The 71,635-nt window shown below is 36.3% G+C and overlaps 6 protein-coding genes and 1 pseudogene across 11 annotated transcripts; 5 read left to right on the plus strand and 2 right to left on the minus strand.

Annotated features, from left to right (window-relative positions):
• Positions 1 to 10,834: 10,834 nt before the first annotated feature.
• On the minus strand, positions 10,835 to 11,740 carry LOC112721021 (uncharacterized). Its single transcript, XM_025772110.1, has one exon. The coding sequence runs from the start codon at positions 11,738 to 11,740 to the stop codon at positions 10,835 to 10,837; it is 906 nt and encodes a 301-aa protein (XP_025627895.1).
• Positions 11,741 to 19,226: 7,486 nt separating this feature from the next.
• Positions 19,227 to 19,643, minus strand: LOC140176034 (zinc finger BED domain-containing protein RICESLEEPER 3-like). The gene has a single exon (XM_072205882.1). The coding sequence runs from the start codon at positions 19,641 to 19,643 to the stop codon at positions 19,227 to 19,229; it is 417 nt and encodes a 138-aa protein (XP_072061983.1).
• Positions 19,644 to 23,322: 3,679 nt separating this feature from the next.
• LOC112720325 (uncharacterized) lies at positions 23,323 to 27,531 on the plus strand (annotated as a pseudogene).
• A 522-nt stretch (positions 27,532 to 28,053) lies between these two features.
• LOC112720326 (glycine-rich RNA-binding protein 4, mitochondrial) lies at positions 28,054 to 30,078 on the plus strand. Its single transcript, XM_025771228.3, has 4 exons — positions 28,054 to 28,390; positions 29,199 to 29,267; positions 29,348 to 29,454; positions 29,547 to 30,078. Exons 1-4 carry the CDS (start codon positions 28,252 to 28,254, stop codon positions 29,688 to 29,690), a joined length of 459 nt encoding a protein of 152 aa, XP_025627013.1. The 5' UTR covers positions 28,054 to 28,251; the 3' UTR covers positions 29,691 to 30,078.
• Positions 30,079 to 33,039: 2,961 nt separating this feature from the next.
• LOC112721022 (polygalacturonase At1g48100-like) lies at positions 33,040 to 34,256 on the plus strand. Of its 2 annotated transcripts, XM_072208033.1 has the most exons (5): positions 33,040 to 33,175; positions 33,378 to 33,433; positions 33,521 to 33,565; positions 33,647 to 33,774; positions 33,934 to 34,256. In XM_072208033.1, the coding sequence occupies exons 2-5, from the start codon at positions 33,393 to 33,395 to the stop codon at positions 34,038 to 34,040; spliced, it is 321 nt and encodes a 106-aa protein (XP_072064134.1). In that variant the 5' UTR covers positions 33,040 to 33,175; positions 33,378 to 33,392; the 3' UTR covers positions 34,041 to 34,256. The 2 variants fall into 2 exon arrangements, with proteins under 2 accessions (XP_072064134.1, XP_029145956.1); XM_029290123.2 differs by lacking the exon at positions 33,040 to 33,175 and having other exon boundaries at positions 33,187 to 33,433.
• Positions 34,257 to 47,362: 13,106 nt separating this feature from the next.
• LOC112720328 (uncharacterized) lies at positions 47,363 to 52,982 on the plus strand. Its single transcript, XM_029290125.2, is given in 5 exon segments — positions 47,363 to 48,233; positions 48,236 to 50,620; positions 51,385 to 51,729; positions 52,150 to 52,261; positions 52,680 to 52,982. Coding segments are annotated over 2 exon segments (3,099 nt in total). The 5' UTR covers positions 47,363 to 47,485; the 3' UTR covers positions 50,587 to 50,620; positions 51,385 to 51,729; positions 52,150 to 52,261; positions 52,680 to 52,982.
• A 498-nt stretch (positions 52,983 to 53,480) lies between these two features.
• Positions 53,481 to 63,589, plus strand: LOC112720330 (putative pentatricopeptide repeat-containing protein At1g17630). 5 transcript variants are annotated; one of them, XM_072206491.1, is made up of 10 exons: positions 53,714 to 54,217; positions 54,779 to 54,852; positions 55,283 to 57,994; positions 58,155 to 58,241; positions 58,829 to 59,127; positions 59,210 to 59,299; positions 62,223 to 62,342; positions 62,478 to 62,622; positions 62,790 to 62,896; positions 63,302 to 63,589. In XM_072206491.1, the coding sequence occupies exon 3, from the start codon at positions 55,567 to 55,569 to the stop codon at positions 57,730 to 57,732; it is 2,166 nt and encodes a 721-aa protein (XP_072062592.1). In that variant the 5' UTR covers positions 53,714 to 54,217; positions 54,779 to 54,852; positions 55,283 to 55,566; the 3' UTR covers positions 57,733 to 57,994; positions 58,155 to 58,241; positions 58,829 to 59,127; positions 59,210 to 59,299; positions 62,223 to 62,342; positions 62,478 to 62,622; positions 62,790 to 62,896; positions 63,302 to 63,589. The 5 variants fall into 5 exon arrangements, with proteins under 5 accessions (XP_025627016.1, XP_072062592.1, XP_072062590.1 ...); XM_072206489.1 differs by lacking the exon at positions 62,478 to 62,622 and having other exon boundaries at positions 53,728 to 54,217; positions 54,781 to 54,852; XM_072206488.1 differs by lacking the exon at positions 62,478 to 62,622 and having other exon boundaries at positions 53,728 to 54,217; positions 54,781 to 54,852; positions 59,210 to 62,342.
• Positions 63,590 to 71,635: the final 8,046 nt, after the last annotated feature.

Raw genomic sequence — 71,635 nt, forward strand, 5'->3', positions numbered from 1 at the left:
AAATGATGAGGTTGAGGAAGAAGTCGATCCAAATGACTTGGAGAAGTTGGATGACTCGTCTACTGACGTTGATAGCGATGGCAGTGAGGAAGATGAGCTGTATAAACCACCACCAGCTAGTTATGAAAGTGGGAGTGAGAGTGGTGAAGATGATAAGGGCAGAAGGGTTAGAGCTGCCAAAGGGAAGAGGAAAGGGGTTGATCCCAAGGAGAAGCCAAAAAAACAAACAACACATGAGTTTAAAAGGCAGAGATTTAAAGCAAGAAGGGTGGGCTCAACTGGTGAAGGTTCCTCAAGGTCTACTGGGCTTGCTAAATAGCCCAGCACAAGCAGGCCAAGAAGACAACCCAATAGATCTAGGCCTGCTAGGGAGCCCAGCATGAGGCTAACCATTGCAGAGTATTTTAGTGATGCAGACACAGGTCATGAGGATATTGTGTTTGAGTACGAGTCTGAAGAGCTACATACCCCTGTCTCATTGGAGGATGAAGGGAACAAACCACACTGGCCTGAGTTTGATAAACAGTATGGCTTTGGAGAAGGCAAATTTGAGCTAGGCACAAAATTTGCTACAATAGAGAGGTTCAAGAAGGTTGTGAAGGATTTATTTATTACTAAGGGGAGGGAGTTAGTCTGGATTAAAAATGATAAGGAAAGGATTAGAGTTGGCTGCAAGAGTGAGGATTGTCCCTGAATTGCTCATCTCTCATACAATAAATAGCTGCAGTGTTTCCAAGTGAAAACCTATAGGAGTGAACATACATGCGCAAGAGATCTGAGAAGCAATGCAACTGACCAACACTGGATCAGCAAAAAAGTGGAGAAAAGGATGACCACCAATCCCCACATGAGGCTATTGATTTTTTAAGAGAAGAGTTTGATCTAGTTCTACAACCTAAAATGGTTTACAGAGCTGTGAGGGAAGCCAAAGACAGGATCATGGGCAATGAGATAGAATAGTATGGAAATCTGAGGGACTATCTAATGGAGATACAAAGAAGCAATCCAAGGTCTACTGCTTTGCTAGACGTTATTCCCCAGCCACAAGCACCCGCAACATTCAACAAAATGTATATATGTTTCGATGCCTGCAAGATGGGATTTAAGAGTGGATGCAAGCCGTTGATTCATTTGAATGGAGCATTCCTCAAGACCTATCATGGGGGCCAATTGCTGTCTGCTGTGGCACAAGACGCTTATAATCAGTTTTATATGATTGCCTATACTGTGGCAAGGTCTGAATCAAAAGAGTCATGGAAGTGGTTTCTGACCTACTACAAAAGGACATTGGAGATGTGCAACAACATGGTTGGAATTTTATGTTCGACCAGCAAAAGGTTAGTAAGTGACTTTCTCTACCTAATTTAAATACTTATCACGTAATTTGATGAAAGTCCTTCTTGAATCAATCTGTGTTAGGGACTGATGCCTGTATTAAAAGAGATAATGCTGAATGCACAGGTGCAGAATTGTGTCATGTACATGTGGAAGAATTTCATCAATCGTTTCAAGGACTTATACATCAGAAAAATTGTGTGGGACTGTGCAAAATGCATGACTGTGCATGAGTTCAAGGCAACAATGGAGAGGCTAAAGGAAGTTAATCAAGATGCCTAGTCATACCTGATGAAATTTGAACCTACAACATGGGTAAGGGCCTACTTCAGTCATGGTCCAAAAGTGGACAATCTGACTAACAATATGTCCGAGTCTTTCAACTCCAAGATCACCAAGTACAGGTGCAAGCCTATACTCATAATGTGCGAAGAAGTGCACTGCTACCTCATGAGGCGTATGGTTCAACACAGGAGACTGATAGACTGCCATCACGGAAAGCTTGCACCGGTTCAAGAGAAAAGGTTGAAGCGGCTTGTCAAGCCAAGTAACAAATGGACTGCGGAGTGGATTAGTGATAACAAGCGTAAGCGATTTGAGGTCACATACAAGGGATCTAAGTTGGATGTGGACCTGATTAAACATACATGTACATGTAACAGATGGCAACTAACCGGTCAGTGTGTAATTGTATTTCTCTACTTGTTTTTTGTTGTCTTTGCCTGCTTGCTGGTATTATTATAAATTGAAGTTGTATATGTCTAATGGTATTTGTCTAATGGTTATCCTTGCTTGCATGCATGTTACCAATTTGTTGGATTTTTTGGAAAAGGAATGTCGTGCACTCATGCAGTTGCAGAAATCAGAAAAAGATATGACAATATGGAAGATTATGTGCATCCATAGTTATGCATGGAATTGCTGAAGAAGACTTACGAGCACTTCATACAACCTGTTACTAGTGAAGAGTTCTGGACACAGTCTGATCAGACTAGGCCTACTGCACCTGTCATTAAGCGGCCAATCGGTCGTCCAAAGGTCCATAACAGGCAGAAGGACCCATCAGAAACTGTTATCGAAGGTGAAAAATTGAAGAGAAGTTTCTACGTGACTTGCAACAAGTGTGATCAAATAGGGCACAACTATAAGATTTGCAAGGGTACGCCATCTAACCCAAATTGGAAACCTAAGACCAGAAAACTAAAGAAGAAGACCCAAGACAACCTTTCTCTTGTGGTTCTATCACTGTCACAATCAGCACCTGAGACAGAGGTACTTGACTAGATGAAGGATCTTTATGTCCCCCGATAAAATATTGAAAGATTTAGTTGTCCATTTTAAAAGTGTTAAAGGACCTATTTGTATTTTTTAAATTTGTTTGATGGTTTTATTGTCTTTCTTCATTTCAGGGTGACGAGCATAACTCAGCTATTCCAACCAACCAAAACCATTCTGCAGCTACCACAACTCCAGATGCTGGATCTGCGACCATTTCTGCAGCCCTTGCAAGGCAAAGCCAGGTACTATTCAAACCTCCACCCAAACTTCCAGCAAGGTCATCCAACAGAATCTTGAGACCAAAAACAACCAATTAGAAGGAAGGTTGATGGCAAACAACATGTTCAAGGATCACAGCAGCCAAGTGTAGAAGCAACTAAAGGATCATCTGATGAGACTTTGGCTGCAGCAAGCACTGGAACTAAAAGAATGTTTCGGTTCATCGCCACCCCAGGAGTCAACAATTCCAAGAAATGATATTGATATTTAGGAAGCTGATGTAAAAATATGGACGAACTTATTTTCATTTGTTATGCATTCTACTATCTTTTTGGTAAAATTATGATGCTTAGGTTGTGATCTGTTATGAGGGAATTTATCATATTTTGTTAGGATTATAATCCTTTGAACTAATCTTATGGTTCAATGTTTAAAGATCTAAATTATTTAATGACTTTTACATACCCAGACCATCAACATGATATTATATATAGCCATCTAAACACAAGATGTTACAACAACAGTATATTATCATTCATCAAAGGATAAACATAAGTACATTATGTCAATTGTTCCTCACTTTGCTGGATATAGCATAATTTAATACAACACTTTTGTTAAAAAAAACATACAACTCTTGGGAATTCATCCTATACCACATTACATCATTTTTTAAAACCACTTTTCAGCCAAGTTTGGCAATAACGGAGGCAAAAATTACACTAATCACTATAAGAATAATCAAATACAAATTAACATTTTTCTTCCTCTTTAGATGCAACACCTTCTTCTCCAAATCAGTCAGTCTCTGTTTTACTACCTTCTTCCCAAGATACACTTTCAGATCATCAATCTCGTTCTTAATAATAAACTTGTCAAGGACTCTTATTGTTGAAACATGGTCATCCAGCCATAAGAAGAACTTGTAGTGACTGGAATTCTTCAAGTGCATGTTCATCATTCCAAAACAAAAAATACATAAACAAACCCACTAAAATAAAATCACCAACTTACCTTAAAGAATGGACATCCAAAGAACAATCTATTGGGGTTCATCGTCGTTCTCGATTTGTACAATATGGCGTAGACTCCACATTTACACGTCGGAGCAATCTCGTCTTTCTCCTCTGCAGCTTCCACACATTTCACGGTTGATGGTAGTGGGATGCGTTGTGGGCTGGATGAAGCTCCATCGCTGGTCATTTAATACTGCACAATACCACCACCTTCAACCTCTCACAGAAATGATAACGGCAATGGCGACTGCGTTCCATTTGAAGATATAGGGCACATAAGTAAAAATGATGTCATCTTAGAGTCCAAGGACCATAATGTCCCATAATCTTTTTGCAGTTGTCCACGTCAGCCCCGTTCACACCATCCTGGAGACACGTACCCATTGCTATGCCACATAGGCACCAGGTAACCTGAATCCGTAACGTGTTGGCGTGTTGCGAAGCAAATTGAACGAAATGACCCGTTTGTACGGTGTTTTGAGAGGTCGGGGATTGTTTTGTATTTTCCATTCTTGAGGAATTTAAAAGTCCACGAATTAAAAGTTCAAGGACCTATTTGTCCTTTACCCTATAAATTAATATAATATATTTTCTTATTTGAGTTTGTATAAATAAATTAATAAAATTTATTTATTAAAAATAATTTAATATTTATACTGATCAAATAATAATAAAAAAATATTAAAAATTGTTGTCTCTAATAATCTTTCGTAAATTAAACAGTAGATGGTTCTCTCTAGAGCTGGCAATACATACCCTACCCGCGGGTACCATACCCGGCCCAACCCGTTTGGGTAGGGTAGACTATCCAACCCGCTGCGGGTAGGGTAGAGTGCGGTTTGGGTAGGCCTACGGGTCGGGTAGGGTACGGGTTTAGGGTGTACCCTACCCTACCCTACCCGTACCCCCCATATATAACATGTTTTTAAAAATTTATATGCATAGTGAAGGAGGTGAGAGTTGAACCCTCAACCTCCTTCATGTGTAGCAAGTAAGTAACCACTAAGTTAGTTACTTACTTTGATAATATATTGCATTTGTATATTTATAAAGTTATCATAAAATAAAAATTAAACAAAAATAAAAATCATATATATAATTCAAGATTCAGAAATCACTCATTAGAAACCCTAAGACTAAGGGGGAGGCTGGTACTCTGGTAGCGCTGTTTCTTCCCAAGTTTCTTCCCAAGCCATAAGTCTCAGACCTCAGTGCTCCATTGCCCCAACTCTCCTTCCTCGTTCCTCGTTCCTCCATTGTTGCCACTCTTCTTCCTCCTCTGTGCTCTCCTCGTAACACTGCTGATTCGTGACCTTCTCTCCTCTCTATGCTGTTGCTCTGTTTTCTTCTTGGTATGTACTTTACGTTTGAATATGTAAAAATTGGGACTTTACTGGTGGTGAATCATAAGTCTTTCATGCTAGAGTTTGATTAGATGATGTGATTGGTAGCTGTAGGGAAGTAGTTATACCAAAAATAAGAGAGAAAAAAAAAATCAAGTTCATGTAATTATTCGGTCCTACTATTACAGTTTATGCAATATCCATGTGTATATATATGCCTTTGCATTACACCATAATTATCTGTATTATTTAGTTTTATTCAATGCTTGTTGTGCCCAACTAGCTTAGTTTTGTTTTCTTAGAATGTAAATGCTTGAATTGATCAAATTTGTTGCTTCAGATTTACAGTTGATGTGAATGCAATATATATTGGAAAATTGTATTCTTAAATATTATCCTAAAAAAGATTTAATTTTACGATGAGAAAAAAATAAGACCCTCAAATAAGTTGAGGTCAAAACTTGGCAAAATTTTGCAATATGAAGTCAGGTCATAAAAGAAATTTCCAATTTTTATAAAAGGATATTATTTTTTTTAAGGACAGAAACTTGTAATTGAAAGAAAGAGCGAAAGGATATTATTTTTTATAATAATTTTCAGCTTTACTTATGTTCCTGCTCCTCATTCAAGTGAAGTTCTCTCTAATGCATTAATGAAAGTTTTGTTGGAGTGGAACTTAGATAGAAAATTATCAACTATTACATTGGATAATTATTCTACAAATGATGCTATGATTGATGTGTTGTTAGGACGTTTAGACTCAAATTATTTGTTGTTAGGGGGTAAGTTATTGCATATGCGTTGCTGTGCTCATATTTTAAACCTAATTGTGAAGGATGGTTTCAATTTAGTTAAAGAAAATGTGGAGAAAATTCGTAATAGTATGGTGTATTGGACTTCAACTAGTAAAAGATATGAAACCTTTGTGAGTTGGTGTAGTAAGTCAGGTGTTCCCTTTACCAAAAAATTATCTCTTGATTGTATGACTAGATGGAATTCCACTTATGTGATGTTAGAAACTGCATGGTTGTACAGAGATGTCTTTGCTCGACTAAAACAAAAAGACCCCAATTATAAAAGTGTGCCAAGTAATGAGGAATGGGAACTTGCAAAAGAAATTTGTGGTAAATTAAAACTTTTTTATGATGTGACTCAGTTGTTTTCTGGAACTCAAGTTTCAACTGCCAACATTTACTTTAATAAAGTATGTGAGATACATATTGGATTAGAAAAATAGGCTGTTTCTCCTAACCCAGTTATTAGTAGCATGGCATGTATGACGAAGAGAAAGTTTGATAAGTATTGGGAAGAAATTCATGGCATTATGGGTGTTGCTGCAATTCTAGATCCTAGGTATAAGCTTGATGGGTTTGAATATAAGTTTGCTAGGGTATATGAAGTACTTTTGCTCCTTTATCAACAAAATTTATATGAAAACTAAACTAAAATCCAGTGAAAACGCATAGAAAAACAAGCAAGGATGCCTTGGCATCACAACACCAAACTTAAATCTTGCTTGTCCCCAAGCAAGAAGAGAATTATGCAGTAAAGTTTGACAATCCAAGGTAAGAAGAATAGCAGTGTAATGTTCATGGTTAGCTAGTTTTCTATGCATGCAACAATCACAAAAAGAGATTCACATAATTGATGCCTCTATCTAGCTCATTTTATGAAATCTTTTTCCTTAAGTTTCTTCCTTGAACAAGCTTTTCATTCTGTTTATGGCTTATTTCTTTCGGGTGCTTTGCATCATGAGTTACAAGTAAAGCTACGACTCTAAATGCTTTGTTTTCAAGTATTACCACTTGATACATAAGCACCACAAGCATTTAATTAGAGGAATCTTTTAGCTCATTTTGTTTCTTATCTTTTTGACTCTCTAATCATTGATGCTCAGAGCCTTGAGCTTTGAGGGAGTGCCTTGCACTTGAGCCTAACCTTGACTCTAAGTGTTTTGTTTTCAAGTTTTTTGCTTGATACATAAACACCACGAGTACTTAACAATTGACTTGTCATTTGTACTCAGAGCCTTCAGCTTTCTCATTATTTTCCTTTTCTTTTCTTGCCTTATTTGTAATTTGCTTCTTCAAGGTTTTCATGATTTCAAAAATTTTATAAAATGTCCAAGATGAAAACTTCAATTCACAAATTCAAATGCAATTGAGCAACAATAGTCATGCTAGCTTCTCAATACTTATAAGCTCATGCTAACTTCTTCTTTAAGGACCTTGGTTGTTTATGATCATGAAACTAAATTACTTTGGACTCACCAAATTCAAGGTGACAATCATAATATCACAGCAACATGTTACAAGTCAAACAATCAAACTATGCTTATTCACAAGGAGCAATCACACATACATACAAAGAAAATAGTAGACAATCATGCAATTGAACATACTGGGAACAAATAAGAGGGAAAAAAGAATTTTACCACCTTGTAGTTCATCTTCATTATTGTTGTCCTTTTCCTCCTATACTTCCCCTTCCCATACCAACTTAGGATGATTGCTTTGTGATGGCAAGTCATCTTATGCTAGTTTCACAAGTATTTTTCATTTGTTTCATTAGGTTTTATGCACTTTCTTGCACAATAAGTTATTGGAGTGGAATTTTATGTTTATCTTAATTCAATCAAACATCACTAACTTTATACAAAATCATGAGATTTATGCAATAATTAGGTGATTATTATGAATGATGCAAAAACCTGGTGATTTTGGTGAGACTTTGATTGCTTGTTTGGTTGATTTTAGGTGAGAAAATAAAGAGAAAGAAAGGCACTGCAGAATAACGCTGCGCTCAAAGAGAGAACGCCACGCTCAGTAGCGACGCGCACGCGTACAGGACGCTTACACGTCAGGGACTATTTTCGAAGACCCACGCGTACGCGTGCAGGACGCGTACGCGTGGAAGTGATTGGCGCTCGTTTCAAAGAGAGCGCTACATTCATTAAGTGAGCATTTTCGAGAAAAATCAAATTTGGAATTGAAGTCTCGCAGCCGACGGGCACGCGTACAAGATGCGCACGCATCGATGGAGAATCTGGAATGAAGCACGCGAACGCGTGGATGGTGCTGAAACCTGGAATTGATATCTTACTACCCACGCGCACGCGTAGAGGATGCGCACGCGTGGGCAGCGTTGTTGGTGCGAACATAGCGCTCAATAAGAAAACGCTATCGAAGATGCGTACGCGTGAATGGGACACGCAGCATAGCTGAGGCTGAAGTTGGCAGCGACGCGCACGCATATGTGGCGCGTACGCGTCGATGGACAAAAACACAAAAGGACGCTTGTGCGTAAAGCACGCGTACGCTTGGGTGAATGAACGCTGCGCCCACTTTGAGAATGCAACATTCCCCTAGAAGTTGCAATCAAGTGCCATCCCGACCCACTGCAACAAAGGCCAAAAAGCCCACTCCAAGTACTTGATGAGAGAATTAGAAAGTGTATAAATAGGAGAAAATTGATTTCCTCAAGATATTGTCGAGCTCAAAAAACCCAATCATCTATCCCATCGCCTTCAAACATTGGCTCGGCCATTTTTACCTTAATGTTATGGGCCCAGTTCACTTCGGGTCTGCCTCCCCCAGAGTTGTGGCTAGTGTCACCCATCGGCGAGTTACCCCTTGGTTCGCCAGAATCTTCTACTTTCTGCTTCAACTTCATAGTATCTCGTAACAACTTCTCAATCGACCGCAAGGACAAGTCTAAGGATGTAAGTTGCTACTGCGTTTCGGTTGCCCTCTCGTTAGCCTCGGCGAGTCCGCGACTTAGGGTCAAGATTTCTTGCTTGTTGGAGAGCGTCAGCTCCTCCAATCGGGTAAGGTGAGTTCCATCCGTTATCTCCGGTAACTCTCAAAGAAAGCACCAATTGATGAGTCGCTGCAATATAACAGTCACCGTAACACTCCAACTAGAATTAACACACAATCAAGCATATGAGAATAATAGGAAAGTGAAGATTAAGAGAATGTATATAGCAGACAAGGAACAAATAACAATAAATTCTCTATTCGAGTCAGGGAAGAAGACTTTACCAAATTACTAGAAAAAATGAATCATTGCCTCTCACTCACTCTACTCTCTCTATACATACCACTCACTCTGTTACGTAACTAACTATGACAATTATTCTTCTGCTGCACGCTTTTGTCAAGTATAGTAGTCCTTCATCCAAATTGGAGGCCTTCTCACTCTTTTGTTTTGGATCTTTTCTGATTGCTCGGCCCAATTCCTTCCTCAGTCTCAAGTTCTTGGTTCAGGCCACTTTGATTTGGTCCATGGATTGTATCAAACAACCATCCTTTTTCTAGTAAAAGGAACATTCATCCCTTTTATATGTAAAATAAAATATAATAATGAATTTGCAACAATAACAACCATTCATTTTGTATGTAAAATGAACATCTGCATGCAAATAAAACCTCAAATAAATACCTTGTCGAAAATTTGCACCTCCACAGTATTGTCGTCTGAGTATAATGATTACTGATCTAAGGAAGATAGGGCTGTAGAACCTTCTTCACCGATTGAGGAATCCATTAACGGAACAAAAATTAGCATATACAAACCTAAACAACGACGGCGATGAGTGGGGTTGCTCTTTACGGCTCTGTCTGCATGGGCTGCGGACGGACGGTGGCGCGCAGTCAAGCTGCAGCGGTATCGGCGTGGGGACAGCGGCGCGGGGTAAGGTTGTGGCAGCGTGCAGGAGCAGACATGTTTTGACTGCGTCTGAACGGCGTTAGGAGGAACGGTGGCGTTATGATGCGTCGGAACGACTGTCTTTGGCACCGACGTCAAATTTTGGGCATGGACCGGAGATCGATGTTGGCGAATTTCAGGCGTGGACCGGAGATTGAAAGAATATGGTGAAATTGGAAGTAACCGTATGTACTGTGAATGTGTTTAATTACTAATCTAATTTTTATTTTTTAATTATTATTTACAATCATTATTGTTTTTCTATACTTTCTCTTATTCATTTATCATGTGACTAGATTCAGTTAATGGTTAAAAATTGATGTTAAATGTTTATAAAAAGAATCACAGCGGGGCAAAATTTCAAAACAAGATTCAAACTACTTTTCTCTATCAAAAGAAAAAGTTTCATGTTAAGTTGAAAGCAAGCTATAGTTACGAAAGAAGACAACTTTAATGGTTCCAATAGGGGGTTTCAAGTTATATTATCCTATAATTTTCAATAAAACATTCACATTTGTTAAAGCTTTAAAGTGATACTGTAATAGACAAATTAATCCAAATACTTTAATTAGTTTCTTTATATATGGTTAATTAATTCTCTATGGACCGTTTTTTCGATACTCAATAAATAGCACATATGAATAGATGATATATTTTTGAAATAAAGAAAAGTTCATTTAGAAAAAGGAAGAACGTCTAACAAAGCCAGATTCTGGACATGGCTTGGGGCATCTTCCATCCACATGCAACTTGGATTGGTAAGAGCTAAAGTTGCTAACTCATGAGCTCTAAAATTTCTAATAAGTGAAATAGCATTAGTGATAAAGGTTCCAAAACAAGAAGTAAAACACCTTCTCTGTTTGAGATCATCCATTACCTTCATGTTATCACTTGCTAGAATCAACTTTGAGAAACAGTAGTCGTTTGCAAAATTCAATCCCAAAATGCTGCATATGCTTCCGCTTCATGTGCTTCAAGCAGATAAGGTATTTCCTTGGTTGCTAATGCCATTATGATTCCCATCTCATCCCTAATTACAACACCAACTCCTCCATTAATGTCGTGTGGGACCACTGCATCTACATTAATCTTCATTATGTTGGTTGGTGGGCATTTCCACTTTTGGTTCACTGAGATTTGGGGCTTCTCTATTGGGCGTTTTATTTTTTCTATCATCTGAGCTTTCCAAAATTCATCAAAGCACATGCAAGATTTTTGTACTTCTTCCTCGGTCGGTGCCGATTTTTCCTCAAAGACGAGGGAATTTTTCGCTCTCCACAGTTGCTGTAACAAGGTACAAAACAGACCCCTCTTTTCACTCTGAATATTTTCCATCATTTCTTTGACCCATTCTTTTACATCTGGAAATATTTCTATTCCTGTTTCTGATCTCAGGATGAATGGAGATACAAACCAGAATTTTCTAGCAAACCAACATTCCCTGGATATGTGTTCTTTAGATTCAGTATCTTCCCAGCATCTCGGACACAAAGGAGAGAAATTTATCCCCCTCTTATTCAAGTTCTTTTTTTTAAGGAGAGACTTGTGGAGAAGTCTCCAGAGGAAATTCACAGCTCTGGGTGGTGTCCTTATTCTCCAAACATCTTTCCAGGTTTGTTCTTCACTTTGTTCTCTTTTAGAAATCTCTGATTGTGATCTGGTTTGGACTCTTAGTTTATGGTAGGCTAATTTTACTCTGAATTCACCATCTCTAGCTTTTTTCCAATAGAAGCAGTCCACTTGATCAAATCTAGGAATAGGAATGTGTAGCTGGGCCTCAAAGGGTAGAAAGATCTGGTTGATTAGATATGTGTTCCACTCCTTTTCTTCTTCTAGCATTAGTTCTGCTACTCTTGCGTTTGGGTTCAATGTTGTTCGGGTCGACCATGGTTTTGATCCGTTTTGTTTAGGGAGCCAAGGGTCTTTCCAAATCTTCACTGTTTCACCATTTCCAATTCTCCAGCATCCCCCTTTTTTTTCAGCACACCCCTTGCTTGCCATATGCTTCTCCATGTGAAACTTGGGGAGAAACCCATGTCTAAGCTCAGAAAATCTTTTCTATTGTAATATCTGCTACTGAGGGTCTTGGCTGCCAGCGACTCAGGGTTCTTCATTAACCTCCACCCTTGCTTTGATAACAGGGCCATATTGAAAGCCTCCATATCTCGAAAGCCCAATCCCCCATTTTATTTTGACTGACAAAGTTTATCCCATTTTATCCAGTGTATTTTCCTTTCACCGTCTTTTGATCCCAATAGAATTTATTGGTCATTGATACAATGTGGTTGCAAAGTCCTGTTGGTAATCGAAAGCAACCCATTATATAAGTGAGTATTGATTGGATCACCGCTTTGATTAGCTCCTTTTTCCCAACTCTTAAGAGGAGTTTTTCCTTCCAACCCTTTAATTTCTTCCACACTCTATCCTGGACGAATTCACAAACTTGTTTCTTGGATCTTCCAACAAAGGTTGGGAGTCCAAGGTACTTCGAGTGTCCTTCCACAGCCTTTATCCCCATCCGCTCTTGTATAAGAATTTGTTTGTTTGTTGGCACATTTCGGCTAAAAGCCATCTCCGACTTGTTCAAGTTTATGCGTTGTCCTGAAGCAAGTTGGTAAGAAATCAGGGCTTCTTTTACTGCTTGTATCTCCCGATCCGAGGTTCTTGTAAAGAGGATGTTGTCATCATGAAAGAATAAGTGGTTGGTCTCCGATCCATTACGTGTTATCTTAATCCCTTGTATCAACCTGCTGTTTTGTGCTTTTACAAGAATTCCTGACAAAACTTCAGCGCATAGAATGAAGATGTAGGGGGATAAGGGGTCCCCCTGTCGTAATCCTCTCGAGAGCTGAAAGGTTTTGGTGGGGGGTACCATTGAGTAGGATAGAGAAGGAGGTTGAGCTCACATAGTTTCATACGGTCTGAATCCATCTTTCCGGAAATCCCATAGCCGTTAGGATAGCCCTCAAGAAGTCCCATTCCACCCTATTATATGCTTTATCCATGTCTAGCTTCATTCCTACATAGCCTTTGTTCCCTAAGGTCTTCTTCTTCTTCATGTAGTGGAAGATTTCAAAGGCTATTAATCCATTGTCCGTTATAAGTCTGTTCGGGACAAAAGCGCTTTGATTCTCCCCTATTATCTGAGGGAGGATAATCTTTAACTTATTCGCCATTGTTTCGGTAGCCAGCTTGAGGATCACATTGCAGAACAAAATTGGTCTAAAATCCCTCGTGTGTCTTGGCTTCTCCACTTTAGGAATCATGCAAATGTAGGTGTGATTTATCTCCTTTGGATCAGCTCCCTCATTTAGGATTTTTAGAACTGTTTCGGTTACTTTGTTTCCCACAAACTTCCACATTTTTTGGTATAATAGGGCTGACATTTCATCCGACCCCGGGGCTTTCGTTGGATTCATATGTTGTAACGCTTGGTATACTTCATCTTTGGTAAAATCAACATTGAGAATGTTGAACCTTTCTGCATTTATACGGCCTCTAACCACTTTCACTGTTTCTTCCACTTCAAAGGTTTCCTCGGCTGTGAACAACTTTTCAAAAAAACTCCTCATTACCCCTTCTATTTGTTCTTCATTTTCGTATTTGATTCCTGTATCATCCACTATAGCTTGCACCCAATTCTTTCTCTTTCGTTGTGAGGCTTTATGGTGGTAAAATTTGGTGTTTTTATCCCCATATTTTAGCCAGTTTGCTCTCGACCTTTGGCTCCACCATATTTCTTCCATCCTTATAAGATCATCCAGCTCTTCTTCTTCCATCTTTGTTCTTCTCAGTGTTTCTTCATCTTGAGGTAGGCTATTCAGCTGTTCTAGAGCCTTTTCGGCCTTCTTAATTCTCTTTGGAATGTCACCAAAAATCCTTTGACCCCAGCTGTCCAATCTCTCACCACAAAGCTCTATTTTTTTCTTTTGTGTTTCCTGGTCTCTCCTTCCAAGCTTCTTCCACGACTTGATCGTAATCTTTGCTGGTCAGCCACAACTCTTCGAATCTAAACCTATGTTGGCTCTTTTTCCTTCTCTTAGTTTCCCCGTACAAGTTAAGAAAGATTGGGCAGTGATCTGATTTGTACCTTGTTAGGTGTTGGATTGTCATTTTTGGAAAGGCTTCTTTCCAGTCAAGAGTTGCCATTGCTTGGTCCAAATGCTCTTGAATGTTGTTGTTTCCCGCTTACCCATTTGACCATGTAAAAGAGTGTCCTACGAAGCCGAGGTCAAGAAGTTTGCTTGTTTGGACAACTTCTTGAAATCCCTTTACCTGAGCATATGTGATTGGACTTCCCCCTAATTTTTCTTGTTGGTTCAACACTTGGTTAAAATCACCGAAGACCACCCATGGCATTGATGATGCTTGTCCAAGAGATCTCAATAGGTCCCAGCTCGCTTGCTTATTTTGGTTTTCTGGCCATCCATAAAATCTGGTTGCTCTACATTTGTGGTTGCTGCCCTTTACTTATATCTCCATGTCGATGTGGTTTTTTGACATGGAGGTTATGTTGACTTCAATCTCTCTGTTCCATAGCACTGCCAGCCCATCCCCTCTCTGTCTTCCATCTCCATTTCAGTCCATTCCAACTATATTCTGCATTCTACCCTTAAGCCTTAGCCTCATAATTTCTTCTGACTTCTTCCTTGTCTCCATGAGAAAAACAAGGTTGGGAGCTTTTTGTTTAATGAGCTTATTTAGAGCTCTAATTGTCCATGGGTTCCCAAGCCCACGGCAATTCTAGCTTAGTATTTTCATTGTTGTTGGCAGGGCTACCCAGCAGCCTCCGCCGTTTTTGATGTTGGGTCCCTTGTCTGCTTCTTTGATTGTGTTGCTTCTCCATCTATGTCCATGTCCTCTGTTTGGTTTGCCTTCTTCTTTGGGCTTTTGTTTTCCTTTCCTATCTTCGATTTGGGGCTAGTAGGGGCTTCTCTTGCTTGTCTTTTTCATCTCCTCCCTATTGTTTGTTCTTTGTTTGAATTTTGATTTGTGATTTCTTTAAGGACTGATTCTCCTACTCCAATCAGATTTTCTTGGAAATTTTTGTTTTTTTTTTCATATTTCCTTCCAATTTACAGTTCTGTTCTTTTGGACTATTGCTCTCTTTCTTTTTCCTTGTTTCTTCTTTTGCATCTTCACTTTGTGTTGTTTCTTCATCTGAAAGTTTTTGGATTTCTATCCCCTTTTTGTTAACTTCTTCCAGGTCCTTTCGTTGAGAGAAGGTTCCTGGTAGAGTTATCGCAGGGGCCTGGCTTGTCCCTTCTCTAACGTCAGTCTCTATTGAGTCCGACATTGACAGGGTGGCCAGTTTTTCCATCAGCTTAACAGTGAGTTTCTTTCTTTGATGTTCCTCTCTTTTGCCTTTGTTTGGTTCAGTTTTTCCTTCTTCTTCAGCTTTTTTCTCCACTTTGCTTCCTACTATTTCAGCTTTTAACCAGGGGCCTAAGTTCTTGGATTTTTTCTTTCCCTCAGTTTCATCTTTTTCTGCCTTGCCACAAGTGTTTTCCTCATGGCCAGTTCTGCCACAATAATAGCATATGGTTGGAGGTTTTTCGAACTTGAAACTGACCTAGGTGAGGCCGTCCTTCTTGCTTCCTACATTTGTGCCTTTCATGAAAGGTGTGTCTTTTTTCATCTTTACCGTAGCCTTTATAAACCTCTCTTGGTCCTTTCCTACTTCAAATAGCTCACACTCTTTGACCTTTCCCATGCAAGCAGTGATCTTTCTACCAAGTTTTAGCATTTTGTATAGGAGATCCCAGATTTGCATTTTTATGTCCACATGTTCAAGCTCTTGTTCCTATTTTTCTACATCCCTGTCCCATTTATTTATTATAAGCCAGATATTTCTAAAGGTTCAAGGGTTACCTCTTATAACTCTATTTCGATCTGCCTCATTCTTGAAGAAGAACTGGTAAGTTTTGGGTTTGACTTCAGTGACTCTGAATCCTTTTGGTTTCTTCCATATATTGTACATAGCTGATTGGATTCATGCCATGTTGATGTTTTTGTTTGTGACTAGTCTTCCAATAATGCTTATCAGACATTCTTTGATTCTTTCGCTTATGTCTTCTTCGCCATACACTATAAGAGATTCTTCATCCTCTGCTTTATGTTCTACAAGATCTACGTGTACTGTTTTATTCTCTATTTTGTTTGTTTCAGGACATCGCCAAGAAAAATTCATTCCACTATTAGTGCTAGTGGGACCGGAATACGATAAAACGGATGTTTGTACGCTACTCTTCTCAAACCTTAGAAGAGGTTCCTAAAAGAGAGAGAAGAGAGGATTCATTTTAGTTAAAAAGTAAAGAAAAATAAATAGATTATATAGATTCAACGAAAATTGGCTTTCGTCAGGTAAAGATTTTAATAAAAATAAATCTTTTTATTTTTTAATATATTTAACAAAATTTTAATAATAAAAACATTAACTTTTAAAAATTATAATTTTTATATTTTTTATTTTTTATTTAAAAAGATATTTTTAATATTATAAATAAATAATTTTTTATATTATCGTATCCAAAAATAATTATTAAATAAAAAAATATTTTTACTTGGTGGTCTCATATTATAATTATCATTAATAGTTTAGAAAGAAAGCGATTCCTACAAGGAAAGAACTACGCGGCGTCCGCCAGTTCTCTTTGTTCAACTATGTGAAACGGTGTAACAAATCGTTACACTCATTCGAAGAGGTACGTAGTAAAATATTTAAATATAAAATTATTTTTATTTTTTAAAATTTTTTTGAAAAAATCACTTAAAATTATAGTTATCAAATCTGGCTCGACCCGACTGGTTCGACTGGAAATTTGGTCACCCGATTATTTGGTCGGGCCGAGTCACTCGTCGAACCAATTATGCATGGAACGCAGTGGAATCCGGTTCGACTTGACGGATTTTCGTTAAAACTGGTAATCCGACCGGTTAATTCAACCCGGTTCAGGTTGTACTTTTAAAAAAAAAAAAAAACAAATGGAAACGGCGTCATTTGGTTTTCAGACCCCTCCCCTTTAGGGCTGGCAATGGATAGGATAGCGTAGGGTTTGGACCCTACCCTAACCCTACCTGCGAGTAGAAAATCTCAATAAAACTCTACCCTACCCTACCCGCGGGTTGAGAATCTCTCAACCCGTACCCTACCCGCACCCTAAATTACAAAACCCTACCCTACCCGCAGAAATATTAATTTTTTTTAAAAATAAATATAAAACTCAATCATTCTAAATTTCATACATATTAATAAAATAAAAAATAAACAACTAAATTCAAATTAAAATAAAAGACAATAAAATCTTAAATAAATTCAACATAAAATTACAAACATACATATTGTTATATTAATAAAATAAAAAACTAAATTTAAATTAAAATTAAACACAATAAAGTTCTAAACAAATCGAACATAAAATTACAAATAGCATAATTATCAAGTTCTTAATAAAATTAAAATAACATAAACAAAGATAAATGTCTTCAAACATTTCTTTTAATTCCAAGTTCTTGCAACATTATTCTTCCGTCAGTTCAGAAAATGCATCATCATCTTCATTAGCAGTTTGATAATCAGATTTTCCACCTAAAAATCAAATACAACAATTTTATTATATATAATTTTAACATAATTATAATTTCTAAACAAATTACAAAACTTGAAAACATAAATAACCTCTTTTATAATATTCTACCCACAACCAATTTTGATTGCACATAAGAGCTTCTACCGTATCTTCATGAAGACTACCACGATGAGTAGCAATTATACGACCACTTGTGCTAAAAGAAGACTCAGAAGCAACAGTAGACACAGGAATAGTGGTGCGTGACAGAAGTTAGGCCAATTAAGAGATTTTCAAATAAGAGAGCAGCGTTGCAAGTATAGCTCTTAACCAGCTAAAATTCGCCTCACCAATTTAGAAAGGGTGTCACAAAAATTTTAGAATAAAAATACTAGGAGTATGAATCCCAGGTCGTCTCCCAATGAGTTGCGAGAAAGTATGCTATTTTATTAATTAGGAATTTTTCGAGAGTTTTGAGAGTTGAATAATGAGCAATCAAATAATTGTAAATTGAAGCAATAAAAATTAACTAAGAATAATTATTGATATTCTAATTAAAAAGCCTTGACTGGGGGAATGATTAACTGGAAGTTCTATCCTTGTTGGGATCTCTTAGGTGTAGTATTAAAGAGGTGGTTATTTTCACTTAGTTAACCCTTACTAAATAAAGGAAAGTCAAGTGATTAAGCTAACCCTTATTCGCAAATCCTAGTCCTCTCCCTTAGGAAGGTCTAGCGTTAGTAAATACAGAACTAGCCAACAACGTACAGATTAATCAACACGTAAGCCTTCCAACTCAAGTGTCTCCTTTTAAACAACCCCCATGTCAAGTATGGAATCTACTCCATTGACATGAATGTAACGCTCATAAAAATATAAGAAGCCATGATGAAATTAAATAAAATAAGGATTTAAAATTAATAAAAAGGAAAAGTAATTCTCTGCACTAACAATTCATGAAAATAATCCAATTATAACTCTTAAATAAAGTAAATAAGGATATGGAAGAGTAAGGGACAGAGTAAACAAATTAGAATGATATCTTCAACGGAAGTAATGACTTCTTCAATATCTAAAAGCATAAAACTAATTAACTATAAATGTAGAGAAAACCTTAAAACTATCCTAATAAGAATGTATCTTAATGTGTGTTGATACTTTCTGAGTTTTTGCACATTCTCTGGCTTTATTATGTGTTTTTGGACCAAAAATTGGGTTAGAACGTGGCCCGAAATCGCCCCCAGCATTTTCTGTTAATTCTGCAGATCGCGCAGGTCACGCGTATGCGTCGTCCATGCATTCGCATCATTTAGCGATTTTCCTTGTCACGCGAGCGCGTCGTTCACGCGTTCGCGTCATTCGTGCAGACTCCTATCCACGCGTACGCGTCAGGCACGCGTTCACGTCGCTGCGATTTTCTCTATTCCGCGCGTTCGCGTGAGCCATGCGCACGCGTTAGTGTTCGCTGGTCATCTCCTTAGTTTCTTGTGTTTCTTCCATTTTTGCAAGCTTGCTCTCCATTCTCTAAGCCATTCCTGCCCTATAAAGCCTGAAACACTTAACACACGGATCACGGCATCGAATGGTATAAAGGAGAATTAAAATATATAAATTAAAGATCTCTAGGTAGCAAGTTTTCAACCATAGAATAATATTAGGAAGGAATTATAAAATCATGCAATTAGTATGAATAAGTGGGTGAAGACTTGGTGAAACCACTCAATTAGACACAAGATAAACCATAAAATAATGGTTTATCAAATAGCAAATATGTCTCTTGAAATTTTCTGAAGAGTTGGAAACCTAACTCCATTTATCTTCCACCAGGCTAATATATCAAAATCAGGAGTTAAAGGATGAACATCTTCCTCTACATAGTGATCAAATTCCGTCTTCACAAATGAACCTTTTTCCTTCTTCTTTTGTCTAATATACAATTGATAACCAACATCATCATCTTCATCTGCATTAACCCTAAGCTCTTGTGTAGATTCCATTGACATATTGCTTGAATTAGATGTATTCTTTTGATATTCATGAAGTAACTCATAACATGCTTGTTTGATTCTCTCAACTTTCCTTGTGCATTCATTAGGATCTTCACATACCCTAGCAAACTTATATTCAAACCCATCAAGCTTATACCTAGGATCTAGAATTGCAGCAACACCCATAATGCCATGAATTTCTTCTCAATACTTATCAAACTTTCTCTTCATCATACATGCCATGCTACTAATAACTAGGTTAGGAGAAACAACCTATTTTTCCAATCCAACATGTATCTCACATACTTTATTAAAGTAAATGTTGGCAGTTGGAACTTGAGTTCCAGAAAACAACTGAGTCACATCATAAAAAAGTTTTAATTTACCACAAATTTCTTTTGCAAGTTCCCATTCCTCATTACTTGGCACACTTTTATAATTGGGGTCTTTTTGTTTTAGTCGAGCAAAGACATCTATGTACAACCATGCAGTTTCTAACCTCACATAAGTGGAATTCCATCTAGTCATATAATCAAGAGATAATTTTTTGGTAAAGGAAACACCTGACTTACTACACCAACTCACAAAGGTTTCATGTCTTTTACTAGTTGAAGTCCAATACACCACACTATTACGAATTTTCTCCACATTTTCTTTAACTAATTGAAACCATCCTTCACAATTAAGTTTAAAATATGAGTACAGCAACGCATATGCAATAACTTACCCCCTAACAACAAATAATTTGAATCTAAACGTCCCAACAACACATCAATCATAGTATCATTTGTAGAACAATTATCCAATGTAATAGTTGATAATTTTCTATCTAAGTTCCACTCCAACAAAACTTTCATTAATGCATTAGAGAAAACTTCACTTGAATGAGGAGCAGGAACATAAGTAAAGCTGAAAATTATTATAAAAAATAATATCCTTTCGCTTTTTCTTTCAATTACAAGTTTCTGTCCTTAAAAAAATTAATATCCTTTTATAAAAATTGAAAATTTCTTTTATGACCTGACTTCATATTGAAAAATTTTGCCAAGTTCTGACCCCAACTTATTTGAGGGCCTTATTTTTTTATCATCGTAAAATTAAATTTTTTTTAGGATAATATTTAAGAATACAATTTTTCAATATATATTGCATTCACATCAACTGTAAATCTGAAGCAACAAATTTGATCAATTCAAGTATTTACATTCCAAGAAAACAAAACTAAGCTAGTTGGACACAGCAAGTATTGAATAAAACTAAATAATACAGATAATTATGGTGTAATGCTAAGGCATATATATACACATGGATATTGCATAAACTGTAATAGTAGGACCGAATAATTACATGAACTTGGTTTTTATTTTTTCTCTCTCTCTTATTTTTGGTATAGCTACTTCCCTACAGCTACCAATCACATCATCTAATCAAACTCTAGCATGAAAGACTTATGATTCACCACCAGTAAAGCCCCAATTTTCACAGATTCAAACGTAAAGTACATGCCAAGAAGAAAACAGAGCAGCAGCATAGAGAGGAGAGAAGGTCACGAATCAGCAGCATTACGAGGAGAGCACAAAGGAGGAAGAAGAGTGGCGACAATGGAGGAACGAGGAACGAAGAAGGAGAGTTGGGGAAATGGAGCACCGAGGTCTGAGGCTTTTGGCTTGGGAAGAAACTTGGAAAGAAATGGCGCTACCAGAGTACCAGCCTCCCACATAGTCTTAGGGTTTCTAATGAGTGATTTCTGAATCTTGAATTATATATATGATTTTTATTTTTGTTTAAATTTTATTTTATGGTAACTTTATAAATATACAAATGCAATATATTATCAAAGTAAGTAACTAACTTAGTGGTTACTTACTTGCTACACATGAAGGAGGTTGAGGGTTTAACTCTCACCTCCTTCACTATGCATATAAATTTTTAAAAACATGTTATATATGGGGGGTACGGATAGGGTAGGGTAGGGTACACCCTAACCCTACCCTACCCTACCCGTAGGCCTTCCCGAACCGCACTCTACCCTACCCGAACGGATTGGGCCGGGTAGGGTAGGGTATGTATTGCCAGCCCTACTCCCCTTTCAACGAAACCCTAATGCTATTCCCCCCCCCCTCACCCCATAGATTCAAATATGAGAATTGAGAAATCAATCTGATTCCAGGGGAAGTGTGGAACCCCCCAGCCTCGTCTCTCTGCTCCTTCGTCGTCGGCACTCGGCAGTCGCTCACCCTCGCCCTCACCTCGTCTCTCCATCGTGTCTCCCCTCATCTCGTCACTTCATCACCTCTCCACTCACCTCGTCACTATCGGTCTCTCTCGGTCACGGCCTCACGCCCTCACCCTGTCGCTCTATCAGTCTCTCACCTCGTCGTCGTCGCGGTCCCGTGCTCCTGCCCTGTGTTCACTTCGTCAGCGGCAGAAAGCTCACGGAAGACAGAAATCAGGCAGCATCTCTGGCTCTGCATCTGCTCCCTCGGGTCAGTCGGGTGGTGGTGGTCATCTTCTTGGTCGCAGTCTAGGAACCAGTTATCCAGGTGAGCTCCCTTCAAGTTTTTGACCCTGGTCTTTCACTGGAATTGTTGAATACTGAACCTGGTGTTGCTGTTGACTGTTGTAAATTTGTAATTGAATTTTAGAGTTGTTGAAGCTGAGCATATTTTAGTTAGTATTGTTATTGAATCTAGTGGTTATTACTATTGTATTTGATTTTTTAGAGTTGTTATTGAATCTGGTGGTTATTACTTTAGTTAGAATTATTGTTGAACTTGAATCTGGTGGCTGCTGATGTTGCATTTTGTTTTTTAGTGTTGTTGTTTGTTGCTGGTTGCTGTGTTTTAGAGTTGCTGTGTTTTTTAGAGCTGCTATTGTTTGTTGCTGGTGCTTTTTTTGAATTGCTGTTTGTTCACTTTGTTGAATCACAAAGTCAGTGAACTTTGGTGGAATGGTGGTGGTTGCTGTGTTGCTTAAAAACTGATTTAATTTAGTGCTTGTTTGGGCGCCATTATTCTGTTCAAAAAAGATCTTTTTTTCAATGAAAAAATATCTTTTTTTTATTTTTTAGCGTGTTTGGCAAATTTCTAGTAGTAAAAGTAAAAGCACTAGAAAAATAAAAAAAATATCTTTTTTGAGAAGCTGTAATTTACATCTTTTTTTAAAAGATATTTTTTATCTTAAAAAAAAAGATGTTTTTCATGTAATAAATAAACAAAAAAGTACTTTTATATTGTTATACCCAAACATAATTGATAGATAAAAAGATCTTTTTGTATGAGATATCAAAATATAAAATTACTTTTACTTCTCCATTTCTCCATAAGATCTTTTAAAAAAAGATAACTCGAAAAAAGATCTTTTCTTAGAAGCTCACCCAAACAAGCCCTTAATCTTTTGTTGCTGAAAACATTTTTGGTTTCTTTTGCTAGAATTTTAAAAATGTCTTCATCTCAAACCCCATCAGAAACGCCAGCCTCATCAGTGATTGTGTTATCTTTTACTTGTTCTTGTTGATTTAAATTGAGAGGATATTTTGTACTAGAGACTAGTTTATTATCTATTTTTTAGATTATTAGTTACGTTTAAGACTTTATATTAAATTATTAATGTTTGTAAAGACTTGCATTTTAAGTTTTAAGACATTATTTTAATTTTATTTATGTAATTTTATATTTTTTTAATTATGATTAAGTTAATCAGGTGAATCAATGACCCACCGATTGAACCAATAACCCAGTGACCCAATCATATAACCCAGTTGATTAACGGTTCGATTATGATAACTATGCTTGAAACAAATCTTTTGATAAAAGTTTAGCCAAGCAAGCCCAAAAACCTAAGAAAGTAAGAAACATGGCTTCCAATTCCACTCCCATTTCCCAGGTCACAATTCACACAGTTTGGGAATTTGGACACTAGAGCTCTGGTGACTGAGGATTTTTGTGGCTGCTGTGATCTGAAGAAGTAACAACTGCACTGATTTGATGAACATGATGCTGGCTTCGTTCCCTGTATACCCAAAGCCCTTTGCAAGCGTTAGAGCAGAATTCCGCACACAGCAATCTTCTTTTCTCAAGTTCGCACCTCATTCCTATCCTCTTGCAAGCAAAATCCTTGTTAAGAGTAATCATCTCATCTCTCTCTCTCTCTCTGCTATGTTATGCTATTTGTTTTAGCTGTTCATGTGCCTTGCATGCCCTTCTCTCTCTCTCTTGTTGATTGAGTCTTTTTCGGCTTTCACACGCTTCAGAACAAGCAAATCTTTTTATCCTTTTTCTTTGCAAAGTAGCGATTTTTATGCGAAGGCTTGTTAGAAATTCTCCACCCCATAGGATGCAATGCAGTTTTTTTATGTGGGTAGCACAAAAGTGTACGCCCAATGCAATTTCGAGGGATTTTATATTACAAAAATGTATAGGCAGCTGAAACTTAGTCATTTGAAGGAGTATTATTAATGTGGTGGATATCTTGCCTAAATTGTTGGAGTGGTTTTTGATTGGCCCCTGATAAATTTGTGAGTGTTTGCTGACATTAAATCATAGTGGGCAAACAGATGTAACTGCTGATGGATTTGTATGCATGATGTTAGGAATTGAATTGGTGATAATTACATGCAAACTTCCAATCTTTTCTTTAAGCTTGTTAGAGTGATCTGTATGCAAGGTTGTGGGATCTCTGTTTTTCACATTTGTACCCTTCCTTTTAATAAATCATTTTATCTTATATGCTTTCAACTTCTAGACAGATGGGCTTCCAGTAACACAGTGAAACATTGTTATCAAATTCTAAGCTTCTGTTTAGGTTTAATCTACATAATTCTGAGGGATTATTTGGTGGAGTCTTCTGTAATCTTTTTGTATGCCTTAAGTAATTTTTTTCCTTGTGATATCTACATGCTTGAGCACTTTGTTTCTTTTGGAGCTTTAAATGTACTTTATAGTAACTTCAATTTGTAATTATTTGGAGGCAGATTTGCCATATACTACTGGTGAGACTACTTTGCAAAAGGAATTTTCGAATTTTGGCAAGATAGCTGAAGGTAAGTGCATTTCTCAATATCCATATTGTTGTCTCTAATAATCTTTCGTAAATTAAACACTACATGGTTCTCTCCAAGTCTTCATACAAATTCTTTATTGTGGATTTTTCTTCTTATTATAACATGAATTTAATTTTAATACACTGTGATAAAATAATTTTATATGTATATCATATTAAAATATTTTTTATAATATACTTAAGCAATGTTCTTAGAACACAGGATAACAAAACTCTTTTTTTATAAGTATTTTTTTAATAATTAAAATAATTAAAATACAAATATAGAACACTTTTGGCCTGGAACATTATTATGTGCTCTCTGGGGTTTGTTGTTGAAGATTATGGGGGGAATTGGAAAGAAGAGGAAGAGAGAGAAGCAACGACCTACCATTCACCCAGACAACAAGTACGCTGAGACCCCACCAGACTTCGCTCACTTGGCTTCTCTCTACCCTTCCTTCCGTCGCTACGTCAACTATTCCACACACGGCGGCGCCGCCCGGCCTTTCCTCGACTGGACCGACTTCAACGCCACCCGCGAACTCACCCGCGTCCTCCTCCTTCACGACCACTCCCTCCACTGGCAGATCCCTGACGGCCACCTCTGCCCTACTGTCCCCAACAGGTCCAACTACATCCACTGGCTCAACGACCTTCTCTCTTCTCACATCATTCCAACCAACCTCATTTCTTCTCAGCAAGGGAAGGTTAGGGGTTTTGATATTGGCACTGGCGCCAATTGCATTTACCCGCTTCTTGGCGCTTCCCTTTTTGGTTGGACCTTTGTTGGATCAGGTATCTTGTCTTTTATCTGTTTATGCACATTATGTGTTTGATGAAATGAAAATGCATTTTGTAACGCAACTTTGTTTATATGAAGATGTGACTGATGTCGCAATTGAGTGGGCCACCAGGAATGTTAACAGTAATCCACATATTGCCGAGTCGATTGAGATTAGAAAAGTTGAAGACAACGAAAAGGCTCCGTGTCTTGAAGGGTTCCATGATGGTGGAACCAGGATAGATATTTGCCAAGAGGTAGGGCCGTCTTTGTCTTCATTACCTCTTCATTCAAATGTCCATGAGAATAAGAACTATGATGGACCCCCATACTTCTTGGAGTAGTCAGGGATGATGAGAAATTTGATTTCTGCATGTGTAATCCACCCTTCTTTGAAAGCTTGGAGGAAGCAGGACTTAATCCAAAAACTTCTTGCGGTGGCACTTCCAAGGAAATGGTTTGTCCTGGCGGTGAGAAGGCCTTCGTTGCTCGAATTATTGAAGACAGTGTTGTGCTGAAGCATCAGTTTCGGTATTACTTTTTCACATAAGAAATATCATTCTGTCGATGTTGTTTTACCTGTAATAAAATCATGCTCATTTATTTTGATGTGGTCATAGGTGGTTCACTTCAATGGTAGGCAGAAAATCAAGTCTCAAGTCCCTTGTTTCAAAACTTTGGGAGGTTGGTGTCACCATAGTGAAGACGACTGAATTTGTCCAGGGCAGAACATCCAGATGGGGGCTTGCTTGGTCTTTCTTGCCACCCATACAGAAGCCATCGATTTCTTTGCCTCAGAAGAACATGTCCTTCATGCTTGAGGTATGGTATATTCTTTTTCAGTCTGGCAACTGTATAATTATTACAGTGACAAAACTAAAGAAATTTTCCACTTGTGTTTCGTCTCTGGCAGATGTCTTCCTTTATTTGAAATAGATGCAAAGTTGTCTTCAAATGCTTATCAGTTGAGCCTATACCATATATTGTTGCATGTCTTACACATTTTGCGTTGCACCTAATTTTAGATTACATGAATCAAATTTATTTTTCAGGGTCTTCCGCGCCAACATGGTGCCATTAATGTATTGGAAGCTGTAAAATCTTACTTCTCTATGCATGGCCTGTCATGTACACTGAATACCTCTGCTTTCACAGTGGATGTAAGACTACTTCCTCTAAGTCTCAGATTTTGATTTGGTTTCCTTGTGATGGCTGTGCCTGTTAAGCATGATTGCATTTCAATAGGTTGTAGCATCCAAAGATGAATGTGATTCAGTCTTGAAGAATCATTCACCTGTTATCAATAAATCCATCAGTTTTCAACCTACAGGAGAGACTTCAAATGGACCAAGATCTTCTGATAGGTGGAGCCTTCGTATTTTGGTAAGATTGCTTGTTCACTGGCTTTAAAAATGATTTGATTGGAAGAAGTGACATTAACCTTACATTATTTGATCCGTCTAATAGGTTTTTCAGCAGATCCCTGGGACATTGTTAGTGAAGGGTTCATTGCAGGATAGAAGTAGCCCATTATCAGGTTTTTTCACTGGTCTTAGTTTCCAATTCGTATTGTTCTAAATAAATTTCTCGTTGTTTTAGTGGTATTAGTCTCTAGCCGACTCTATAAATGACTTTGGAGTTATGCGTTATTTCCCTCTCTTGCTGAAAAGCCAGTGGTCAATTGAAAGGATAAATTTTATGAATGAGTGCTTCCTCTGAATTATATAAACACGTTCAATATTATTATTTTTCCGTGCCTTCAATGGATTTATCATCTTTTATTCTTGTGCGAGTCGGCTCCTCACATGATTTGCAGTGTTGCAGCCTTTTACATTGACTCCTGCAGTTTTAACTGTTGCAGCCTTCCTATGGGTTGAGTGAATAAAAATTATTTAGCCTTGTGGTGTGCTCTTTGCAGGGATGTTTGCAGCTATATTCCAAAAACTGGAGGAAGCTTTGCGCCATGAATTTTGTACGAAATCAGCATAGGAGTTTTATTGCTTGCCTAGCTTAGTATATGGGATGGTTTTATTGGATATGATGATAAATTGTGGGATGATGGAAAAAAGTTAATGAATGCTAATTTCTATAGTTCAAGGAAACAAGCGATGGTGCTGTTTGGGTGTAAAAAGGAAATAGAGAGACAATCATTAAGGATTTTGTTTAATCATCTTTATATGTATTTTGTGCACCAAACCCAACAAGAACACTATCCACTTGGTTTACAAGGATCCTATAATTTTCAAGTTATATTATCCTATAATTTTCAATAAAACATTCACATTTTTTTTGGTGACTAAACATTCACATTTGTTAAAGCTTTAAAGTAGTAATAGACAAATTAATCCAAATACTTTAATGTCACCAAAAAAAAAAAAATCCAAATACTTTAATTGGTTTCTTTATATATGGTTAATTAATTGTCTATGGACCGTGTTTTCGACTTTTCGGTACTCAATAAATAGCACATATGAACAGATGATATAGATCCAACGAGAATTGGCTTTCGTCAGATAAAGATTTTAGTAATTTTTATATTATCCAGGAAACAAATTAGCACAATTTGAATGTCATTGAGTTGTTACAAAAAAAATTATTAAAAATAAATCTTTTTATTTTTTAATATATTTAACAAAATTTTAATAATAAAAATACTATTTTTTTAGAAATTATATTAAATTTTTTATATTATTGTATCTAAAGATAATGGTTAAATAAAAAGATATTTTTATATAAAATTATTTATATTTTTAATTTTTTTTTGAAAAAATCACTTAAAACAAATCTTTTGATAAAAGTTTAACCAAGCAAGACCAAAAACCTAAGAAAGTAAGAAAACATGGCTTCCACTTCCACTCCCAGTTCCCAGGTCACAATTCACAGAGTTTGGGAATTTGGACACTAGAGCTCTGGTGACTGAGGATTTTTGTGGCTGCTGTGGTCTGAAGAAGTAACAACTGCACTGATTTGATGAACATGATGCTGGCTTCGTTCCCTGTATACCCAAAACCCTTTGCAAGCGTTAGAGCAGAATTCCACACACAGCAATCTTCTTTTCTCAAGTTCGCACCTCATTCCTATCCTCTTGCAAGCAAAATCCTTGTTAAGAGTAATCATCTCATCTCTCTCTCTCTCTCTGCTATGTTATGCTATTTGTTTTAGCTGTTCATGTGCCTTGCATGCCCTTCTCTCTCTCTTGTTGATTGAGTCTTTTTCGGCTTTCACACGCTTCAGAACAAGCAAATCTTTTTATCCTTTTTCTTTGCAAAGTAGCGATTTTTATGCGAAGGCTTGTTAGAAATTCTCCACCCCATAGGATGCAATGCAGTTTTTTTATGGGGATGTATAGCACAAAAATGTATAGGCGGCTGAAACTTAGTCATTTGAAGGAGTATTATTAATGTGGTGGATATCTTGCCTAAATTGTTGGAGTGGTTTTTGATTGGCCCCTGATAAATTTGTGAGTGTTTGCTGACATTAAATCATAGTGGGCAAACAGATGTAACGGCTGATGGATTTGTATTCATGATGTTAGGAATTGAATTGGTGATAATTACATGCAAACTTCTAATCTTTTCTTTAAGCTTGTTAGAGTGATCTGTATGCAAGGTTGTGAGATCTCTGTCTTTCACATTTGTACCCTTCCTTTTAATAAATCATTTTATCTTATATGCTTTCAACTTCTAGACAGATGGGCTTCCAGTAACACAGTGAAACATTATGTTATCAAGTTCTAAGCTTCTGTTAGGGTTAATCTACATAATTCTGAGGGATTATTTGGTGGAGTCTTCTTTAGTCTTTTCGTATGCCTAAAGTAAATTTTTTCCTTGTGATATCTACATGCTTGAGCACTTTGTTTCTTTTGGAGCCTTAAATGTACTTTATAGTAACTTCAATTTGTACTTATTTGGAGGCAGATTTGCCATATACTACTGGTGAGACTACTTTGCAAAAGGAATTTTCGAATTTTGGCAAGATAGCTGAAGGTAAGTGCATTTCTCAAAATCCATATTGTAGGATTTGGAATTGAGCTCGGTACTTACCTCGACTCTTGTATGCACTGCAGTTAAGGTTGCTAAAGATGTAAAAACGAAAAGATCAAAAGGATATGCTTTTATTCAATACATGTGTCAAGATGACGCCATGCTTGCGCTAGAAACAATGGATCAGAAGGTTCAAAATTTTACAACGTGCCTCGTCCTAAGATTATAGACAATGGCACCAGAATGTGCTTGTCTAATTTATTTATTGTCGGTTGTCTACAGGATTTTTATGGTAGGACGATTCATGTAGAAATCGCAAAGCTTGGCTGGGATGATTATGGTGCACGGCCAAGGACCTCAGGGCCCCAAAAGAAATGGACTTTGCCAGAGCCAGAGCAAGAGGAGGTGGTAGATTGCTGGTACTGAACTAAATTTTCTGAATCAGTGAAGTTTCTGAAGATTGAAGAAGCTCAAATGTTGGAAGTTGTAGTATGCTAGGAGGATGGCTGTTGATGCAACAATTTCAGTTCATTACCGATCATCTTGGCATAAAATAAATGCTATATCTTTGAAGTTATTGAAGATCATTTGCATTAACTAAATTTTGTATAAAACCATTTAAGGAGTAGGATATGTGACATGTTACAAAATGGGTGTGCTTTTCAATAACACCTTAGCTTTTTTATGTAAGGACTAAGGAGATTATTTGAGATCAAAACAACTTATGTTAGGTTTACTCAGCCCTTTCTTTTGTATATTATGAGCCTCTTCAAACACTCTTTTATTAAGTAAAGAGGATTGTATTTTTTGTTAATTAAACAAATCTTAATTTTTTATTTATTATATTTTATATCAATGGTTCAAACTTATGGATTTAGGGTAGTATATTCTTTAGGTATAAGGCTTAAAATATAGGATTTGTTGTATTTTATATATTTTTTTTTCATTTTTAATAACAAGTTAATTTTCAATAAGTCTTGTACTCTATTTTTTTTAGAATGCTTAGCATTTGACTATGTTATGTTTGACTTATACCATGATCACTAATTCATTATTATTTCGGACATAAGTTAGTCTAGTATGGCTATAAAAAACCAGTATACCAATCATTTTTCTAATAGAAAACTCTTGCATCATTTGAGCTAACCTTTAATTGTTAGCCTTTTTCCAACCTAAGACTATTGGTCATTGATATAATTACCTAACACTGGGTATTACAACGATGATGATGGATACAATGCAACATACACACATTTATGTAAGACAAACACTAATAATTAATTAAATACAATTATATGGTATGAAATTAAATTCATAATATCCATAAAATGATCCAACTACTGACCTTAATATCACATAACATGCAAATGAAGTTTGAGAGCTTCACGGAACACTAGAGCTTTTGAGTAACTTAAACAAAATAACTAATGTTTTCATTAATATTGCATTCTCTTGATCAAATTAAGAAATGACAAAACAATTAACACTGTCTACAGTACTTTCATTGTCCATCAATAAAATCATTTAATTTGTCAATATTATACATGTGAATGTACTTGATTGAATTGGAACAGGAGCCTGTTAAGATGGAACACCTAGCACTATTTTTTTTTTAAATTGGTCCAGCCAATTCTGGTTAGTTGCAATGTTTAGTGTTTAATTAGACCCATATTAACACACATGCATCCAAGATTAGACTTAAAATAATGGGATTATTTGAACAATATGTTCAGTGCATAAGACACCATAATGCTCTGCTTATACACTTGTCCACATCACATGAAATGAAATCAAGCCAACAATTATATTAACCTTGATTAATTTAAATTAAATCCTACCCTAACATATATATATATATATATATATATATATATATATATATATATATATATATATAGCCCGTGACATGCACAAGAAGAAGAAGACGCCAGCACGTGAAAGATGGGTTTTAAACTTTTAAGCCATTATTTGTGAGATCATGAGTTTCAGTAAAATGATATGCTTAGGAGTTGCATGTGATAATATAACAGTGTTGGAAGTTGGAACCGTATTACTAGTATATCATTCAAAGAATCTTTCATGGATTAAAAGAACCACTATCTAGGCGCGTGTGGCGCGTGCAACTGACCCTTTGCCACGTGGCTTCACGGTCAACCCCACACTCTCACCCCACACTGTGTTTGTCAGGTCTAAAAAAAAGTACTCCCCAGAATCTCTTTGATCACAAAACTGAAAACTTCTCTTCCTCTCCCTTATTAAGCTTTCTAGTTCCTATTTTTTAGTTTTCTTTATAAAAAATTTTAGGTTTAATTATTTTGATCATCCTTGTAATTTTATTAAATTTATAATTAAAATTTTATATTTTTTAATTAGATTTTTATATTACTTTTAATTTTATAATTAAATTATTTTTAATATAAAAAATATTAAAATTAACTAAATATTTTTCACAAATTTAATATATTTATAATTAAAAATCTAATTAGATCTTTGATTGTATTTATTTTAAAAAAATATTCTTAACTTGCAGCCATATATTTCACATGCATTATATCTTATCCTATTTATATAATATTATTGCCCTCTTTCAGGGGTAAAATACACCTCATTGAATCAACTTATACTAAAAATTAAATACCACCTTTTATAATCATTTTAGTAGTTAGTTACCTTAACAAAACAAAAAATGTTTACTGTCTTTTGAAGGGTCTAATGTGTATTTTTCTCTATAAATATGTAAATTTATTTTCTTATCGCTATTCTGCTATATATGTATACTTTTCACGTCCACTTTAATTAGTTACTTCATGATAAGTGACTAATGATTCAAATTCAGCTTATACCTATATAAAATTAAATCCTTTTTTTTTTGCTTTGAGAATTTAATTCTGACACTTTTAATATATGTTGGGAGTGTGTAGGTCATAGCAGTAGAAAATTGTTCGGTGTGCAACATAAAATTCAGAAACTGTGAGCAAATAATGGCCAAGGGAATGGAAAGTGTAAGAAGAGAAGAACCAAGGCATCACATTCTGGACCACAATAATTCAACACTTTAAAGAAAAATAATTGCCTTGAGGGAAAAAAATAGTTAAAATGAAAAATAAAATAAAGACTACAAGCTTACAACTAGAGTTGTTTAAAGTTTAAACATTAAACATGGGTTTAGAAGGGTCCAATATTTTCCATGACACACTATACTTTCAATCAACATGGACTTGAGACGTAGCAACTCCATGCTTGATAATTTATTTTTTCATAAGAAAACATACATGTATGTTTCTGAGTATATAAATAAGACATGATCCTTGCTTGCTAGGCCACTCTACTTCTACTTACAAATCAGATTCTACCTTAACCGTTCATCCTCCTTCAATTTTCATTCTCATTATCCTCTGCATTCTTTTTTTTAACTTAAGCTCAAGAACTTCCTTTTGTCTACATACAGAGGGGAAAAAGGAAAAAACAACTTAGCACCATTTTGTGGTTCCACATTGGCTCATACACATTTGTGAGAAATGGAAACCATTCACTGGTTTTTTATGCTATGGATTAATATGATTCTACCCTTCAACCATAACAACATTGGAAATGTGGAAGGAAGATACCATCATCACACAAATAATCGTAAGATAAATTCCCCTGTTTCTTCTTCCCCTGTCTCTCCTTCCCCTGTTCCTACTAAGCCCCCTGCTTCTGATTACTCCTCCGTTCCTTCAACACCTTCCACATTTGAGGTCGTTCGGAGCAGTTGGTGATGGCTTAGCAGATGACACAGCAGCATTCAAGGCAGCATGGAAAGCTGCTTGTGCTGTTGAGTCTGGTGTTGTTCTTTTGCTCCAGAGAATTACTCTTTTAAGGTCACTTCAAGTATTCTCTCAGGTCCATGCAAACCAGGACTAGTACTCCAAGTAAGAACAACAATGCTCATAATAGTTACTGTGATTTTAATCATGCATGATTAAGATTAATGTTAACTAATAAGGTTTGAATGTGAGTAAGTGGATGGTACATTGATGGCACCAGATGGACCGGATTCATGGCCGGAATCCGATAGCCGAAATCAATGGCTTGTGTTTTATAGACTTGATCAAATGTTACTTAATGGCACAGGAACCATTGAAGGCAATGGAGATAAGTGGTGGGATCTCCCCTGCAAACCTCACAGAGTATAACCATCTTTCCATATTGCTGATCAATTCAACTATTTCGAGTTCAATTGGAAAACCCCATTAATTTCATTTTTGGATTTTCAGAGTGCAGATGGAAAAACAACTTGAGGACCATGTGGAAGTCTTGCTGTAAGTAATCCATTACTCAAGAAAATTTAGTTATTTACAATTGTTTGTTTTATAAATAGATGATGAGGTTCTTCTGAGCAGCAACTTGAAGGTGAGTGGTCTGAAAATCCAAAACAGCACTCAGTTCCACATGATTTTCAATGGCTGCCAAGGAGTACAAATAGATAGGCTGTCCATTTCTTCACCTAAACTCAGCCCCAACACTGATGGTATCCATGTTGAAAACTCTAAAGGCTGTTGGAATATACAATACCATGATAAGCAATAGTAATCATGCATATAATTAAAAACAGCAATCTTCTACTTACTATAATTATACAGCTTATTATGATAATAACATTATTAATTATTTGACTAATTTTGAGCAGGTGATGACCGCATTTCAATTGGACCCGGCACTGCAAACGTGGACATAGATGGTGTCACTTGTGGTCCTAGCCATGGGATTAGGTACATACTTACCAATTATTGGTGATTACTAAAATAAGTGCCACCTAATCTGATTCTCATTGTTTTCATTTCTTCGAAAATTTCGAATTCTTTTTTAGTTTTCTCTCTCTTAAAAATGAGTCAGTTACGAAGAGTTTCCTGTGACTCGGCTGGGCAGTTATTTATTTTTGTTGAGGACAGGCAGCATCGAATGAGGAAATTTATGATGCTGTGTTGATGTGTTCAATTTATTTTGGTGCTCCCTTAGTCTTCTCTTTTTCAATCTCTGTATAATTCTGCCCGGGGTTAGTTTTGGGATCTTAAAATATGGTGTTTGTTACGGTACGATTATAAATTCATACGTATCGATATAATTAAAATGTGGACAAACTAAAACACGACACGTGGATTATATTTTCCACATCAATAATTAATTTTTCTTTTTTTAAATATATATCATATCAATTATTTTACTAAACTATCCTTATACTTTAATAAAAATAAAAAATATTTTTTTATTTAATATTACAAAAAGACTAAAATATCCTTTTTTACATTAAACAAAAATTATTTTAATTTTTTTAATTTAATCAAAATTTAATTAACTTTAATTTTATAATTTTAAATTAAAATCAAAATACATCTCATTATTCATATACATTGAAAAATTAATTCATTGATCATGAACCCTAATTTAATCTCTCTCATCCCAATTCATACCAAAAAGAATACATCTAAACAATTTTTCTTCATCATTGAATAATAATCTACCAATAAAATACAACGTCAACGACACGCGAATCAACGAAACCAATTACGATAAGATCTTCAACTTGACACACTTCAGCTTCTCATTGAGTAAAAACAAGCTCACAGTGGTTGGTTGCAACACAATTGGAGAAGTAGTAGAGTATAATGTTATAGAGAGAAGAAACTATGCCACTGGGTGCTTTTCAGTGTGCCTCAGTGTTAATGAAACAACTAGCGGGATCTGCACCGGCTTCGGTTGTTGCCAGAGCCCAATACCGGCGAATGGCCTATCGGATATTGGTATTGGATCTTATAGTAGTGGTGCTGACAGCTACAACGCCGTTTTTTCCTTCATCAACCCCTGCGGCTATGCGTTTGCGGCGGAGGATGGAGCCTAAAATTTTTTTTCATCATTGAATATCAATCTACCGATAAAATACAACTTCATCCCTAAAATGATGAAGAAAAATTGATAAATTGATATTCAATGATGAAGAAAAATTGTTTAGATGTATTCTTTTTGGTATAAACTTGGGTGAGAAAGATTAGATTAGGGTTCATGATCAATGAATTAATTTTTCAATGTATATGAATAATGAAATGTATTTTGATTAAATTAAAAAAATTAAAATAATTTTAGTTTAATATAAAAAAGGATATTTTAGTCTTTTGTAATACTAAATAAAAAAATATTTTTTATTTTTATTAAAGTATAAAGATAGTTTAGTAACATAATTGATATGATATATATTTAAAAAAAGAAAAATTAATTATTGATGTGGAAAATATAATTCACGTGTCGTGTTTTAATTTATCCATATTTTAATTATATCGATACGTATGAATTTATGATCGTACCGTAGCAAACACCTTAAAATATTGTTATTGGATGATGGCCTTCACAATGTACCAATCTTTTGTAGTGAGCTCCAATCGCTTTTTTGTATGTGGCCAAACAGCCTTTCGGTAGTTCTATAGTTCTTTCCTTTAATAAGATTTGAGGATGTACATATTCTGGAACTGGATTACATTATAAAAATTTGGATTACATGGTCGATATATTCTCAAGTATGAGTTTTAAATCGTTAAAGGAAAGCATGCTAGAATTATTATTTGGAAATAAAAATTATGTCGTTGAATTTTGGAGACTACTGAATCCATTAGTAAATTAATAGCAATACTACATGGTTAGAATATTATTATTTTTGGCCAGTTAATAATAATTTGTATTCATATTTACAGAAATTTTATATAAAAAAATATAATTTATTTTTATATTTATTAAAATTTGTATATATAAATTAGGATAAATGATAAATAGGTTCTTGAACTTTTAATTTGTGGACTTTTAACTCCCTCAAGAATGAAAAATACAAAACGATCCCTAACCTCTCAAAACGTCGTACAAATAGGTCCTTCCGTTCAATTTGCTTCGCAACACGTGGTCAACTGCAAAAAGATTATGGGACATTGTGGTCTTTGGACCCTAAGACGACGTCGTTTCGGAAAACATTTTGCAATGGTTCTTATGACTTATGAGATATGCCAATGCTACCCATATCAGTCACAAACAATTACAGGAAGCCCTAGCACTACTAACCTTTTCCCTCCAAAAAATACGCTTCATCTCCGTGTTGTTGTCGTTGCTGTTCCGTGAAACAGTTCCATATTGAAACTTTGTGGTTATACCTACGTCTGCTGTGGAGAGTGGTAAGTATATTGATGTTCAAATTTGTTTTGCTTATTCCCGTTATTTGTTATCAATGTTGTAGGATGGGACTGATAGGGACTGTAAGTGATTGTCGTAGGTGATTAGTTGTGGGGTTAGTCATTTGTCATATATTGTTTAGAGAGATTTTGGAGATTTTGATAATAAGGGTTGATTTTGTGTTGTGTTGTGGATTGAAAAATTTTGCAGATGGTTGATGTATTTGGGGTTCCCATATTCCATTATGGGGGTAACTTTTCAAGAGTACCTATTGGTGAGTTAGCTTATCTGCATGGTTAAGTTGAGAAGTTTCCTCCGATGGACTTGGATTTTGTCAATTTCGGAGATATGGTCACGATGTTCAAAGGACTGGGATATCAATCATATAAGGAGGCTTACTGGCATGATCCCAAAAGCAAAGATATGGAGTCAGGGTTGCATGTACTGAGGGGAGATGTAGGGATCAATGAAATGCGACAAGCTAAGTTGAGGAACAAAGATACTAAAGAGTTTTACATTTTTTTGACCATCCTGTTGACCAACCTGAGATCGCAGATGATGATTGTGAGAAAAATGATGAGGTTGAGGAAGAAGTCGATCCAAATGACTTGGAGAAGTTGGATGACTCGTCTACTGATGATGATAGCAATGGCAGTGAGGAACATGAGCTGTATAAATCACCACCAGCTGGTTATGAAAGTGGGAGTGAGAGTGGTGAAGACGATGAGGGCAAAAGGGTTAGAGCTACCAAAGGGAAGAGAAAACAAGTGTCTCCATTGTCGAGGAAAGGAGTTGATCCCAAGGAGAAGCTAAAAAAACAAGCAACACATGAGTTTAAAAGGCAGAGATTTAAAGCAAGAAGGGTGGACTCAACTGGTGAATGTTCCTCAAGGTCTACTGGGCCTGCTAAACAGCCCAGCACAAGTAGGCCAAGATGATAGCCCAATAGATCTAGGCCTGCTAGGGAGCCCAGCATGAGGCCAGCCATTGCAGAATATGTCAGAGATGCAGACACAGATCATGAAGACATTGTGTTTGAGTACGAGTCTGAAGAGCTGCATACCCCTGTCTTATCGGAGGATGAAGGGAACAAACCATACTGGTCTGAGTTTGATGAACAGTATAGCTTTAGAGAAGGCAGATTTGAGCTAGGCACAAGATTTGCTACAATAGAGAGGTTCAGGGAGGTTGTGAAGGATTCATTTATTGTTGAGGAGAGGGAGTTGGTCTGGATTAAAAATGATAAGGAAAGGGTTAGAGTTGGCTGCAAGGGTGAGGATTGTCCCTGAATTTGTCATCTCTCATACAATAAACAGCTGTAGTGTTTTCAAGTGAAAACCTATAGGAGTGAACATACATGCGCAAGAGATCTGGGAAGCAATGTAGCTGACCAACACTGGATTAACAAAAAAGTGGAAAAAAGGATGACCACCCATCTCCACATGAACACACATGAGGCTATTGATTTCTTAAGAGAAGAGTTTGATCTAGTTCTACACTCTAAAATGGTTTACAGAGCTGTGAGGGAACCCAAAGACAAAATCGTGGGCAATGAGATAGAACAGTATGGGAAGCTGAGGGACTATCTAATGGAGATACATAGAAGCAATCCAAGGTCTACTGCCTTGCTGGACGTTATTCCCCAGCCACAAGCACCCCCAACATTCGACAAAATGTATATATGTTTCGATGCCTACAAGATGGGATTTAAGAGTGGATGCATGCCGTTGATTCATTTGGATGGAGAATTTCTCAAGACCTATCATGGGGGCTAATTGCTGTCTGCTGTGGTACAAGACGATAATAACCAGTTTTATATGATTGTCTATGCTGTGGCAAGGTCTGAATCAAAAGAGTCATGGAAGTGGTTTCTGATGTGCAACAACATGGTTGGAATTTTATGTCTGACCAGCAAAAGGTTAGTAAGTGACTTTCTCTACCTAATTTAAATACTTATCATGCAATTTGATAAAAGTCCTTCTTGAATCAATCTGTGTTAGAGACTGATGCCTGCATTGAAAGAGATAATGCCGAATGCACATGTGCGGAATTGTGTCACGCACATGTGGAAGAATTTCATCAATCGTTTCAAGGACTTATACATCAGGAAAATTGTGTGGGACTGTGCAAAATACACGATTGTGCCTGAGTTCAAGGCAACAATGGTGAGGCTGAAGGAAGTTAATCAGGATGCCTGGTCATACCTGATGAAATTTGAACCTGCAACATGGGTAAGGGCCTACTTCAGTCATGGTCCAAAAGTGGACAACCTGACTAACAATATGTGCGAGTCTTTCCACTCCAATATCACCAAGTACAGGTGCAAGCCTATACTCACAATATGCGAAGAAGTGCGCTGCTACCTCATGAGGCGTATGGTTCAGCACAGGAGACTGATAGACTGCCATCACGAAAAGCTTGCACCGGTTCAAGAGAAAAGGTTGAAGCGGCTTGTCAAGCCAAGTAACAAATGGACCGCGGAGTGGATTAGTGATAATGAGCGCAAGCGATTTAAGGTTACATACAAGGGATCTAAGTTGGATGTGGACCTGATTAAACATACATATACATGTAACAGATGGCAACTAACCGGTCAGTATGTAATTATATTTCTCTACTTGTTTTTTGTTGTCTTTGCCTGCCTGCTGGTATTATTACAAATTGAAGTTTTATATGTCTAATGGTATTTGTCTAATTGTTATCCTTACTTGCATGCATGTTACCAATTTGTTGGATTTTCTAGAAAAGGAATGACGTGCACTCATGCAGTTGTAACAATTAGAAAAAGACATGACAACATGGAAGATTATGTGCATCCATAGTAATGCATGGAATCGCTGAAGAAGACTTACGAGCACTTCATACAACCTGTTACTAGTGAAGAGTTCTGGACACAGTCTTATCAGACTAGGCCTGCTGCACCTGTCATTAAGCAGCCAATGGGTCGTCCAAAGGTCCATAACAGGCAGAAGGACCCAGCAGAAACTGTTATCGAAGGTGAAAAATTGAAAAGAAGTTTCTATGTGACCTGCAGCAACTGTGGTCAAACAGGGTACAACTATACGAGTTGCAAGGGTGCCCCCATCCAACCCAAATTGAAAACCTAAGACCAGGAAACCAAAGAAGAAGACCTAAGATAACCTTTCTCTTGTGGTTCTACCACTGTCACAATCAGCAACTGAGGCAGAGGTACTTGACTGGATGAAGGATCTTTATGTCCCCCCGATAAAATGTTGAAAGATTTAGTTGTCCATTTTAAAAGTGTTAAAGGACCTATTTGTATTTTTTAAATTTATTTGATGACTTTATTGTCTTTCTTCATTTCAGGGTGACAAGCATAACTCAGCTATTCCAACCAATTAGAACCATTCTGCAGCTACCACAACTCCAGATGTGGTTCAACAACAACATGCTCCAGAAGCTGGATCTACGACCATTTCTGCAGTCCCTGCAAGACAAAGCCAGGTTCCATTCAAACATCCACCCAGACTTCCATCAAGGTCATTCAACAGAATCTTGAGACCAAAACAACCAATTAGAAGGAAGGCTAATGGCAAACAACGTGTTCAAGGATCACAGCAGCCAAGTGTAGGAGCAACTGAAGGACCATCTGATAAGACTTTGGCTGCAGCAAACATTGGAACTAGAAGAATGTTTCGGTTCATCCCCACCCCAGGAGTCAACAATTACAAGAAATGATGTTGATATTTTAGGAAATTGATGTAAAAAGCTGGATGAATTTATTTTCATTTGTTATGCATTCTAGTATCTTTTTGGCAAAATTATGATGCTCAGGTTGTGATCTGTTATGAGGAATTTATCATATTTTGTTAGGATTGTAATCCTTCGAACTAATCTTATGGTTCAATGTTTAATGATCCAAATTTTTAAATGATTTTTACATACTCGAACCATCAACATGATATTATATATAGCCATCTAAACACAAGATGTTACAGCAACAACATATTATCATTCATCAAAGGATAAACATAAGTACATTATGTCAATTGTTCCTCACTTTGCTGGATATAGCATAATTTAATACAACACTTTTGTTCAAAAAATATACAACTCTTGGGAACTCATCCCATATCATATTACATCATTTTTTAAAACTACTTTCCTACTTTTCAGCCAAGTTTGGCAATAACGGAAGCAAAAATTACATTAACCACTACAAGAATAACTAAATACAAATTAACATTTTTCTTCCTCTCTAGATGCAACAGCTTCTTCTCAAAATCAGTCAGTCTTTGTTCCACTACCTTCTTCCCAAGATATACTTTCAGCTTATTAACCTCGTTCTCAGTTATAAACTTGTCAAGGACTCTTATTGTTGAAACATGGTCATTCAGCCATAAGAAGAACTTGCAGTGACTGGGATTCTTCAGCTGCATGTTCATCATTCCAAAACAAAAAACACATAAACAACACCCGTATAATCAAACTCACTAAAATAAAATCACCAACTTACCTTAAAGAATGGACATCCAAAGAATAATCTATTGGGATTTGTCGTCGTCCTCGATTTGTACAATATGGCGTAGACTCCACATTTACACGTCGGAGCAATCTCGTCTTTCTCCTCTGCAGCTTCCACGTATTTCACGGTTGACAGTAATGGAACACGTCGTGCGCTGAATGAAGCTCCATCGCTGGTCATTTAACACTGCACAATACCACCACCTTCAACCTCTCATAGAAATGACAACGGCAATGGCGACTGTGTTCCATTTGAAGACATAGGGCACACAAGTAAAAACGACGTCGTCTTAGGGCCCAAGGACCACAATGTCCAATAACCTTTTTGCAGTTGACCACGTCAGTCCCGTTCACACCATTCTGGAGACACGTACCCATTGCTACACCACATAAGCACCAGGTAACCTGAATTCGTAACGTGTTGTGAAACAAATTGAACGGAAGGACCCATTTGTACAGCGTTTTGAGAGGTCAGGAATCGTTTTGTATTTTCCATTCTTGAGGGAGTTAAAAGTCCACGAATTAAAAGTTTAGGGACTTATTTGTCCTTTACCCAAAAAAAACTGCAATGGAAGAATTAGAATTTTGTGAATATAAAGATTAAAGATTTTGTACATTTGGATTCGAATAAAAATTAAAATTTTGTAAATAATTGAAAAAAAACTTATGTTAAATTGATCTGGATCTATTTTTTTTATCAAATTGGTAAGAAAATAATAAAAAAATAGAGTAATAAAATACAGAAATACACATATGTACATCTAATTTATTTAAATATATTTTAATTGAGTCTTTGTTATAACGTTATAATAACAACACTACAATATTTATTTAATGAGTTTAATGGTTTATACAAGGATTTTTTTGGAATAAAATAAAAAAATATTTTCACAAAAAAATCATTCTTGGATTATATTTCTAGAATTTTTTTTTGGGAGAAGTTCATAAAAAATGTATGGCGAACTTTAAGGTTTCTGTACCCCCAATTTCGAAAGAACATATTCTATGACCAAAACTTTTAATTATAAAAAAGTTTAGTTTGGTTTGGGTGAGAAGGAAAGTTGGAGAGTTGAATATTGGACAGACAACAAGTATGACTACTATTGAAAAATACCTACTATTAAAAATTCATTGAAAAAATGAGATGAAATTATATGTTTAAATTATTATTTGTTTAATTGTGTGTGATATATGCGCATACAGGAGCAATGGTGTAGCAGGAGTGATGCTCTCCAACATTAAGAACGAAGCGGTTGTGAAATTGAAGCATTTGAAATTCGCCAAGGGGCACAATAAATTTAACAAGGTTCGTCAAAGAATATGGCGAACTTGTCCCCCACCAAAAATAATGGATTTCAGGATATAATCTCAGTATGATTTTTTCATGAAAATAAATTTTTTATTTTATTCTAAAAAATATATATAAATAAATAATTTATACCTTTGTTGGAGATTCATGTTGCTGAAATCCCGCATTAGAGAGAAAAAAAAAAACAAGATAATAAGAATAAACATGTGTAATGTGAAACATAATATTATTAAGAGAGAAATTCTTATGTAACATATTTTATTCACTTCTTTAAGTTTAGGAATTTTAAGACATAGTATAATAAACTGTCTATTGAATTCCTTTTCCTCCATCATCAACTTTAAGACATAGTATATATATATATATATATATATAGCCAGAATCGATTTCGTCTTTCTTCTAATTTTGGATTTAAAATCGTCCTTAACGTTTTTTTTCGTATTAAAATCGTCCTTTTAATTTTTTTTGGACAAAATTACCCTCACCACTACCAACATAATTACCTCCTCCACCACCACCACCACCAACACCAACACCACCGCCACAACCAGCACCAGCACCAGCACCAACACCAACACCACCCCCCCACCCACTGCCACTCCATCACCATCTGCATCACACCAACCAAAACTCAGAAAATCAACATCATCATCGTTATCCTCCACCAACTGCCACTCCACCACCATTATCAACATCATCATCACATCGTCATCATCATCAACACCCATTGCCACTCCACCACCACCAACACCACCACCAATGCCGCCGTCGTCCCCCTCCCCCCTTTCCCCTTCCCCCACCCCCACATCGCGTCCCCTCCCCCTCCCCGTCTCCCCCTTCCCCCCACCCCGTGTCCCCACCCGTCCCCTCCCCCTCCCCGTCTGCCCTTCCCCCCACCTCCACCCCCATCTCCACCTCCACCTCTACCTCCACACAGAAAAGCAGAAACAGAAAATCAACAAATCAGAAACAGAAAGCAACAATAATATTCCACAAATCAGCAACAAATTAGCAAGAAGAAGAAGAAGAAGAAGGGCGGCAGTGCGGTGGCGGGAAGAAGAAGAAGCGGCGGGCGGCGGTGCGGCAGCATGGTGTCCCCCTTCTCTCCCCCCCTCCACCCCCCTTTCTCGCCCCCTCCCCCCACCCTTTTCTTTCTTTCTCTCCCCACCCATCCCGCTTCTCTGTATCCTCCTTTCTTTCTTTTTTTTTATTTATATTTATTTTATATTTATTTTATTTAAAAATTTTATTTTTTTTATTAAAATAGGGGTAGTTTAGGAATTAAATTAAAAATTTTATTTAAAGGGACGATTTTAATACGAAAAAAAACATTAAGGACGATTTTAAATCCAAAATTAGAAGAAGGACGATTTCGATTCTGGCACAAAACTCTTGGGACCAAAATTAAACTAAAAAAAATACATTGAATTCTTAAATTTTTTCATAATATTTATATAAAAAAATATTACGTATAAGAAGTTTGTGTCAATCAAATACTTTTTATTGATTTTAAATTAAAATAAACTTTTACATGATTTTTTCCTATTAATCTGACACTGGAGGGATTAAGTTTAAATGAATAAATAAAATAAATTTTGAAACGGTAAAAAAAACATGTATTTTCAAGTTATCTTGATTGATTTCGGTCATTTAGAATAGAATCCTGCTAGAGAGTTAATAGAATATTTGTACAATGTGTACAATGAACTATTTATTTGGCCTAATATGAGTTAAAAATGAATATTCAGGATAAAATATAACTAATTTCTCAAACACAATACACCTATACTATCCAGAATAATCATCCAAGTACCAGGGATAATAAACATCTGATATCCTACTGAACCGAACATCCCTATACCCCATTGTACACATTGTATAGATACTCCATTAGCTCCCTATACTTATTCTTTAAAATATCCTCTAAAATTAGGGTATCAATCATATAAAAATATAAAAATATATTTTTTAATTATTTATTTGGTCACAGTATAAAAATATATTCTAAAAATATAAATTAATAATAAAAATACAAACTAACGTAAAAAGTAAATGCATAAGTGTGTTTAGACTTCATAATATAAAATTACATTTGCATTAAAAAAAAAATATAACCAAACCAAAAATTAAAACATCTAAAAAACTTAGATGTACTTTCTATAATTTAAAGGCTAAACCAAATACACCCAATGTTAATTCAATGCGTCTGTGTATCTCCTTTTATGGGAATGGTGCCTAACAAATGATGTAAAACAAATCCTTGTTAATATTTCCCATCAAAGATACAACCATAAACTATATACAAAACAAACAACATACAACAAAATAGGAATTGTTCGAGCTTCTATTACACTTATTACCTAAGGTGTTTTTAACTTTTTTTTTTACGTAAATCAACACTTTTCTTTAGCCACTTCATCCAATTACCTTTTTGGATTACAACCCTTTACTCCCACTTTAATGGTCTAAATTCTAGAAATTATGTTTAACACTAAAAATTTTGTTTCTCAAAAATAAAAAATTTCTCTGCTCCCAAGTTTCTAAAAAAAAAAAGTGAGACTTGTTTTTATCATTTGTGCTATAAAAGGCCAATGTTTATAGGTTCTTGTTCTAGTATACCGACTATTTTATATGTATTAATAGGATTAAGGAAAGAATAAAATTATCACGTAAATTATATTTTTTCAATTAGCATTTTTTTTTTAAAAAATATTATATCAATACGTAATATATATGTAGATTAAAATATTTTTATAAATAATTATAAAACAAATATATTCTTATAATTATTTTTTGTAGCATATTTTTGTAATGATTTTTATTAAAAAATAAATAATTATTTTTTATTATAGTGACACAAAAATATTAAAATAAAAAAACGAATCCAATAATTTAAAAAATAACAAATTTAAAATCAAAGAATCGGATAATAAATCCCCAATTATTCATGTAGAAAACAAATCCTAATTGCTCTTTTGTTCTGTACTAATTGCACGATAGTTCGTGCAACTGCTGTGACCGTCGTCTCTGTGTAATGCCTCCTCCGGAGTCGATGCATAGGTAACTCGACACGGTTGAGATCGTAGTCCACTAGGTATCGATCCTTGAAGGATGGTTATCGGAGGAGTCTTCTTTTTTCCACCGGTGCCTCTCCAACAGCAGCACGCTTAGCATGGTGGTCGGAGAAGCTGAATTTGACAACGACGGGAGATCTACAGTTGCCTATTTGTGGTAATAGTGGTGACAAATTGGGATGGGATAGGTGGAAGAGATGGCAAGGAAAGGGGGTTTTAGAGCGTCCATTTTATTATAATTTTTTTATTATAAAAAAATATTTTGATCATAATAATAAAAAAAATATTTTTTAATAAAACAAATAATTATAAAAATATATTTATCTTTTTATAATTATTTATATACAAGAATATATATATATATATATATATATATATATATATATAATAACTTCTTAAAAAAATAAAAATAAATACTAATTATAAAAATATAATTTATAATTTTTTTATTCGTTTATTTTTTTTATTATACCAGTAAATTAGTTACTCTATTAAAATAAGTATCATATTTTTAGTATAAAAAGATTAACAAAATATAATTTTTAGTATTAAAAGTTGAAAGATTTAATTGATTAATGTTGATAAAAATATCAGACAAAAATAAGAGGAAAAAAAAAAGTGAAGAGCTTGATCTAAAATTTTTCGTATTATTTATATAGAAAACTTTTATTTTTGTCTTTGGACTAAGCCCACCTATAACCAACAACTTTGAGTAACTTATCTTAAACATATACCTAGACATTTTAGAATTTGTTTGGGTGAGTTTTTAAAAAAAGAATTTTTTTGAATTATTTTTTTTAAAAGATCTTATAAAAAAATAAAAATAATTTTATGTTTGAGTATTTCATACAAATTTTTTTTTTATTTATTAATTATGTTTGGGTATAACGATATAAAAATACTTTTTTGTTTATTTATTACATAAAAAATATCTTTTTTTAAGGAAAAAAAATCTTTAAAAAAAAAGATGTAAATTATAGCCTCTCAAAAAAGATGTTTTGTTTTTAATTTTTCTAGTGCTTTTAATTTTATTACTAGAAGTGCTTGTTTGGGTAGGGGTGTCCATGGATCGGATCGTATCCGCAGATCCGCGGAAAATATCCGCATCCGATCCGAAAATTGCGGATACAATCCGATCCGCACCTTTTGCGGATCGGATCGCAGATATCTGCTCTACATCCGTGTATCCGATATGCGGATCCGCAGATCCGCACTATAATAATTAAAAATATATATATATATATATGTTTGATATTATATTTACTTGTTTGTATGTTTTAGTTAGTAATTATTATTCATATATTGTATTATTTTATTTTTGTTATTTAGAGAGAGTTTGATTAAAAATATTTTAGGAATAAATAAGTTTAAAAGTATGAAAGAAATATTTTTATCGAATTCTTTTACATAGAAATATGATTAAAAAGAGAATGTTTAATTATGCGGATATATCCGATATCCGATCCGCAAATGTGCGGATCGGATCCGGCACTAAAAAGTGCGGATATCATATCCGATCCGATCCGATGAAAATTGTACGGATATCCGATCTGATCCGATCCGCGGACACCATTATTTTGATAAAAAAATTTTTTTTATTAAAAAAAATCTTTTTTTAAAAAAATCTTTTTTGTTTTTTAACGTGTTTGACAAATTTCTAATAGTAAAAGTAAAAACATTAGAAAAATAAAAAATATCTTTTTTGAAAAACTGTAATTTACATATTTTTTAAAAGATTTTTTTCTTAAAAAAAGATGTTTTTCATGTAATAAATAAACAAAAAAATATTTTTATATAGTTATACCCAAACATAATTGATAGATAAAAAAATTTTTTTTACATGTAATATCCAAACATAAAATTATTTTTACTTTCTCATAAAATCTTTTAAAAAAAAATAACTCAAAAAAATTTTTTTTTAAAAACTCACCTAAACAAACTCAAAATTTATCAAACACATTAAAAAATAAAAAAATATTATTTTATTAAAACAATCTTTTTTTTTTTAATCAAAATAATAGCGTACAAAGAAACAACGTATCACTAATATCCATCGTTAGAGATACTATTCATTAATATTGGGTTTAGGGTTTTTCAGCGTTTGATTTCTTCACTTTCTTCTTCCTTTCCTTCATCGTCTATTCCCATTTCACACAACATCCGAAATGGAAGAAAGTTCTGAAGGAACAGAGACCAGCAAAATCCGTAACATATGCATCCTTGCCCACGTGGACCACGGCAAGACCACCCTCGCCGACCACCTCATCGCTGCTGCAGGTGGCGCCCTCCTCCATCCAAAACTCGCCGGAAGAGTCCGCTTCATGGACTACCTCGACGAGGAGCAGCGCCGCGCCATCACCATGAAGTCCTCCTCAATCTGCCTCCGTTACGGCGACCACTCCATCAACCTCATCGACTCCCCCGGCCACATGGACTTCTGCAGCGAGGTTTCCACCGCCGCGCGCCTCAGCGACGGCGCACTCCTCCTCGTCGACGCCGTCGAAGGCGTCCACATCCAAACCCACGCCGTCCTCCGCCAGTGCTGGATCGAGCGCCTCTCCCCTTGCCTCGTCCTCAACAAGATCGACCGCCTCATCACGGAGCTTAAACTCACGCCGTCCGAGGCTTACGTCCGCTTATTGCGCATCGTTCAAGAAGTTAACGGCATCGTTAGCGCATTCCGTTCCGAGAAGTACCTATCTGACGTGGATTCCCTTCTTGCCACGTCAGGTATGAACCCTAACGAGATTGAGAATGAGGAAGCAGATGATGAAGCTGACGAGTTTCAACCGCAGAAAGGGAATGTGATATTCGCTTGCGCTTTAGACGGTTGGGGATTTGGAATCAATAAATTCGCTGAGATTTATGCTTCCAAGCTTGGTGCTAGTGTAAATGCGTTGTTGAAGGCTCTATGGGGCCTTGGCATTTTAATCCGAAGACGAAGATGATTGCTAAGAAGAAAGTTGGTGGTGGTGGAGACAGTGGTAAGGGTAATGCGAAACCGATGTTTGTTCAGTTTGTGTTGGAACCACTGTGGCAGGTTTATGAGGGTGCGCTTAAGGGTGGTGATGAGGGTAAGGGTGTGGTTGAGAAGGTTGTTAGGTCCTTTAATTTGTCGGTGCCGGCGAGGGAGCTTCAGAATAAGGATCCCAAGGCTGTGCTTCAGGCGGTTATCAGCAGGTGGCTGCCGCTCGCGGATGCTGTGTTGTCGATGGTGGTTAGGTGTATGCCGGACCCTGCTGCAGCACAGACATACCGGATATCGCGATTGATGCCGAAGGTTGAGGTGGTTAATGAGGTTGGAGTTGATAGGAGTGTTTTGGAGGAAACAGAGCGTGTGAGGAAGTCTGTGGAGGTTTGTGATTTGAGGGAGGATGCTCCTTGTGTTGCTTTTGTGTCCAAGATGTTTGCGGTGCCGGTTAAAATGCTTCCTCCCCTGAGAGGGGAGAATGGGAATAGTTATGGCGGCGAAGGAGAAAGCGAGTCGGACGAGTGTTTCTTGGCATTTGCTAGGATATTTAGTGGGGTTTTGCATGCTGGTCAGAGAGTTTTCGTTCTCTCTGCTTTGTATGATCCATTGAAAAGGGAATCAATGCAGAAACATGTGCAGGAAGCTGAATTGCAGACCTTGTATTTGATGATGGGCCAGGGATTGAAAGTAGTGACATCTGCCAAAGCAGGAAATGTTGTTGCCATTCGGGGCCTCGGCCAGCATATCCTGAAATCCGCTACTCTCAGTTCTAGCATGAATTGTTGGCCGTTTTCAAGTCTCGCATTCCAAGTTGCCCCGACCCTGAGAGTTGCAATTGAGCCGTCTGATCCAGCGGATGTGGGTGCACTGCTGAAAGGATTGAGGCTTTTGAATCGAGCAGATCCGTTTGTCGAGGTTACTGTTTCTGCAAGAGGAGAACATGTGCTCTCTGCCGCCGGGGAAGTTCACCTGGAGAGATGCATAAAGGATTTGAAGGAGAGGTTTGCAAAAGTAAGTTTGGAAGTATCACCGCCTCTTGTGTCCTACAAAGAGACCATTGAGGGAGAGGCATCCAAGATGCTGGAAAGTTTAAAAGCTTTTACTAAGAGCACAGATTATGTTGAGAAAACAACACCAAATGGTAGATGTGTTGTCCGTGTGCGTGTGATAAAACTTTTGCCTTCTCTTACAAAGGTGCTTGATGAAAGTCCTGATTTAGTTGGTGATGTTATTGGAATTAAGTCAGCGCAGACGATAAAAACATTGGATTGCCAGAGACCAAATGTTACTGAGAATGATAATCTGGCTGAGGTTCTAAGAAAACGCATTGTAGATGCAGTGGAGAGTGATGTGTTGAGCTGGAATGAGATTGATAATGATCATGCTGAGAGATGTAAATTGGAGTGGCTAAAACTTTTGAGGAGGATATGGGCTCTAGGACCTAGACAGATTGGTCCGAACATTCTCTTAACTCCTAATATTAAAGCAGAGGGTACCGATAACTCTGTTCTAGTACGGGGTTGTTCTCATGTGTCTGATAAGTTGGGCTTTGTGCCCGATTCTAGTGATGGAAATTCAGTTGCTGAGACATCTTCAAATGCAAGTCAAGCTTTGTACAAAGAAGCCGAGCGCCTTGAGAGTAGTGTTGTATCCGGATTCGAACTGGCCACTGCCGCTGGACCCTTATGTGATGAACCTATGTGGGGTTTGGCATTTCTTGTTGAGGCGTGGATATCTCCGCTTATTGAACAGAAGGATGAATCTGAAACACATCTACAATCAGAACAGTATGGGATCTTTGCAGGGCAGGTAATTGCCACTGTCAAGGATGCATGTAGAGCAGCCGTGCTTCAGAATAAACCCCGGCTTGTGGAAGCAATGTACTTCTGTGAATTGAATACACCTACTGAATGTTTGGGTCCAATGTATGCTGTACTTAACCGAAGACGGGCCCGAGTTCTGAAAGAAGAGATGCAGGAAGGTTCCCCTTTCTTCACTGTGCATGCGTATGTTCCAGTTTCTGAGAGCTTTGGTTTTGCGGATGAGCTCCGCAAAGGGACTTCCGGTGCTGCAAGTGCGCTTCTTGTCCTTAGTCACTGGGAAGCACTTCCAGAGGATCCTTTCTTTGTACCCAGAACGGAAGAGGAAATTGAAGAGTTTGGAGATGGTTCTAGTGTTCTGCCAAATACAGCTAGAAAGTTAATTAACACAGTCAGACGGCGCAAGGGCCTTCCTGTGGAGGAAAAGGTTGTACAACATGGAACCAAGCAGAGGACGTTGGCTCGTAAAGTCTAATATATTTCATTACTGTTGTATCCATATCTGTGAGGTGAACTTGTAATTTTTTTTATACTTGAATGTTAGTGTAGCTCACACACTTCATACCCTGTGTTATTATTTTTTCAGGAAAAATTCTTTTCAGGCATGAGTTCAATTTATTATTTTTTATAGAGCATCACAGAAGTATTGTTTCATAGTTCATTTCAATTCAATAGTATATTCACTTAGATGCTTCTAGATGTTGTATACAACTTGTTTTGCCTTACTAGAATGTGGCTTAGTTAATGTTATAAAGGTTTCCTTTGTTCGATTGAAAGTCCAGGAACAGTTGAGAACACCAGTTTGGAAAAATATATTATTTCTAAGAAGTTCTAGTAAATCAGATTTATGCCTTTGGAATTAATGGGTCCTCCATTCCTGGTCTCTTGAATTATAAACATTTTCCAATTACAGTTACAAATTTTGCTTTCTAGGTTGTGTTAGGACTGTTAAACTTTATTATCTTGCTACTTCTAGGACTTAATTTGCTACTGAACATTGTTAAATATTGAAATTATATTGTTCTTCTAAATCTCTGCTATTACTTATAAGAATTAAGAAGTGGGGACAGGTACACCAGGGTAAACATTTCAACAACTTAAAATTCAATGCTTTTCTTTTATAAGATGTATATGGCACAATAAGAGAAAAAATTAATCAACCAAAGAAGAACAAGAATATAAGCTCCCTTTTTATCTTGATTTGGAATGTCAGCCAATGCTGCTTGCTGAGTACATTTTATTATTTTAACTGCCAGTGGTTTTTGCTGTACAGATTAGGGTGGATATTCATTATTCTTCTCTGCTCTCACAAAGCAGTTACTCTTTATGCTTGTGGTCCGTCTGATTGTTTCATTAATTGATAAAGTTCTTTTTCACCCTTCTGATTTAATCAACTGTGTGCGAAGCTGCATCCTTCCGTTAATAGATATGGTAAAGGCTGTATTTCCGCTTCAGAGTGAATGTTATGGAAGCTGCTAACTGAAGTTGTTGAAATCAGTGATTTCAGCTCTATTGTGATATGGAGAGACTCATAGATGATCAGTTTGAACAGTTGAAAGCGCATGTTGATATTGTGATATACTAGCTGCAACAGGTTCGATAAAACACAGAGAGAAAGGTAAAATCCAGTAGGCATCTTAAATAGCTTTTCTTCTTCTTTATATGAAAATTATCTTATCTGTATTTTAACATTATATATTTGAACCTCAATGTTGTAGCTTATATCATATACTTCCATTGGTGTTAAGCGTTACATAAATGGGAAAAATTTATGGGCTCAGTTTTTTGGAATTTTGGTCATACACATGCAAAAGGCAAGCTACCAATAGAATAGTATTTTAAATATATATTGTTCCTGATGAATGTTCTCTGTACCTTATTTTATTTATCCATTGTGTTTTAGATAGTTGTCTTTCTTTTTTTTTTTCTTAGTAAAAGTTTCAAAAATATGAAACGGGTCGGGTCGGGAGTCTTCTGAAATTGCTTGTTAGCCTGTTATCAGTATACTTTGTGACCTTTCTTGTTTTTCCTTCTGCAGGAGAACTTTCTGTCTGTGTTTTCTCTTGCAATCCTTATAAAATCGCTGCTTCCACTACCTGACAAATATGATAGCCTAGCTGATATAGATAAATGCTATCGCCAAAGATAAGGTTGCATTTTAATTTATGTTAATTCCTTCGTTTACATGTTTATATATATATACACACTTTGGGGTTAGGGGAGGGTTTTGAATAGCTTTGTTCTAGTTCTTTTCTATATTGATGTATTAAGTATTTTTCCAGAGATATTCTTTTGACATCTCATTTCTTGTTAACTAATGTTCCTAAAAGTTTTACATAGACCACATCAAAATCAACCACTTTCTATTGATTTATTGAACTTGATTTTAATCTAAGTGTAATATAGCTTTACAAAGGAATCCAATGATGTGCTCCCATAGTCCCATGTAATTTGGTGAATTCTATACCTCTGGTTGTTTAAATGACTAAATTATTAAATGAGATATCAACGCATACTGGATGATAGTCCAAAAATCTAATGATGACAACATTTTCTATTAAATTCCAGAGTCTCACGATATACACTTTGAACCTTCATGCAAGCTTGGATGGATTGACATTTTTCAGGAAATCAATAATATCACTTGTACTGAAGGAACTTAAATCTACCGGAGAAGACAACAATATGGAGAGAGCACAGGCAGGGAAAAGAAATATCTTGTATTATAATAGTTGCTTTGTTATATAAACTAATCCAAAAGAGATTCATTTCGAGCGGGAATGTAATAGTGAAATTGGTTTTTCGGATTCTCGTGTGGTATCTGGATTATTTATTTATGATGGTAGAGGAAGGATACTAAATTTGTGAAAATCGTTTGATATATGTGAAAATTCTTTTGATATATGCAAAGGAAAAGTCTAAGGGACAGCAGTTTTGTTGAATTTTGGCCAGCATGTAGCCAACAGAGAAAGGTGAGTCATTGGATGAAATCTCACACCAATCTCACACCATTAGATCATCATTGATGGCTATTTGATGGCTATCAATCACAAAAATTGCTGGTCCCTAACATTACTCATATGCAAAAAAGAAAAGTATGGGAGCCAACGTAATTGGTGTATAATGCATACAATAGTGGTTAATACTTAATATAAAAATGAACAGCATTTTTAAAATTAGAGTAAACGTAGGTAATTTTTATTTTTAATTTATATTAGGTCAAATAAATAATTCATTGTACATATTATATAGATATTTTATTGGCTCTTTGAAGGAATTCATGCAAAAATTGTTTTAGATGCTAATATATATCAAACCGAGTAACCGACGTTGCATAAGCTTTTATTGGGCGCTAAAAATAACAGGGTAGTTTTTTGTCGGTCTCTGGCATAGTATTGAAGTGCCAGTTTGTTATTTTATTTGCCGAATCACTTTTGAAAACAAACTGAAACGGTTAGTGCGACCAGGTTAATTGGAGAACGGGCGATTAATCGATGAACCATGCGAACCGGTCTGATTTTGAGAGGCTTTTCTGGTTCAGAGTATATCCCGAAACGACTTCGTTTTAGTTTAAAAAACGACTTCGTTTTAGTTATTAAAATAACAAAAAAAATACAAGACACAGCTCCCTTTGACCCTTTCCCTCCCTCCACCCCAAACCCACTCATCAGACTCACCATCATCAAAAATCAAAACTCCACCCAGCCCCCACCATCGTGGAAGGCAGCAGCCCCCACTCTATTCAGTATTCACTGCCCGTCTCAGCTCAGTTTCTCTTCATTGCGTGTCTGTCGTTGCGCCGTCGCTGCTTCTCCGCTCCTTGCCGTGGCTCGTCGCTGCTTCTTTCCTCTGCCGTGCGTCATTTATGCTTCCCTGCTCCTTGTCCTTTCTGGCTGTCACCTCTTCTCTGCTCCCCGCCAGTCTTGCCGTCACTGCCTCTTTGCTCCGCACCGTGTCTCGTCGTCGTTGCTTCTCTGCTTCGCGCCCTGTCTCGCGGTCGCTGGTTCTCTGCCCCTCGTCGTGTCTTGCTCTCGCTGCTGGGTGGTCTCTGCTCCTTGCCATGTCTCTTCTCCTTTCTGGATTCGAGTGACTCAACCTCTGCTTAGGTAACTCAAGTGTCTCTTTTCCTCTGATTTTAATTAATTTGGTTTCTGTTATGAAACTAATTACTATATTGCTACGGTTAGTTATTACAACATTTACTTCTTCATGTTCGCTGGAAATGCATTTTATGTGAGTTGTTATTTTGCTATCATTGATTCAAAATAGAAACATTGCCACAATTCTGCATTGAATTTCTATATGGCATTCCTTTGCTACCCATACACTAGGTTGATTGGCTTGGAGGCTTCTACCCATGTGCCATTATTTAGTTTAAAATTTATGTTGCAAATCAATTGCATGAAGTGCAGATTTTCAATCTATTTGAACTGTCCATGCAAAGATGTGGATAATGCATCAAGGAGTTTTGGTAACTGAGATAGATAGCAAGAACTTTGGGATTTCTGAGGGGCAGTATTCATCCATCTTAACGAGTCTGATTTTATAGTGGTCATTGGCATCTTATAATTCTATGATTTCTTGCATCAAGTTTTTTTTTTTCTTTTTCATATGATTTCGTTGGCTTATGCTTATGATTCTTATGTTGGATGCATGTTTTGGATTAGAGACTTGATTGACTTGGAGAAATTCCCATATGGTGGAGTTGATCTCTTCATTCATGTCCCTCATTCTCAACTTGGTATGTTATTTTTTATCTCATTGATTTTTGGGAATAGTTGTGGTAAATAATCATCTGAATTTTGATGCAATAAAAATTAAAGGTGTGCTAATGTTTTCGATTGGTTGAATTGGTTCAAATCTTGTGTTCTGAACAAAAAAAAGCTCAAACTAGACTAGTTTCATATTAATTAAACTAGAAAACTTGTTTGTTGTTGTTTCTTTTGGTTGTGGAACATTATGTGTTATCATTTATGTGCGTTTTGATAATTTTTTTAGTCATAATGTTTGATGTTTAAACTTATTTGTGAATCTTTAACGATAAATTATAGACAAGTTATTATATAAAATTGTAAAACTTTAAATTTATTAGCTTAAAAATTATTAAATTTAAATATATGAAATTATATATTAATTTTTTAATAAATTTATTTTGTATTTAATTAAAGCAGTTCAACTATGGTTTGATTTCGGTTAAACCATTAAACCAGTTATTCGCCCAATTTGGTTCTTGCAACCTTGCGAAAAACCAATATGTTCATCTCTCTTGGAGACGATAATAGTGTAACAGCAGTTTGGGAATTGGGATTTGGTCGTCAAACTTAAGTTGGTTTCTACTTTCTCCACATAAATAACCAGCAGGGCCCTTAAGAAGATAGTAGGATAGGATTGTTGCTACAACTTCCTTCATTGTTTTCACCTGCGATGACATCATCTGCCATTGGCTAGGTCCGTGATGCTCAATGCTGTGTCTGATTGCTTCTTCTCTCGCTCCTCACGTTTCCATCGCATTCTTCTTTTCAAACCTTTAATATATTACCACCATTTCCATACTTGCGTCACCCACCACTATGAACTTCTCGGTTATTTCGATTCTCTTCTTCAGCAATCCCCTACTCTCCAACAAGTTCGCCAAATCCACTCCCAAATCTTCGTCGCGGATGCGCATCGTTCCCCCTTCTTGGCCTCCAGGCTCATATCCCTATATTCACGCTTTGGGCTTGTCTCGGATGCACGCAAAGTGTTCAGTTTGGTCCCTTTTGACGAACTCCAGAACCTTCTTCTATGGAATTCCATCATCAGAGCCAATGTCACTTATGGGTATTATGAATTTGCGGTTCAGCTTTATGTTGCCATGCGAAAGCTTGGATTTTTGCCCGATGGGTTTACTCTTCCTCTGGTAATTCGAGCGTGTTCCAATGTTGGTGCCACTGGTCTCTGCAATATTGTCCATTGTCATGTTTTGCAAATGGGTTTTTGGAATCATCTTCATGTGGTTAATGAACTTTTGAGCATGTATGGGAAGCTTGGGAAAATGGAATATGCGTGCCACCTGTTTGATAGAATGCTTGTGAGAAGCCTTGTCTCCTGGAATACCATGGTTTCAGGCTACGCTTTGAGTTGCGATCCTGTTGGTGCTTCTAGGATCTTTAAGAGGATGGAGTTGGAAGGTTTGCAACCTAACTCTGTGACATGGACTTCACTGTTGTCAAGCCATGCTAGATGTGGATTTTATGATAAAACCCTTAAGTTGTTTAAGTTGATGAGAACAAGGGGGGTTGAAATCAATGCTGAAGCATTAGCTGTGGTGTTATCTGTGTGTGCTGATATGGTTGATGTTGACAGGGGCAGTGAAATCCACGGGTATGTTGTTAAAGGTGGATATGAAGATTATTTGTTTGTAAAGAATGCACTGATAGGTGGTTATGGGAAGCATGAACATCTTAGGGATGCTCATAAAGTGTTTTTTGAGATGAAGGCCAGGAACCTAGTAAGCTGGAATGCTTTAATATCAGCTTATGCTGAATCAGGATTGTGTGATGAGGCCTATGCATTGTTTTTGCAGATGGAGAAATTGGATAGTTATTTGCTAGTGAGGCCTAATGTCATAAGTTGGAGTGCAGTAATATCTGGCTTTGCTTCTAAGGGCCGTTGTGAGGAGTCACTTGAACTTTTTAGGCAAATGCAGCTTTGCAGAGTAATCGCCAATTGTGTGACGATTTCCAGTGTTTTATCAGTTTGTTCAGAGTTAGCAGCATTGAATCTTGGCAGGGAGCTCCATGGTTATGCTATTAGGATTCAGATGGATGACAATATTTTGGTGGGAAATGGTCTGATTAACATGTATATGAAGTGTGGTGGTTTCAAGGAAGGGCATTTGGTATTTGATAATATTAAGGGTAGAGATATAATCTCATGGAATTCATTGATTGGTGGTTATGGAATCCATGGACTTGGCGAGAGATCATTAAGAACTTTTGATGAGATGCTTGAAGCTGGAATGAAGCCAGATAACATTTCTTTTGTTGCTGTTCTATCCGCTTGCAGCCATGCTGGATTAGTGGCTGCAGGTCGTGGCCTTTTCAATCGGATGGCCAGTGAATTTGGGATTAAACCTAATGTAGAGCACTATGCATGCATGGTTGATCTCCTTGGTCGCGCTGGACTTCTGCAAGAAGCAAGCGACATTGTTAGAAACATGCCAATTGAACCTAATGACTGCGTTTGGGGAGCTCTTCTAAACTCATGTAGAATGCACAGAGACACAGACATTGCAGAAGAAACAGAATCAAACATTCTGACCCTGAAGTCAGAAATAACTGGCAGCTTCATGCTGCTTTCCAATATTTATGCTGCAAGTGGAAGATGGGAGGATTCAGCAAGGGTTAGGGTCTCAGCAAAATCAAAAGGGTTAAAGAAAACACCTGGACAGAGTTGGATTGAGGTGAGAAAGAAATTTTATACATTCTCAGCAGGAAGCATATTGCATTTGAGGCAAGATGAAACTTATGGGATCCTTGAGGAATTGACACGTCAAATGACAAGTATAAATAAACGATATAGCTGCCTTAATCAGCAATGTATTGACGACGAATCAGAGCTCTTGCTTGTTACAAACTAATTAGAGGCAAGAAGATTATTTATTTTTTGCACTGGGTCGTCGCAGTATATAGTGGAGTTCTTGCTGCAGTGACAATCTTGGTGATCTAATCCGGCTGTGGGTGACTGCATCAACGTCGAATCCAATGATTTCGGCAGTGACAACTCCAGAATCTGATCCTCATATGATCTTCCAGGTGATAACACCCCTTATCTTTGTTGTGGATTCTTGGGAAACATTCTTGCGATTGGAATAATATCACCATGGGAAAATCAGTGACAAGGTACCCACCTCTTTATCATCTTTAAATTTTGTCCATAAGAAATTTATGGGAATTATGTCACTTATCATTGTACACAGGTTCCATACTCTGTTCCCCCAAACGGATGAGAAAAAAAAATTGAAGGCCAAATTTATAATGAGATTCTTTGAATGACCTGCAGGTTTTTGAATATGAAGGAGTCAACTTCCATCCTCTTTTACTAATGGAGATATCAGGAAAATCATTTTGCATCTCCAGTTCTTCTATGGTAAGTTATTTATAAAAGGTGGGTTTCTCATGTTCATTGACTTTGTTGGAGTTGGTATGTGTTATGGCTATTTTTATTCTATAAGATCATATTCATTAATTTTTTTTGTTTGGTTGTTCTGCAATTAACACCTGCTAGTACGAATTTTTAGCTCGTGTATATTACATAGCTGAGAGAATATGTTGTTATTGTACTTTTTTTACAAACACATAAGTTGTTGAAGGTTAAGCGCAGCCACATCTAAGGCTAAGATTGGTCAACTTATGCAATTGTGAGTAGTTGAACTACGAATAAGAAACTAAAGTTAATTGAAACCTTTATTTCTACCTCAAGATTGGTTCCTCTTGGTTCCAAGAGTTATCTTCCTTGAGATTGCTGCAAGAGTAACCTTTTTAGACCAGGATCAACATATACTCCCTCTCTTTGGTTTTTGTTTATGCATAATTTAACTATAGTGTTTAGGGGGAAAAAGGTATACTAATAATTGAGATTGTAACATCCATATAGCTTTCTGTTTTCTGTGAAGAACATGCATATAGCTTACCATAACTATTTACTCGATTTTGGTTTTAATTTTTCTGTTTTAGGATGTCTTGAGAAGCTAATTACTTTGGCAGCACTTTTTCATAATATTTGGCACAGTGATGCTACATGGACAAACTTTTTTGTCAACCAAGTCCAACCAAGTTATTGCAACCCTAACAAAAACCATTCTTAGGACTAAGGGTGTGTAAAACATGCTCCCACTCACCCAAACCTTTGGTAGACAGCATAAATCATAATCACTCATAAATCATAATCACTACTTCCTCTTATTTTCTCACTCTCAAACTAAACAAGCATCAACGAAGATACAGAACCGCAAACCAAATGAGCATCAACGAAGGTAAATTGTTGGATTCTTCTTTCTTTCTTCTTATTTGTGGCAAATCATTATGTGATTTTGTGTTTTTGCTTTTTGTTTGTAGCAAATCACTACTTTCATCTCACAGTCTCTTTCTCGAAACCCTACTTTGGTAAAGCAAACCAAACAAACTAAAAACAGAGTATCAACGAAGGTAAATCATTGAATACTACTCTTTTTTTTGTATTTGTAACAAGTCATTTTGTGATATTGCATTTAGTAGATTCTGTTTGTTTGTAGTAAATAACTCACAATCTCTCGAAAAATACAGAAAAAATAGGAACAGAGCACATAAATTATATAACCTTTACTAAACTCATATCATTAAATTAAGGCAAGTTAAAAAAAAAAACACTGGAACTCATTGTATGATATTGCATTTATTAAGTGTTTTTAGGTTTTGCTTGTAGCAAATCACTCGCAATCTCTCAAAAAACACATAAAAAGTAGCAACACATCACATAAATAATGTAACATTTGCTAAACTCATGAGTTAAATCAAAGAAGTTTAATCACAATAAGTTAACAATAAATCAAAGTAAATTAACAAATAAAACAGAGGTATAGGAGTTTAATCACACAAAATGAAATTCTTGAACTCAAATATATGAGTTTAGACATTTCTGTGTCTTTTGCAGCAAAATGATGTATTTTGCTGGTAGGTTCAATATTTTTTAATCTAATAAACCATTAGTGTTTCGTTATATATATTTCTATGTTCTTCTTGACTAAATACCGTGTTTTCATAGTAATCATTTTATGTTGTATTTTGGGAGTGATATATGTTCTGTTTCATAGTAATTTTCATCTTTCCAAACATATAAGCACATTAAAAAAAAACGAAATTCTTAAAATCATATAATAAGAGGTTTAGGCATTTTTGTGTCTTTTGCAACAAATGATGTGTTTTGCTGGTAGGTTCCATGTTTTTGGATCTAATAGATTCTTTGTGTTTGTTTTATATATTTCTGTTATTTTTTTAACTAAATACCGTTTTTTTCTATTAATGATTCTGAGATGCCTTTTTAAGAGTAATGTTTGTGCTGTTTTGTAATAATTTTGATTTTTTATATTCTTGATTATGCAATTTTATTTTCTTTGCATAAAATATGAGGTAAGTGTAATTCTATTCTTCTAGATTAAACAAATATGATCTAACAATAATATCTAATTCTTTTAAAAAAATATACTAATGAATTTAGACGCTCAGAGATACGTTGCAGAGATTTTCAATAAAATGATTCCAGAACAGAGGGAGTTTGTAGATGAAATGGGTTTCGGCTCATTATGTGTGGTGCAAATGAGGGACTAATTTTGCTGCCTTGTAACAAAAAAAAAAAATTTTTTTTTTGCTGCCTTGATGATGTATATATAGGCACCTGTTGAACATGTTTCAAGGAAATAAAATTAAATTAACCTTATTTTGTTGGGTAGGTGTAAATATTTTGTTCAAGTATTTTTTTATGACTAACCATAATGAAATACTTTTATTTTAACATGCAGACTAGTTAGCGAAATATAATACAATACACAAAACAGTAAATCTTTTGCTATTTGTAAAAATCGAAAAACAATTAACTTAAAAGACCATAATTCCATTTAGTATCCCCCTCATCAGTGGGATTAAAAAGTAAAAGTGGATCCTAGTCCTCCGTATCGACTTAGCTGCTAAGGTAATTGCCACTGTCAAGGATGCATGTAGAGCGGCTGTGCTTCAGAATAAACCCCGGCTTGTGGAAGCAATGTACTTCTGTGAATTGAATACACCTACTGAATGTGTGGGTCCAATGTATGCTGTACTCAACCGAAGACAGGCCCGAGTTCTGAAAGAAGAGATGCAGGAAGGTTCCCCTTTCTTCACTGTGCATGCGTATGTTCCAGTTTCTGAGAGCTTTGGTTTTGCGGATGAGCTCAGGAAAGGGACTTCCCGTGCTGCAAGTGCGCTTCTTGTCCTTAGCCACTGGGAAGCACTTCCGGAGGATCCATTCATTGTACCCAGAACGGAGGAGGAAATTGAAGAGTTTGGAGATAGTTCTAGTGTTCTTCCAAATACAGCTAGAAAGTTAATTAACACAGTAAGATGGCACAAGGGCCTTCCTGTGGAAGAAAAAGTTGTACAACATGGAACCAAGCAGAGGACGCTGGCTCGTAAAGTCTAATATATTTCATTACTGTTGTGTCCATATCTGTGAGGTGAACTTGTATTTTTCTTAATACTTGAATGTTAGTGTAGCTCATGCTTCATACCCTGTGTTATTACTTTCTCAGGAAAAATTCTTTTTGGGAATGAGTTCGTTTTTTTAATTTTTATAGAGCATCACAGAAGTATTGTTTCATAGTTCATTTCAATTCAATGGTTTATTTCACTTATATTCTTCTAGATATTGTATACAACTTGTTTTGCCTTGCTAGAATGTGGCTCAGTTAATGTTATTATAAAGGTTTCTTTTGTTTGATTGAAAGTCCAGGAACAGTTGAGAACACAAGTTTGGAAAAAGATATTATTTCTAAGAAGTTCTAGTAAATCAGATTTATGTCTTTGGAATTAATGGGTCCTCCACTCCTGGTCTCTTGAATTATAAACATTTTCCACCTACAGATACAAATTTTTCTTTCTAGGTTGTGTTAACACTGTTAAAGATTATTTTGCTACTTCTAGGGCTTAATTTGCTACTGAACATTGTTAAATATATAATCTCTGCTATTACTCATAGGAAGTGGGGAAAAGTACACCAGGGTAAACATTTTAACAAGAATATAAACTACCTTTTTATCCTGATTTGGAATGTGAGCCAATGCTGCTTGCTGAGTATATTTTATTATTTTAACTGCCAGTGTTTTTTGCTGTACAGATTAGGTGGATATTCATTATTCTTTTGTGCTCTCACGAAATAGTTACTCTTTTATGCTTGTGGTCCATCTGATTGTTTCATTAATTGATAAAGTTCTTTTTCATCCTTCTGATTTAATCAACTGTGTGCGAAGCTGCGTCCTTCTGTTAATAGATATGGTAAAGGCTGTATTTCCGCTTCAGAGTGAATGTTATGGAAGCTGCTAACTGAAGTTTTTGAAATCAGTGATTTCAGCTCTATTGTGATATGGAGAGACTCATAGATGATCAGTTTGAACAGTTGAAAGCGCGTGTTGATATTGTGATATACTAGCTGCAAGAGGTTTGATAAAATGCAGAGAGAAAGGTAAAATCCAGTAGGCATCTTAAATAGCTTTTCTTCTTTATATGAAAAATAGCTTACTTGTATTTTAACATTATATTTTTATACCTCAATGTTGTAGCTTATATTCCATACTTCCATCTGTGTTATGCTTTACAGAAATGGGTAGAAATTGTGAGCTTACAGTTTTTTTGAATTTTGGTCATACACATGCAAAAAGCAACCTACCACTACCAGAACTTTCAGTTTCAGTAGCCCATGGAGTAGTATTTCAAATATATATTGTTCCTAATGAATGTTCTCTGTACGTTATTTTCATTTATATTGTGTTTTAGATAGTTGCCTTCCTTTCTTTTTCTCTTGCGTAGTAAAAGTTAAAAGAATGCTAAAGGGGCCGGGAGTCTTTTGAAATTGCCTGTTACCCTGTTATCGTTATACTTTATGACCTTTTGTTGTTTTTTCCTTCTGCAGGAGAACTTTCGTTGTGTCCTTTCTTTTCCAACCCTTACAAAATCTTTGCTTCCACTACCTGACAAATATGATAGAATAACTGATATAGATAAACGCTATGTCCAAAGGTATGATTGCATTTTAACACACTTTGGGGTTAGGGGAGGGGTTTGAATAGCTTTTTTCTATAGCTTTCTTTTAGTGAGTTTGACATCTCATTTCTTGTTAACACAAGTTTGTAAAAATTTTACATAGACCGCATCAAGATCAACCACTTTCTATTGAACTTGATTTTAATAAACTTTGAGTGTAATATAGCTTTACTAAGAAATCCAATGATGTGCTCCCATGTAATTTGGTAAATTCTACACCTCTGTGGTTGTTTAAATGACTAAATTGTTAAATGAGATGATACACATATTGGATGATAGTCCAAAAATTTAATGATGACATCATTTTCTATTAAATTCCAAAGTCTCACGATGTGCCCTTCGAACCTTCATGCATGCTTGGATGGATTGACATTTTTTCAGGAAATCAATATTATCTCCCGTACTGAAAGAACTTAAATCTACTGGAGAAGACAAGAATATGGAGAGAGCACAGGCAGGAAAAAGAAATACCTTGTATTATAATAGTTCCTTTAGTTTTTCAGATTCTTATATGGTATCTGCCTTTATTATTTATGATGGTAGAGGAAGGATGCTAAGTTTGTGAAAATATCTAAGAGAGTAAGAGACTTATGTGTTATGACATGGCCACTGATGTATATGCTTGTCATCTCAATTTATGTATATCATCAATGTACATTTTACATTTTAGCTGGTTGCTTTATAAGTACTTATAGCAATGTTTGTGTGTTGAGGATTATGAATGACATTATTTTCCATTTTTTTACCATTGTGCTCCCTTCATTGTTTTCCGAAGGAAGCACTCAAATACCATGCTGGACACTAGTGGAATGATGACATAAATTCTACCGTGCTTACAAACGTTTTTAGCATAGTATGCTTCGTGGCAATATGAAAGATGGACACGTGGGGTAGGAATGGTTGTGAGACGGAACAGAAGCATCCCGTTTTACAAGAGTAATTATGTGAGAACAGAAGCATTCCGTTTTACAAGAGTAATTATGCGTGGTAGTTAGTTTTATAATTAGTTGATAAGATAATTTAAAAATTAAGAATAAAAAATATTTAAAAATAAATATAAAAATTTTATAAGTTATTTAAATTTCAGAATGTATAAAATTTATAAATTTAAATTAAATAAAATATTAAAAGAGATTTAAGTATTTTGTTAGTTTCTATAGTTTTACGAAATTTTTAATTAGGTCCTTTTTACTTTTTTTTTTATTTTAATTAAGTTTTTACACCAAATTTTTTTTTTCAATTAAGTCCCTCTTAGTAGTAATTGGCTTAATTTTATAGGGACTCAACTAAAAAAAATTGGTGCAAAAACCAAATAAAAGAAAAAAAAAGTATAGGGACCGAATTAAAAAAATTGGTGTAAGGACTCAATTGAAAGGAAAAAAAAAGTACAGGGATCTAATTAAATATCGATAAAACATTAATATAATAAAACATGAATTAGATATCAAATCCAGACTATTAGATATCGAACCACCTTCGATTTGATAAAACATGAATATAATAAAAGTATAAATTAATAATTTTAAAAAAGTAATAAAATTAAAGTTAGTTTAATAAATTGAATATAAAATTTAAAATTATGCATGAAGATAAAAAATACTTTGAATATAATGTTTATCTTTGTTTCAAATTAAATACTGTTAAAAAAATAAATAAATAAACTTATATGATGTTTATAAATAATAACTTTATAAATGTTTATCTTAATTTTGTTACACATAATAATATAATATTTTTTTTGTTTAATTACTTTGTTGGTTCCTATAGTTTTGCGAAATTTTTAATTAGGTCTCTGTACTTTTTTTCCTTTTAATCGAATCCTTGCACCAATTTTTTTTTAATTGGGTCTCTACACTATTTTTTCTTTTATTTGGGTCCTTGTACCAATTTTTTTTTAGTTGGGTCCCTAAAAAATTAAGCCAATTACTGCTAAGAGAGACCTAATTGAGAAAAAAATTTGGTACAGAGACCTAATTAAAGGGAAGAAAAGTATATAGACCTAATTAAAAATTTTGCAAAACAATAGGGACTAATAGAATAATTAAACTTTTTTTAAATATTTTATTTAATTTAAATTTATAAATTTTATACATTCTAAAATTTAAATAACTTATAAAATTTTTATATTTATTTTTAAATATTTTTTATTCTTAATTTTTAAATTATCTTGTCAACTAATTATAAAACTAACTACCACGCATAATTACTCTTGCAGAACGGGATGCCTCTCCTGCTCCGTCTCACAAACATTTTCACCCCTCACGTGTCCATCTTTCATATTGCTACGCAAAATAAGTATACTATGCTGAAAACGTTTGTAAGCACAGTAGAATTTCCTTACTTTTGGCACCTAATAAAAAAAGATTCGATGTTGTTTTGATATATACGAAACTGTTTTAGATGCCAACATATGTCAAAATGACTTTGCATATGCTTTCATTGTTGCTACTTGCTAACACATTGTTTGCATAGAGAGAATTTGAAAAGAAAGAAAATGGAAGGAGAGAAAATAAATGAAAAAGTAAGTTTTTTATTATTTAGATGAGAAGAAAAAAAAATATGGGACTTACTAAATTATTTTCTTCTCACAAATGAGAAGAAAATGAAGAGAACTGTAATAATATGAATAAAATTATACATTTATCTCTTATTATTAATAAATTATAATTTATATATAATATAGATAAGGGTATTAATGTAATTTTATATTATTATTATTTTCTTTCTTTTTATTTTTTTTTCCATCCAAACAAAAGAAAATTTTCTTTCTATTTTCTTTTCATCCATTTTCTCTTAATCCAAACAACATATAAATAACCAAACATTGGGCTAAAAAATAATGAGGAAGAGAGAGAAAAAAAAAAGAAAAAAAAACCCTAGCAGAGAAAGAGTACGTACTCCGTACTCAGGGAGAATGAGAGAATGAGAGAGCGGGAACGAGTGTTTGAGGGCGAAACATAGTGAGGATGGCGGCCATGCCGTCGGAAGAGATAAGGGGGAGAGTGTGGGTGGAGGTGCATCCGGGTTTTTTAAAGTCTACAAAGGTCTCTTTTAGAGATAAAGTCATTGGTCCAGAGAAATTGAAGGCCTTTGCACTTGCAGGATCTCTATCTATAGCGACGGTGATGGGCAAGTAGGGCGATCCCCAAACTCCATGTGTAAACATCACTGAAGAAGCCAAGCTTTGCTTAGTAGAGCCTTATCGAGAAGCTTTGGTGATCAAGGTTCTTGATAAAAATTATAGTTACACAGCTCTTTCACACAAGTTTCGGATGGTTTGACGCATCAAAGGTGGCTTTGATCTGCTTGATGTGGGGTTTGGATACTTCATGGTAAAATTCGATGCAGGTGAAGATCGTGAGAAGGTCATACTTGGTGGCCCGTAGTTGATTGAGGGGCACTATGTTACTGTAAAATCGCGGGATATAGATTTTCGGCCATGTGAGCAATCCTTCGGGTCTACACTTGTATGGGTTTGGATTTCGGGACTCCCAATCTGGTGCTAGGCGATGATGCGTATTGCTTCTGCAATAGGAGTCCCCATCAAAGTGGACCTAGCCACTGAGTTGGCTGAGAGAGAGGAAGATATGCCCGAGCATGTGTTTAAATAAATTTAGGATTGCCAGTGATCAAGCATATCATTGTGAAAAGTGTAACTCATGTAGTGGAGTATGAAAGTTTAAATTTAATTTGTAATTCTTGTGCACGTTATGGTCACGATATGACACAGTGCTTGGGTAGAGACTCCAGAGAAGGAAAGAGTGCTGATTCTGATGCCACCAAGCCCCGGGACAGTACAACGGTAGTGCCACATCCTGAGCCCAAAATTCATAATTCAAATTAATTAGAACCTGAGGTGGTAGATGGCGTTATTGGCGAGAATCCTGCACCGAGTTTGCAAGAGGATTTGGAGGCTAATAATTTGGAAGGAAATAAAGTTGAGGAGGCTTGCATGCATGATGAACCAGGCTGGGAGAAAGTTGTGAGGAAAGGTAAAACCAAGCTGGGCCAGAAGCAACCTAGCAAGGTCCAGAACCGATTCGGGTAGAGTAATCTGGCCCACCATCCACTTCTCTCACACGGATGGATCTAGCTCCTATCGCGCCAGGGTCGGGTCACGAGTCAAGGTCAGACACAACGCTTTCAGTGTTGGTGAGATGTCGATCTCCTCAACCCGACACACCCCATACCTTGCGGCTCCTCTCTCCGGAAACGACCAAGACCGGCGTCCCTACAGAGCTCGCCAGTTGAAAAGAGTGGAGGCACAGCGATGGAAGCATCGTCATGTCTTCTTGCAGCCGTGAAGGAGGGTGTTACCGTGGTGGTTCCATTGGAGAAGGAAGTCGCGTTGCCGGCTGTTGCTGCATCGGTAGGCGGGAATAAGGAGATATTCCATGGAGATCCGGCAAACATGAAGGTCACGAGAGTCACTTCCGCTGGGCAAGCCTCGGTTTGAGGTTGTTGAAGCACTTTGATTTCCTTATTTTATATTTTTATATTTTATATTATGGATAGTTTAAATATAATAGCTTGGAATATTAGGGGTGCTTCTAATAAGTTAGCCCGAGTGAATTGTAAAGAGTTGGTTAGGAAATTTAAACCTGTAATTTTTATTGTGGTTGAAATTCACTGTTCTTTTCAACACTTGAAACTATTTTGGAAAAGACTTGGTTATCACCCTATTGGTATAGTGGAGGCGTCAGGACATAAGGGGAGTATCTGGTTCCTTTCTGCAATGCAGGGTGTTCACTGCAAATGGGTTGATGCTTTCGATCAGTGTGTTACAGTTGAGGTTCAGGTAAATAATGTGATTTAGAGGTGCAGTGGTATCTATGGTAGTCTGCAATTCAATACCAGAGTTCTGCTATGGGATTATCTTGTTACTCAGTCTTTGTCTTTCTGCGGGCCATGGATTGTTCTTGGTGATTTTAATGAAGTAATATTCTCTCATGAATCTAAGGGTTGCCTCTTCTCGAGTCACCATGCAGATCGGCTTGCTGCCTCTCTAGGGGATAGTGATCTGTTTGACTTAAAGACTATTGGAAGATGGTTTTCTTGGTATAAAAGGGTTAAAAATGGTGTTGAGGTGGCGAAAAAACTTGACCGGGTCTATATCAACAGTGGATGGTTATCTCTCTTTCCAGAGGCTTATGCAGAAATTTTAAATAGGCTTCAGTCTGATCATTGTCCTATCCTAGTGCGCTGTACAGGTCGTCCCCAACCGAAAAAGAATAGACCTTTTCGGTTTATTGCGGCTTGGATAACTCATCCGGGATACAGAGATATTGTGAACCAGTCATGGCAGGTTGGCTTTAGAGAGATGCATGGCAAGCTTTCAGAAGTGCAGAAGAACTCTTTGGAGTTTAATTGTAAAGTGTTCGGCAACATTTTTGTTAGGAAATGCGAATTGGAGAGACAGATTAATTCCCCTCAGAAGTGACTAGAAGTAATAGAAGATTTGTCTATGCGGCAAAAAGGACAACAGCTGATTGAGGAATTTAATAACACGCTTGTGCAGGAGGAACTTCTATGGTTTCAGAAATTCAGAGAGCAGTGGGTAAAATTCGAGGATAGAAATATCAAGTTCTTTCATGTCCAGACACTTGTGCAGAGAAAGCATAATAAGATTCATGATCTCTTTCTTCAAGATGGGGTATGGGAAACGGACCCGGATGTCCTTAGAAGGGAAGCTAAATCCTTTTATAAACACCTATTCTGCCAGTCGAATGATGTAGACTTAGGTTGTCTTGGTGATGTGCCGCTGCCTTCCTTGAATGATGAAGCCTGTTGTAGCCTCACAGCGCCAGTTACTCTGGAAGAAGTTAAGTCGGTTGTTTTCATTATGTATTCCTTTAAGGCGTCGAGCCCTGATGGGTTTCAGGATTTCTTCTTTAAAGAATACTGGGATATTGTTAGTTTTGATGTTTGGACTATGGTTCGTCATGCGTTCTCTGGTTTGGATATGGATCCAAGGATGATGGAAACTCTTGTGGTTCTTATTCCGAAGGTAGAAAACCCGGTTTCCATGAAGGATTTCCGACCTATTAGTCTCTGTAATGTAGTTTACAAAGTTATAACAAAGGTCCTGGTCAATAGACTTCGTCCCCATCATAAAGAGATTGTTGGGCCCCTTCAAGGAGGGTTTATCCCGGGGAGAGGAACCCCAGATAATATCATTGTAGCACAAGAGGTTCTCCATTTCATGAAGAAGACAAAGTCAAAGAAAGGGACCCTGGCCTTTAAGATTGATCTGGAGAAAGCGTACGATAAAGTATATTGGGGATTTCTAAAACAAACCCTTGTGAGTTTTGGCTTTTCTCCTCCGATAGTCAATCTGATTATGCATTGTATCACTGCTTTCTCACTGTCTATCCTCTAGAATGGGGATATATTAAATAGCTTCATTCCGAGCAGGGGTCTTAGGCAAGGAGATCCTATATCACCGTATCTATTTGTGTTGTGTATGGAGAGATTGTCATGTTCTATTAATTAGCAAGTTGATAGGGGCTCATGGAAGCCGGTTGCGGTTTCTAGAGGGGGTCCAAGAATTTCTCATTTGATGTTTGCCGATGATTTGCTTCTTTTCTGTAAAGCCAAAAAACACCAAGTTCAAACTGTAATGGTAGCTTTGGAAAATTTCTGCAGAGCCTCTGGGATGAAGGTTAATGTGGAGAAATCTAAAGCGCTATGCTCCAGGAATGTTTCAGCGACAAGAAAAGAGATTTTCATCGGAATGTCCTCCATCAGATTCGTCCAGAACTTGGACAAGTATTTAGGGGTGAACCTTAATCACTCTCGGGTGATACGCGCAACTTTCAACGATGTTCTGGACAAGGTTCGGGGAAGGCTAGCCAGCTGGAAAAGGAGATTGCTTAATAAGGTGGGCAGACTCTGTTTGCTTAACTCGGTAGTGACTGCGATTCCTACTTACCGCATGCAAGTATCTCTCTTCCCTAAAGGGGTAACTAATAAGATAAAATCCATGATGCGAAACTTTCTATGAAAGGGTCAAGCTGATGATAGAGGCCTGAATCTAGTTAACAGGAAAGTGTTGGTCACCCCTAAGAAGTTTGGAGGTCTGGGAATTAAAGATCCTTTTTGTGCTAATATTGCTCTTCTTGGAAAGCTAGTTTGGCAACTTTTTCACCATCCTGACAAGCTATGGGTTCAACTGTTGATGGAGAAATACCATTCTTCTAAGGATGATTGTTTCAGTCGGTCTCGAGAAAGGGGATCTTATGTTTGGAAGAGTATATGTCGAGCTTGGGATATCCTGAAGGAAGGTTTTATTTGGTGCATTGGGGATTTGGAACAGAACTTTTAGTTTTCTAAATGGAGAATAGAGGGGCGACTGTGTTAGGAGATGGATTATATTCACATTTCTGATTCGGATCTCAGGATCTTGGACCTTTGGTCATCTGGATAGTGGAACCTTGAGAATATCTATTCTCCTCTGAATCAGTCTCTGCAGAGCAACATTAACTCTTACAACCCGGATGTTCAAGCTGGTTCAAAGGTCGGTTGGTGTTGGACTAGTGCGGCTTCAAAGGTTTATGATGCTCGTAGTGGTTATTTGTGGCTCAGTAAGAAGATGTTTAGTTGGGAGGATAGGGGTAATTGGCTTTGGCTTTGGCGTTAACATATTCCGGAAAAGCACAAATTTTTGGCCTGGCTATGTCTTCGGGAGGCTCTTCTTACTGCTGCATTTCGTTTTAGGAGGGGCATTTCACACACGGATAGTTGTCCACGATGTTTCGCAGGTCAGGAATCGGTTTTACATTGTATTCGGGATTGTCCAAAAGCCCAACTAGTTTGGCAAGCTTTAGGGATCTCCGATCAACCAGTGGATTTAATGAGTTGGTTCTTACATAATAGCAAACAACGTCCCTTTAGATTCTTTTCTGGTCTCTAGTGGATTTGGCGTTCGAGGAATAACAAGATTTTTTATCCTCACGAGCATTGGACCACAGACAAGGTGATTAGTATGTCTTTGTCCTTGGAAAAGGAGCTCCGAAATATTTTTGAGTTGCAACGACTGTCTATCCCCTCCAACATTAGTGGCTCTTGGATTCCCCCCTCAGTGGGTACCTTTAAGATTAATTGTGATGCTAGCTATCCTGGCAATGGTGCTCGAGTTGGTTTTCCTTGTGTTAGCAGAGATTGGAAGGGAAGGTGGCAACGAGGCTGTCTGGGAACAATTGAGAGTCGTAGCATTTTGCAAGGAGAGTTGTTTGCTATTTGGAGAGGCTTTCTTTTAGCATGGGACTCGAGACAAAGAGACATTATATGTGAGACAGACTGTGTGGAGACTTTTACTATTGTCAATAATTTATAGGATTGCTCTGGGTTTATTGATCATTTGGTGTTAAAAATACGAGATATCATGTCTTGGAAATGGCGTGCTGATCTCCGGTTGATCTTGAGAGATGCAAATACAGTAGCAGATATCATGGCAAAGACTGCAATGAGGACCCTTTCTCCCCAAGTAGAGCTTCCGTTGCCTTGGAAGGAGTTTGAGAGTAGTATTCATTGAGACTGCCTTTCTTAAGCAGTTTCTTGTTTATTTTTTCTTTCTTAGTTGTTGTTTATTTTCTTTTAACTCACAAAAAAAAAAAAACAACATACAAATAACTCTACTTTTCCTTTTATTTTCTTTCCTCTTATTTTCTTTCATTTTATTTTTTTTCTATATCCAAACAAAGCCTAAAACTTCCT

Source organism: Arachis hypogaea, chromosome 11, assembly GCF_003086295.3.
Source record: "Arachis hypogaea cultivar Tifrunner chromosome 11, arahy.Tifrunner.gnm2.J5K5, whole genome shotgun sequence".
Taxonomy (NCBI): Eukaryota; Viridiplantae; Streptophyta; class Magnoliopsida; order Fabales; family Fabaceae; genus Arachis; species Arachis hypogaea.

Coding starts and splice junctions, on each gene's coding strand:
- LOC112720326 (XM_025771228.3), top strand. CDS start 28,252: ATGAACATGATGCTGGCTTCGTTCCCTGTATACCCAAAACCCTTTGCA. Junction 28,391..29,198: donor AAGCAAAATCCTTGTTAAGA/GTAATCATCTCA, acceptor ATTTGGAGGCAG/ATTTGCCATATACTACTGGT. Junction 29,455..29,546: donor TAGAAACAATGGATCAGAAG/GTTCAAAATTTT, acceptor GGTTGTCTACAG/GATTTTTATGGTAGGACGAT.
- LOC112720330 (XM_025771231.3), top strand. CDS start 55,567: ATGCTCAATGCTGTGTCTGATTGCTTCTTCTCTCGCTCCTCACGTTTC.
- LOC112721021 (XM_025772110.1), bottom strand. CDS start 11,740: ATGCTAGAAGAAGAAAAGGAGTGGAACACATATCTAATCAACCAGATC.
- LOC112721022 (XM_029290123.2), top strand. CDS start 33,291: ATGGACCGGATTCATGGCCGGAATCCGATAGCCGAAATCAATGGCTTG. Junction 33,434..33,520: donor TCCCCTGCAAACCTCACAGA/GTATAACCATCT, acceptor TTGGATTTTCAG/AGTGCAGATGGAAAAACAAC. Junction 33,566..33,646: donor GACCATGTGGAAGTCTTGCT/GTAAGTAATCCA, acceptor TCTTCTGAGCAG/CAACTTGAAGGTGAGTGGTC.
- LOC140176034 (XM_072205882.1), bottom strand. CDS start 19,643: ATGGGTGTTGCTGCAATTCTAGATCCTAGGTATAAGCTTGATGGGTTT.